The sequence below is a fragment of the Oncorhynchus masou genome, chromosome 11 (genome assembly GCF_036934945.1).
Source record: "Oncorhynchus masou masou isolate Uvic2021 chromosome 11, UVic_Omas_1.1, whole genome shotgun sequence".
In the NCBI taxonomy this organism is placed as follows: Eukaryota; Metazoa; Chordata; class Actinopteri; order Salmoniformes; family Salmonidae; genus Oncorhynchus; species Oncorhynchus masou.
Window position 1 is genome coordinate 19,145,032 of NC_088222.1, and position 72,089 is coordinate 19,217,120.

Consider the following 72,089-nt stretch of genomic DNA (forward strand, 5'->3'; position numbering starts at 1 on the left):
TTTGTTTTTCTATGTTGGTTTTTGTGTTCGGCCTAATAAGGTTCTCAATCAGAGGCAGGTGTCGTTAGTTGTCTCTGATTGAGAATCATACTTAAGTAGCCTGGATTTCACTTTTGGTTTGTGGGTGTTTGTTTCCGTGTGAGTGTTTGGGCCACACGGTACTGTTTCGATTTTCGTTTTGTTCACATCGTTTATTGTTTGTTTCGAATAAATCATCATGAACACTTACCACGCTGCGCTTTGGTCCGATCCTTCTTCCACCTCTGAATGCCATTACAATATCTTATCTAATATGAAAAAAGTCGATATATCAAATTAGATAGTTGACTTCAAAGATCATAGTTGTTTGTGGAGTTTGGTGACAAAAGAACGACCACACCAAATTAACTTGATTGTATAATAAATAATAATACATTTTGTTTACGCCTTTCAAGATACCAAAAGACACTTACAGAGTAAGAAATAGAATAAAAAGTAACAAACTTAAACATGACATTTCTAAAAGCAAAGTACAATAGAAAAAGTACCATGGCACCCACATTTTCTTTTTAATAGCTTAATTAGAGTATAGGCCTATCACAGCATTTAATTTTTAATCTAATGTATCCAAATGTGGAGCACTTATCTACATTTTAAGAGAAGTTGATTCTGTGCATATTTCTCTTCAATGGCGCATGAAGCTTGGACTAAATTATATTTAGTAAATGATCTAAAGACATGGGCGTGACAAGTTGTTTCAAGTGTTCTGGCTTGTGTACATGCTTAGCCTTCAAGTTGTAAATGGGAGGGTACCAGTGTACTTGATGGTTCGAAATAAGTGCAGGAAGTGGCCTTGTGTTCACTGCAAATCATTAATGTTAAGAAGAGAGAGCAGTTTACTTCTGCAGGACTCAATGGGTAAGCACAATATTCAAATAAACATAATTTAGCTGCTGATAGTGTTCATAGTCTGTTTAATGGATAGATCTATGAACAGGGTTTTTCCTTGTGCTCTATATTTCAAATCTGTGAATTGTTATTGTTTAGGATCACTTATGAGAGGCCATGCTAATACCATACGCTAACCTCCTGTGCTACCAGCTATGTCCTTTAGCAAGCTTTGATATTTGGTCTACACATAGGATGTTGATCAAAGGACACTAGAAAGTAAGAAAGTAGTTTGTGGTATTAATGTGTAATAACCATTTTTTATGTATTACACATGGTTGATATACTGCATTACTCTCAGATGCACGTGATTTGGATGCACATTGTAGAATACAGGATACATGTAGAATGTAGAATACATGGTGTTCTGCCTATAGGTCATAGTGGCACTCTCGGGATATTTGTCCGTGACGGTGTAACCCTTTTCATTGTTCCATGGTACTGGGGGGTGGAAAGTCCCTCCAACAGCCAGCTCACTGTCTGTGGCCCTGTAGGCTGAGAGGCTGAATGTATGAGGGTGTCGTCCAATCAGCCGCTCCGCCTCAGAGAGCAGGAAGTAGCTTCTCAGTCACGTCAGCCAATGTGGATAGTGGGCCGCAAGACGAGGCCCTCCGGAAATGTGCCGCTGGGTCTCAGCATTCAAGCAGCACCTCAGACGGACAGCCCCACCAGGCTCTACCAGGAGTATCTATCTCTATTTATCAGTACAGTAGCACACTCTGTCTGTCTGTCCCTGTCTTCTGTACGTCCGTCTGTCTGCTCAACCTGTCGGAAATAACATGGTAGCGAGGACTGCCTTGCACCACCCATGGCTGTGTCAGTGAGAAAAAAGAAGTTGTTTGCCATTGGGAGCAAGCCCAGCGTGAGAATGGGTTGGGAACGGGATTTCATGTAAGTGTGAAGCATAAGACTTTCCTACTTACTCAGTTTTTGTATATTTGGTGATGCAGTGAAAGAGAAAGACTTGAAGTCAGGTGCCAGTGAGATCATTCATGACAAGTAGCCCTACCAGTGTGGAAGAGGATGGCTATTATGGTTTCAACTATCAATCTTTCTCACCAATGACTGTATAATGGTCAACAAACACTGATATGTCATCAATTGAACTGCTGGACAGCTTATTTTATTGGGAGTTATAAAGCAAAGGTGTTTGCAACTGTTTAAATACAGTCATATTGAAAATCCTGTGTACAGGAAACTAATTTGCGCTCAAGGGCACTCCCATTCGTGAACACACACTTTTACCTGATCACTGTGTTACTCTCTGATTGTGATGAACATATTCAGGAAAGTAAAAGGGACGCATCCCCTAAACTAAAGCTCTTAGTCCAGAATCTAAACTAAAGCTCTTAGTCCTGAATCTAAACTAAAGTTCTTAGTCCAGAATCTAAACTAAAGCTCTTAGTCCAGAATCTAAACTAAAGCTCTTAGTCCTGAATCTAAATTAAAGCTCTTAGTCCTTAATCTAAACTAAAGTTCTTAGTCTAAACTAAAGAATCTAAACTAAAGCTCTTAGTCCTGAATCTAAACTAAAGCTCTTAGTCCTGAATCTAAACTAAAGCTCTTAGTCTTGAATCTAAACTAAAGCTCTTAGTCCTGAATCTAAATTAAAGCTCTTAGTCCTGAATCTAAACTAAAGTTCTTAGTTCAGAATCTAAACTAAAGCTCTTAGTCCTGAATCTAAACTAAAGCTCTTAGTCCTGAATCTAAACTAAAGTTCTTAGTTGTAAATCTAAACTAAAGCTCTTAGTCCTGAATCTCTAATGAGAGGAGCTGGTGCTTGTTTTGTCATGTTGATGCTTTTCTACAGTATTTATTATTCTGGGCACGCACTGCCTCCCTCTTTCTTTCCTCATATTATTCAACCGTGTGAAGTCCTGTCTACTTCCTGTAGAGAGGCCATGCTCATATTAGGTGACAGGAAGTGATGCGGGGGAAAGCCAAGCTCCCCCAAAAAGCAGAATGAGGTTGTTGCTGCTACAGGGTGGCCTACCATGAGTGAATGCTGAAAGAAATGCACATACTATGTTTAGTCGGAAACTTTGTTGACAAGGGGAACAGAAACCCATTCACCTGTGAATGTTTTTATTTTTAAAGGCCCAGTGTTGTCAATGTAATTGTCATTTGTTTTATATATATTTCCACACTATGAGGTTGGAATAATACTGTGAAAATGATGATAATGCCCTTTTAGTGTAAGACCTGTTTTGAAAAGACCGCGTGAAAGTTCAACCTGTTTTGGTGGGATGGAATTTCAGGCCTGCCTGGTGTCCTCACCAATAAGAAAGAGTTCCAAACCTCTCTGCCAATAACAGCCTTTCTTTCTGTTTCCCCCTCCCCACTCAGAACATTCCCAGACGGTCCTAGCAATATTATTGTTTATATTTCAGTTTCTTTTTGACCATTTCATTTGAAAACAATCACAGTAAAGTACTTAACAGTTACCCAGAAATGAGTTGATATTGAGATAAAAACACCTTCATTGGTTCCTTTAGAACAGAAACTCATCATGTTCCCTACATGGCCTTGCTTACTCCACTTCCTCTGTGGAGAAGGCCGACGCCTTTAGACTGTCCAACAGCTGTGAGTGTTGTACACCTGTGAGACTATGCTCATCAACGTTCTTCCGACTGTGGTGGAACCAGCTGCTATTCGTTTTTTCACTAACAACTGAGCAGACATCTGCAAATCAAGAGATATAATCATGAGGTTGAACTTGGCAATACTGTGATGGGAAATGTATGTCAAAGGTTATGATACAGCTAATGATGCTGATCTTTCGCTCGCTGTCCCTGTTATGCTGAGTAGTCATTCAGAGAATGTGTTTTTCCAACACCTTTGTGGTTGTTTCCATTTTAATGTGTAGAACAGGAAGGAAGGAGTAGTGTAAAGTCTACCAAACACTTTCATGAAAAGGGCAAAATCATAGTTGCATGGGTGAGAGCACACTGTGAATCGTTCACACTGTATTTTTGAAAAACAGTTTCATTTAGTTTTTCCTCCAGAAACATGGGTTGTGTTGAGTAGTTTGCCGGTAGATTGTTCCAGGCAGCAGTAGGAAGTAGGTTTCAATAATTACCTGGTATTTTATACTTGCCACTCCTGTTTACATCTGAGTTCCTGGCAAAAAAGAGTTCTCTAATCCTAATTAGCATCTCAGTCTCACTAAGCAGTGAGGTTAGAGAGTTCAGAACCCATTCAAGGTGACTTTGGATTTGGACCCTATAAAGGGATACTTTGAGATTTTTCCCCAGAGTCAAGTGAACTTGTGGATACCATTTTTATGTATCTGTGTCCAGTATGAAGGAAGTCAAAGGTAGTTTTGCGAGCCAATGCTTACTAGCGTTAGCGCATTGACTGGAAGTCTATGGGTATCTGCTAGCATGCTAAAGTATCCCTTTTATTAAGTTTGTTTTGTTGATTATTACTGACGACAAATACATCTGAATATTGTAATACGCCATAGCTCTGATAATGCATTTCTTCACTTATTATATATAAGATGTGGTTAACTGCAATGAGTTAGGTGTAATGGAAATGATTCTTCACACAAAGAGACCATTCTGTTCATGCAGTCCTCCATTGTTAATCAGAGAGTAAAGTTCCTAATTTAATCTCTCTTTCCCCTTTACAACCACAAGTCTCCCAACACCAAAAATAGCCAGAACATGCAGTTAGGTTGGTGGAATGAATCTGTCCGTAGGTCCCACACCATGCATGCCTTTTGAACAGCGGTTATCGCTTCCCAGTGGAAACAACACAAACATCAAAAGGTGGCTGCAGGACAGATAAATGCTGCCGTTGTCCTTTCAAGTCCCCTTGAAGCAGAGGCCACAAACAGGTCAGAAATTACCAACCCACCCAACTGAGTCCACCCAACTGAGTCCACCCAACTGAGTCCACCCAACTGAGTCCAACGTCAATCTGCTTGCCTTGTCACAGTTCAATTTAGATGCTTAAGATACGTTGCATAAACACATTTAAACATGAAAGCAGTTGCAGAAATAGTTCATACTTTTCTTCTCCGGCCTAATCCACAACTCAGACTAAACTACATTCCTGCATCCTTATTGAATCTCCCTGCCTGGCTGTTTCCTCCTGTAGAGAGTTAAGTTACCCCTGACTGACTCTGGGGAGAGATGCAGATTACCCATGCCTCATTTCCATCCTTATCTAACAGTCAGATCTTGCGCCCCTGCACCCGTCCCTTGGATGTCAACGGAAGCCCCTCTCCCCTCCTCTGGTGCTCCCTTGCTAGTATATTTGTCCTTGTGGGTCTGGAGGCTGCTGGTTTCCCTGTACTCCCTCCCAGAAGGCAGGCAGCCATCGTCAGGGCAAGGAAAGGCAAGGAAGGCACAGTGGGCGGCAAGGCAGGAAGCACACAACACAGGGTGCAATCAACAGCTCTGAAAGGGCATGAGGCACATTCCAGGGGAAACGTCTAGTTTCCTGTCCGCTTGTCCGGTTCAGGGTCAAGATTTGAGACTGCAGGTTTTCCGTCTGTATTAGGGTTTTAGAGACTTAGAGGAGAGTGTGGTGTGTGTCTCTCTGAGTCTGCCTTAGCGCGCCCTCTCTCTGTCTCAGTCTGATTTAGAAGTTAACAGAGTCAGAGTGGTGTGATTCTCTCATTGGGTTTATTCATGGATCTCCTCAGGGAGAGCTCAGCAGTTCAGACCCTCAGGAGACGAATGAGCAAGAGGTAAGCTGCTGATGGGGCACGATTCCCAGGCATTATGACTATGGTTTAGATTGGGTGGCAGACCTATTGGCTGGGGTGCTTGTTTCTTTGTTTCTATATCTATGTAGGATTGATGTGGTGTCATGGTTGATGGAACTTAATGAATACAAATTGCAGTGAAATGTTTGCTGTCTTTGCTGTGAGTTTGAAGTGGAGAGAAAGTTGCTGGGTCAGGATATGTAAGATGTTTTCTAGGACTGAGCTGTTATGATATGTTTATTTTATTATGTTGACATGGTCTGAATCCTCAAGTCTTCAAGTGTATCTTGCTCATGATGTGTTGCTGTTTTTGTACAATCAGATTCAGAGTTCACTGTGGTCTTATTGAACAATGCAGCTGCTGAGAGAATAATTTAGCGTTGCATCTCAGAAATGTCAATTTAAATTAACATATACGAACCCATATGTTCAGCCCACTACCAGCTCTGTGATATGTACTGTGGTGTATGATGTGTTATTTCAGAAACATGACTTCAGCAGAGATCTCCTGGCCCATCCCCATGAGGGCCATCGGGGCCCAGAACCTGCTCACCATGCCAGGGGGTGTGTGCCACTCTGGGTATGTGCACAAGAAAGGAGGGAGCCAGTTCAGCCTTATGAAGTGTGGGTAACTCTACAGTACATAACATTACATACATGCATACAAACATTACATACATACATACATACATACATACATACATACATACATACATACATACATACATACATACATACATACATACATACATACATACATACATACATACATTACATGCATACAAACATTACATACATACATACATACATACATACATACATACATACATACATACATACATACATACATACATACATACATACATACATACATACATTACATGGCGCATTAATGTTTACTGTACCAAGGGATTCTTACAAAGGTCTGAGATGAGTGGCATTGCATACTTTCATCTCAACACAACGTTTATTTCACCAGTCCTGGAGCATGGTTGGAGATTCATCAAATTAGGAAGAACATATTTGCTTTTACGCCTGGCTTATTTGTGAGACCTTTCTTTGTGTTTTCTTTCCTTCTGCAATCTTACAGGGCCTCTTCGCTACTTAATCATCCACAAGGGATGTGTGTATTACTTCAAGAGCAGCACCAGTCCTGCACCGCAAGGAGCTTTCTCTCTCAATGGCTACAACAGGTAAGTGTTCACTATTGTGTCCTTCTTTATGCACAGAAATACATGAATTTGAATAGGCTCGGCAAAACATGTTGGCATTCTCACATAGGCCTACATATGATTATTCATGTTTCAATACAGCTGGTATTGTCAGTTGCAATTAGTTTGTTATGCTGAGAAATCCTGATGAGATGAGAAAGTCTGCTGACAATGAAAGCATTTCTCAATGTGCTGTTCTTTCCCACCTGGACAAAAGGAACACCTACGTTAAAATGCTGTTCATTGCCTATAGCTCAGCATTCAATATCATAGTGCCCTCCAAGCTCATAACTAAGTGAAGGACCCTGGGACTGAACACCTCCCTCTGCAACTGAATCCAGGACTTCTATGACAGGCCGACATCCCAGGTGGTGAGGGTAAGCAACAATACATCCGCAACGCTGACCCTCAACACGGGGGCCCCCCATGGGTGCGTGCTTAGTCCTCTCCTGTACTCCCTGTTTACCCTTTGACTGCGTGGCTACGCACAACTCCAAAACCATCAGTAAGTTTGCAGAGGACACAACGGTGGTAGGCCTGATCACCGACGACGATGAGAGAGCCTATAGGGAGGAGGTCAGAGACTTGGCAGTGGTGCCAGGCCAACAACCTCTCCCACAACGTCAGCAAGACAAAGGAGCTGATCGTGAACTAGGGGCCGAGCATGTCCCCATTCACATCGATAGGGCTGTAGTGGAGCGGGCCGAGAGCTTCAAGTTCTTCGGTGTCCACATCACTAAGGTCCTATCATGGTACAAACACACCAACACAGTCGTGAAGAGGGCACGACAACATCTCTTCCCCCTCAATAGGCTGAAAAGATTTGTCATGGGTCCTCAGATCCTACAAAAGTTCTACAGCTGCACCATTGAGAGCATCTTGACTGGCTGCATCACTGCTTGGTATGGCAACTGCTTGGCATCAGACCTCAAGGCGCTACAGAGGCGCTACAGACCTCAAGGCGCTACATCACTGGGCTCCCTGCCATCCAGGACCTCTATACAAGGCGGTGTCAGAGGAAGGCCCTAAGAATTTTAAAAGACTCCAGCCACCCAGGTCATAGACTGGAGCACCACATCTGGGACCAAAAGGTTCCTGAACAGCTTCTACCCCCAAGCCATAAGACTGCTGAACAGTTAATCACATGGTTACCCTGAGTATTTGCATTGACCCCCTTTTTATTTGCACTGACTCTGTTGCACCGGCTCTATGCACACTTACTGGACTCTACCCACATACTCACTGGACTCTACCCACACACTCACTGGACTCTACCCACACACTTACTGGACTCTACCCACATACTCACTGGACTCTACCCACACACTCACTGGACTCTACCCACACACTTACTGGACTCTACCCACATACTCACTGGACTCTACCCACACACTCACTGGACTCTACCCACATACTCACTGGACTCTACCCACACACTCACTGGACTCTACCCACACACTCACTGGACTCTACCCACATACTCACTGGACTCTACCCACACACTCACTGGACTCTACCCACACACTCACTGGACTCTACCCACACACTTACTGGACTCTACCCACACACTAGCTGGACTCTACCCACACACTTACTGGACTCTACCCACATACTCACTGGACGCTACCTACACACTCACTGGACTCTACCCACACACTCACTGGACTCTACCCACACACCCACTGGACTCTACCCACACACTCACTGGACTCTACCCACACACTCACTGGACTCTTGATGTGCCACTTCCTGCTGAATGAGATCATCTCTATAAAGGTTTTAGAGGTTTTGCTTACGATTACCAAACACTCGTCATATCAATTCATACATCAAGTCACAAGCCAATAATGGAGACGGCAATGTTCAACCATCTCTTTTCCATATTTGTTTGACATTTGGAAAGTTAAAGTGGCTATTGAAGTAGGCTCTATCATACCCTGTGGTGTTTTCATTGAGTTCCTCCCTCTAACGAGTCCTTCCCTATAGAGGTATGCTGCAATTCCATGGTGGTAACTGTGTAACTGTGTAATTACATGTCTGGAGTCCCCTCTCCCTGCTGAGGCTGAGTATAAATAGAGCTTTAATACAGCTGTGCAGCTCTAGCACACTGAAACATGGTCAGGCCTATTCAGCTCACACAGCATACTGTATGTGACATAGGAGGCATGATATGTTATTACAGCAATTATGTGATGAAAATGGTAATACATTAATAAACCAATGACACAGTTGCCAGAAGGTTTCACCGACAAAATGTGAAATTGGATTGGTCAGAGTGAGGGGGCTTGTACTTTATGTATATACCCTGAGTGTACAAAACAGTAAGAACACCTTTCTAATATTGAGTTGCAGCCCCCCCGATGCGTCCCACAGTTGTCAAGTTTGCTGGATGCCCTTTGAGTGGTGAACCATTATTTATACACACGGGAAACTATTGAACATGAAAAATGGAGCAGCGTTGCAGTTCTTTACACAAACAGGCTAGCACCCACTACCATACCTCATTCAAAGGCACTTAAATCTTTTGTCTTGCCCATTCACTCTCTGAACGGCACACTTACACAATCCATGTCTCAGTTGTCTCAAGGCTTAAGAAACCATCTTTAACCTGTCTCTTCTCCTTCATCTACACTGATTGAAGTGGATTTAACAAATGACATCAATAAGAGATCATAGCTTTCACCTGGATTCACCTGGTCAGTCTGTCATAGAAAGAGCAGGTGTTCTTAATGTTTGGTGCACTCAGTGTATACTGTATTTGTTTCATAAATGTAAGCTACTTATGTAGTGTTCTTTAATGTGTGGTTTCAGTTTCTATTCCTCTCGTTGGCAGGGTGATGAGGGCAGCAGAAGAGACCACCTCCAGTAACGTGTTTCCCTTCAAAATTGTCCACTTCAGTAAGAAGCACCGTACCTGGTACTTCTCAGCAGCCAGTGAGGATGAGAGAAGGGTGAGGGGCACTACATACAGATTATGAACCTCTCACATTCCTAGTAACAGTACATATATAATTCATTATTTACACACACACACACATATATATATATATATATATATATATATATATATATATACAGTGCCTTGCGAAAGTATTCGGCCCCCTTGAACTTTGCAACCTTTTGCCACATTTCAGGCTTCAAACATAAAGATAGAAAACTGTATTTTTTTGTGAAGAATCAACAACAAGTGGGACACAATCATGAAGTGGAACGACATTTATTGGATATTTCAAACTTTTTTAACAAATCAAAAACTGAAAAATTGGGCGTGCAAAATTATTCAGCCCCCTTAAGTTAATACTTTGTAGCGCCACCTTTTGCTGCGATTACAGCTGTAAGTCGCTTGGGGTATGTCTCTATCAGTTTTGCTCATCGAGAGACTGACATTTTTTCCCATTCCGCCTTGCAAAACAACTTGAGCTCAGTGAGGTTGGATGGAGAGCATTTGTGAACAGCAGTTTTCAGTTCTTTCCACAGATTCTCGATTGGATTCAGGTCTGGACTTTGACTTGGCCATTCTAACACCTGGATATGTTTATTTTTGAACCATTCGATTGTAGATTTTGCTTTATGTTTTGGATCATTGTCTTGTTGGAAGACAAATCTCCGTCCCAGTCTCAGGTCTTTTGCAGACTTCATCAGGTTTTCTTCCAGAATGGTCCTGTATTTGGCTCCATCCATCTTCCCATCAATTTTAACCATCTTCCCTGTCCCTGCTGAAGAAAAGCTGGCCAAAACCATGATGCTGCCACCACCATGTTTGACAGTGGGGATGGTGTGGTCAGGGTGATGAGCTGTGTTGCTTTTACACCAAACATAACGTTTTGCATTGTTGCCAAAAAGTTCAATTTTGGTTTCATCTGACCAGAGCACCTTCTTCCACATGTTTGGTGTGTCTCCCAGGTGGCTTGTGGCAAACTTTAAACAACACTTTTTATGGATATCTTTAAGAAATGGCTTTATTCTTGCCACTCTTCCATAAAGGCCAGATTTGTGCAATATACGACTGATTGTTGTCCTATGGACAGAGTCTCTCACCTCAGCTGTAGATCCATGCAGTTCATCCAGAGTGATCATGGGCCTCTTGGCTGCATCTCTGATCAGTCTTCTCCTTGTTTGAGCTGAAAGTTTAGAGGGAATGGCCAGGTCTTGGTAGATTTGCAGTGGTCTGATACTCCTTCCATTTCAATATTATCGCTTGCACAGTGCTCCTTGGGATGTTTAAAGCTTGGGAAATCTTTTTGTATCCAAATCCGGCTTTAAACTTCTTCACAACAGTATCTCGGAACTGCCTGGTGTGTTCCTTGTTCTTCATGATGCTCTCTGCGCTTTTAACGGACCTCTGAGACTATCACAGTGCAGCTGCATTTATACGGAGACTTGATTACACACAGGTGGATTGTATTTATCATCATTAGTCATTTAGGTCAACATTGGATCATTCAGAGATCCTCACTGAACTTCTGGAGAGAGTTTGCTGCACTGAAAGTAAAGGGGCTGAATAATTTTGCACGCCCAATTTTTCAGTTTTTGATTTGTTAAAAAAGTTTGAAATATCCAATAAATGTCGTTCCACTTCATGATTGTGTCCCACTTGTTGTTGATTCTTCACAAAAAAATACAGTTTTCTATCTTTATGTTTGAAGCCTGAAATGTGGCAAAAGGTTGCAAAGTTCAAGGGGGCCGAATACTTTCGCAAGGCACTGTATATATATGTGTGTGTACCAGTCGAAAGTTGACACACCTACTCATTCAAGGATTTTCTTTATTTGTATTATTTTCAACATTGTAGAATAATAGTGAAGACATCAAAACTGTGAAATAACACATGGAATCATGTAGTAACCAAAAAAGTGTTAAACAAATCAAAATATATTTGAGATTTGAGATTCTTCAAAGTAGACACCCTTTGCCTTGATGACAGCTTTCACACTCTTGGCATTCTCTCAACCAGCTTCACGAGGTAGTCCCCTGGAATGCATTTAAATTAACAGGTGTGCCTTATTAAAAGTTCATTTGTGGAATTTCTTTCCTTCTTAAAATGCTTTGGAGCCAATCAGTTGTGTTGTGAAAAGGTAGGGGTGGTATACAAAAGATAGCCCTATTTGGTAAAAGACCAAGTATATATTATGTCAAAAACAGCTCAAATAAGCAACGAGAAACAACATCATTACTTTAAGACATGAAGGTCAGTCAATCGGGGGAATGTCAAGAACTTTGAAAGTTTCTTCAAGTGCAGTCGCGAAAACCATCAAGCGCTATGATGAAACCATCTCTCACGAGGACCGCCACAGGAATGGAAGACCCAGAGTTACCTCTGCTGTAGAGAATAAGTTCATTAGAGTTAATTGCACCTCAGATTGCAGCCCAAATAACTACTTCACAGAGTTCAAATAACAGGCACATCGCAACATCAACTGTTCAGAGGAGACTGCGAGAATCAGGCCTTCATGGTCAAATTGCTGCAAAGAAACCACTACTAAAGGACACCAATAATAAGAAGAGACTTGGCCCAAAGAACACGAGCAATGGACAATGGAAATCTGTCCTGGGGTCTGATGAGTCCAAATTGTATTTTTTTTGGTTACAACTGCCAAGTACTTTGAAGAATCTAAAATATATTTTGATTTGTTTAACGCTTTTTTGCTTTCTACATGATTCCATAGGTGTTATTTCATAGTTTTGATGTCTTCACTATCATTCTACAATCTAGAAAAGAGTAAAAATTAGACTTAAAAGCCTTGAATAAGTATATGTGTATATATATATATATATATATATATATATATATATGTGTGTGTGTGTGTGTGTGTGTGTGTGTGTGTGTGTGTGTGTGTGTGTGTGTGTGTGTGTGTGTGTGTGTGTGTGTGTATATATATATATATATATATATATATATATATATATATATATATATATATATATATATATATATACAGTGGGGAGAACAAGTATTTGACACACTGTCGATTTTGCAGGTTTTCCTACTTACAAAGCATGTAGAGGTCTGTCATTTTTATCATAGGTACACTTCAACTGTGAGAGACGGAATCTAAAACAAAAATCCAGAAAATCACATTTTAATGATTTTTAAGTAATTAATTTGCATTTTATTGAATGACATAAGTATTTGATCACCTACCAACCAGTAAGAATTCCAGCTCTCACAGACCTGTTAGTTTTTCTTTAAGAAGCCCTCCTGTTCTCCACTCGTTACCTGTATCAACTGCACCTGTTTGAACTCGTTACTGGTATAAAAGACACCTGTCCACATACTCAATCAAACAGACTCCAACCTCTCCACAATGGCCAAGACCAGAGAGCTGTGTAAGGACATCAGGGAGAACATTGTAGACCTGCACAAGGCTGGGATGGGCTACAGGGCAATAGGCAAGCAGCTTGGTGAGAAGGCAACAACTGTTGGCGCAATTATTAGAAAATGGAAGAAGTTCAAGATGACGGTCAATCACCCTCGGGCTTGGGCTCCATGCAAGATCTCACCTCGTGGGGCATCAATGATCATGAGGAAGTTGAGGGATCAGCCCAGAACTACATGGCAGGACCTGGTCAACGACCTGAAGAGAGCTGGGACCACAGTTTCAAAGAAAACCATTAGTAACACACTACGCCGTCATGGATTAAAATCCTGCAGCACACGCAAGGTCCCCCCTGCTCAAGCCAGCGCATGTCCAGGCCCATCTGAAGTTTGCCAATGACCATCTGCATGATCCAGAGGAGGAATGGGAGAAGGTCATGTGGTCTGATGAGACAAAAATAGAGCTTTTTGGTTTAAATTCCACTCGCCGTGTTTGGAGGAAGAAGAAGGATGAGTACAACCCCAAGAACACCATCCCAACCGTGAAGCATGGAGGTGGAAACATCATTCTTTGGGGATGCTTTTCTGCAAAGGGGACAGGACGACTGCACCGTATTGAGGGGAGGATGGATGGGGCCATGTATCGTGAGATCTTGGCCAACAACCTCCTTCCCTCAGTAAGAGCATTGAAGATGGGTCGTGGCTGGGTCTTCCAGCATGACAACGACCCAAAACGCACAGCCAGGACAACTAAGGAGTGGCTCCGTAAGAAGCATCTCAAGGTCCTGGAGTGGCCAGCCAGTCTCCAGACCTGAACCCAATAGAAAATCTTTGGAGGGAGCTGAAAGTCCGTATTGCCCAGCGACAGCCCCGAACCCTGAAGGATCTGGAGAAGGTCTGTATGGAGGAGAGGAGTGGGCCAAAATCCCTGCTGCAGTGTGTGCAAACCTAGTCAAGAACTACAGGAAACGTATGATCTCTGTAATTGCAAACAAAGGTTTCTGTACCAAATATTAAGGTCTGCTTTTCTGATGTATCAAATAGTTATGTCATGCAATAAAATGCAAATTAATTACTTAAAAATCATACAATGTGATTTTCTGGATTTTTGTTTTAGATTCCGTCTCTCACAGTTGAAGTGTACCTATGATAAAAATGACAGACCTCTACATGCTTTGTAAGTAGGAAAACCTGCCAATTTTGCAGGTTATCAAATACTTGTTCTCTCCACTGTAAATACACACACTACATGGCTAAAAGTATGTGGACAGCTGCTCGTCGAGCATCTCATTCCAAATAATGGGCATTAATATGGAGTTGGTCCCCCCTTCAATGGGGTTGAGGTAAGTTATTTATTCATCAGGCAAGTCAAGTTATTCATCACTGATCTCAACAAACCATTTCTGTATGGACCTCGAATTGTGCACGTGGCCATTGTCATGCTGAAACAGGAAATGGCCTTCCTCAAACTGTTGCCACAAAGTTGGAAGCACAGAATCGTTTTGAATGACACTGTACACTGTAGCGTAAAGATTTCCCTTCACTAGAACTAAGGGGCCTAGCCTGAACCATGAAAACAGCCCCAGACCATTATTCCTCATCCACCAAACTTTATAGTTGGCACTATGCATTGGGGTAGGTAGTGTTCTCCTGGCATCCGCCAAACACAGATTTGTTCATCGGATTGCCAGGTGGTGGGGCGGCAGGGTAGCCTAGTGGTTAAGAGCGTTGGACTAGTAACCAGGAGGTTGCAAGCTCAAACCCCCGAGCTGACAAGGTACAAATCTGTCATTCGGCCCCTGAACAGGCAGTTAACCCACTGTTCCTAGGCCGTCATTGAAAATAAGAATTTGTTCTTAACTGACATGCCTAGTTAAATAAAGGTAAAATAAAATGGTGAAGTGTGAGTCATCACTATATATATTCCATTGCTGCTTGGCCATGGAACCCCATTTCATGAAGCTCCCGAAGAACAGTTGTGCTGACGCTGCTTCCAGAGGCAGTTTGGAACCCAGTAGTGAGTGTTACAACCAAGGACAGGGTGAGCTTGTGTGGCCTACCACGGCAGCTGAGCCATTGTTGCTCCTAGATGTTTCCACTTCACAATAACAGCACTTACAGTTGTCCGGGGGGCAGCTCCAGCAGTTCAGAAATTAGATGAACTGAGGTGGCATCTAATGATGGTGCCACATTGAAAGTCACTGAGCTCTTCAGCGAGGCTATTCTAATGCCAATGTTTGTCTATGGAGATTGCATGGCAGTGTGTTCAATTTTATACACCTTTCAGCAACTGATATGGCTGAAATAGCCAAATCCACTAATTTGAAGGGGTGTCCACATACTTTTGATTATATAGTGTATATACACACATAGTGAAATGTATGCACTCACTGCTTACTGTAAGTTGCTCTGGATAAGAGCATCTGTGAAATGAATAAAATGTCAAATGTAAATGTATTAATCACAATGTAATACTGATTTATTTTTGTCTACTGAAAGAAATGGATGCGAAATCTGCGGAAAGAAATTGATCACTACAATGACAGAAGGGATTCACATGTTTCAAGGTAAGTCAACACAACCCTTCCTTCGCACAATCATATCATCTGTGGTTACTTCCTTTTTCTGATAAATAGTAGACAGTTTGGCTGCATGCTCTGATTGACTTTCTGAGCCTGTAGGTTTTATCTTCTAGATTAATATACAGTGTAAGTTCTTGCTGTGTTATAACAAGTATGTATGGGAGTCAGTGAATACATGATTAGTGAATTAATTAAATACAAGGTGATTAATTTAGTCCTCCCTTTGTCCTTGGTAGACAATAACAATACTCTGTTGCCATAGTGACTCCGAATCTGATGCAGACAGCTTCTATGGATCGATCGAGCGCCCCATGGACATAACCCATACCGCAGATGACCCAGAAGGCAGTAAGACATACTACTCACTTCTGAAGCAATATGGCTCAGTTTCACAACACTTGTTTCATACAATTAACTCTGTGCACTAACAATGATGTAATTTTCATGTCTAGATTACATGTTAGAGGATGAAGACGACGATGAGGATGACTATGAAAAACCAGATAGCCCATCAACACCTACAGGTAGGCCTACAGAATAGTAAATGTCTTTGAGTTTGATGCTGTCTTTGATGTGGCTGGTGCTATAACTGTGATAAACTGCCCTTGATGGGATTGGCATGTCATCACAATTCAAACTAATGGCCCCATTTTTTATGGCTAAATGATAACTATGCTGAAATAATTTAGAATCATATATTTTTGTCAGTGATTTACTGTATTACAAATGTTTTCCTGCTTTTTTCTGTCTCTGACTATCGTATTATGCTGCTATTGAAGGAAGGCCAACCGTTCCACCACCATCCTACCCACCTCCTCCAGTCCCATGCCAGTTCATACAAGAGTCCATGTCAGGATTCTGCAAAGGTCTCCCCCTCCTGTGCTCGGCCCCATCAGGAGCCCCACCAGCCCCCTTCCAAAGAAACCGCCAGCGCCCTTACCTCCACCCAAGCTCGGTGAGGTCAGCCACAACCACCATGGACACAAGACCATCCCAAATAAGGGCCCCCCTCAACTTCCCCCCATCCACCTCAAGCCTAGCCCAGAGAGGAGTGCATGGAGTCCTAAGAGCCCGATCCCCCCTCCCCCTCCCATGGCCAACCCAAAGAAGCAGGCAATGATGGGGCAGATGTCAATCTCCACCACAGCTGGGGGGAAACATAAAGACAGAATGCCCCCTGTTCCAATGACCATGCAGTCTCCCGCCACCCTGATCATCTGCAGCGACCTGGAAAGGAAGATGGTGCTGCACTCCAGCCCAAGTCCACCGGGTTTTCGTGGCAACAAACCCAGTCACGTTCCGGGCATGCCAAACTACTGCCTCAGCTCCAGACCAGCTCCAGATCTCCCACCACAGGCCTTGCCAGCACTGAACCACACCAAGCCTGGACTGTACAAACCACCCCTGGTACCCAAACTTCCATGTCCTGCGGCCAAGCCTAAACCACCTGGAGGGTCAGCACAGTAAGTGTCTCCTTTCAGTTTCCTACAGATACAGGTAATCTCTGTTTCCTTTCATATAGGAACACTTTACTTTTTGCTCTGTTGAACTATAATTTGAGTTCAAGATTGTTATATTTTACAACACACAAATGCAGCACAGTTTAAAACACCCTCTTTCTTCTCAGAAGATCTTCTCCAGATGGACAAAGCTTCCGGACCCCAGTGGACGAGGTTCCTGTCTGTTTAAGAAAGAGCAGGGATCCATCCAAGGACACTGACTATGACTCTGATGAAGACTATGAGAATGTAAGCACCCTCTATATTCTCATTTACATTTTTGCATAAAAGTAATTTAGCAGACACTTTTAACCAGAACGACTGGGGTTAAGTACATTGCTCAAGGGCACAGACACATTTTTCAACCAGTCGATTTGAACCAGCGACCTTTCAATTACTGGCCCAACGCTCTTAACCATGACACTTTTGTTTACATACCCTACATTACTCATCTCATGTGTATATACTGTACTCGATACCATCTACTGCATCTTGCCTATGCCGTTCTGTACCATCACTCATTTATAAATCTTTATGTACATATTCTTTATCCCTTTACACTTGTGTGTATAAGGTAGTAGTTTTGGAATTGTTAAGTTAAATTACTCGTTGGTTATTACTGCATTGTCGGAACCAGAAGCACAAGCATTTCACTACACTCGCATTAACATCTGCTAACCATGTATATGTGACAAATAAATTGGATTTGATTTAAACGCTAGACTACCTGCCACCAGGTTCTCTATCGACTACAACTCTAGTTTACACAGGCTATGAGGAAAACACCTGCGTTATGTGGTGTGGTTTTGTGTATATTGTTTTGTTGTCAAATTTACTCAGTTTCCTCAATTCCATAGTCTCATTAAACAATCATGTTCAGTTTACTATAGATTAGTCTCATTGATCAGAATACTATAGATTAGTCTCATTGATCTGTGTACTACAGATTAGTCTCATTGATCTCTGTACTATAGATTAGTCTCATTGATTAGAATACTATAGATTAGTCTCATTGATCAGTTTACTATATATTAGCTCATTGATCAGTGTACTACAGATTAGTCTCATTGATCAGTGGACTACAGATTTGTCTCATTGATCAGTGGACTACAGATTAGTCTCATTGATCAGTGTACTACAGATTAGTCTCATTGATCAGTGGACTACAGATTTGTCTCATTGATCAGTGTACTACAGATTAGTCTCATTGATCAGTGGACTACAGATTAGTCTCATTGATCAGTGTACTATAGATTAGTCTCATTGATCAGTGTACTACAGATTAGTCTCATTGATCAGTGGACTACAGATTTGTCTCATTGATCAGTGTACTATAGATTAGTCTCATTGATCAGTGTACTATAGATTAGTCTCATTGATCAGTGTACTATAGATTAGTCTCATTGATCAGTGTACTACAGATTAGTCTCATTGATCAGTGGACTACAGATTAGTCTCATTGATCAGTGTACTACAGATTTGTCTCATTGATCAGTGTACTACAGATTTGTCTCATTGATCAGTGGACTACAGATTAGTCTCATTGATCAGTGTACTACAGATTTGTCTCATTGATCAGTGTACTACAGATTAGTCTCATTGATCAGTGGACTACAGATTTGTCTCATTGATCAGTGGACTACAGATTAGTCTCATTGATCCGTTTACTATAGATTAGCTCATTGATCAGTGTATTATAGATTAGTCTCATTGATCAGTGTACTATAGAATAGTTTTGCCCTGCTGATGCAATTCTATCCTTCTAATGTGTCTGTTGTTGTTTTCTTTTCACACATTGTTCCTGACCTCAGATGCAATTACCAGATTCTGTGTTCCTGGACACAACAGAAACAAGCAGTGTTGAAAAGTAAGACACACTTAGTTATTTCTGAACTGAATCTTTGTTGAACACCCTGTTCATTTTTGTGCAATGGTCTTAAGCGCCCACAAGTGTTTCATCACAGTGTGCTCGATCACTTCCTGAAAATCAGGTCTCTGTTTTCTCATGAGAGAAGAGCAGAACACATGTCTGACTGCAGTCTGACTGATCTATTATTAATGTGCTTTAATTGCAGGTTATTTAAGGAAAGCTCCAGAACACCACAGGATGGTCTCTACTGCTTCAGGAACTCAGGAACAAAAACATCAAAGGTACACCATACATTTACATTTACACTTTAGTCATTTAGCAGTAGCTCTTATCCCGAGTGACTTACTGTTAATGCATTCGTCTTAAGGTAGCTAGGTGGGACAGCTACATATCACAGGCATAGTGAATACACTTTCCTCAATAATGTAGCTATCAGCAAAGTCCGGGGTGTTGTGGTGAGGAGGGGATTGTTTAGATACTCTTTGAAGTAGTAGGGTTTCAGGTGCTTTTCGCACCAACACATGCTGTGATGCATAATCAATGCATTCACCACACATCACACAGTGATAATTGAAAGAAAACTGGTTGAGTGAATAATGTACATTTGTTCTCATTGAATCAGGTGCTGGTGGTGTGGGATGTGAGTGTGTGCAAGGCCAGAAACTACAGGCTCTTTGAGGAGGTCAGAACCCCTGTCTTTACCTTCTCTGTCTACCAGGTCTATTGTCTGACAAAATCAATATTACAACGGAGGATTCCAGTACTATCTCTGTCTTGTTTGATGTTCATTTCATTGTGTTTGTTTATGGTTTAGGACTCCCGGCTGTTCCTGGAGTTAGAGATGACATTTCCCTCCCTGTCAGCCCTAGTGGAGCACTACCATAGCCACCCACTACCCAATCACGGCTCTCTGTGTCTGCAGAAGCCATATGGTTACATCGTGCCAAGGTGACCTTGCCACGACCCCGTCCTGAGGTCACGGCCTCATCTGCTCATATGAAGTCTCTCCTCTTTGGCGTCTACCATGGTTCTGCCACTGCAATGAACTACAGTAGAAACTTACTACGGCTGAAACACAATCACAGTGCCCACTGTAAAGCAAGGCAGATTGTTGCATCTCTGTAACCGAGCCTGAGTAAATGTTGGAGTGGTGCTGGTGAATATCCTGGCATGGCCAGAGGTGCAACGAGTGCAGATGGTTGCAGTTGTTGAAGAAAATATGGCATCTGTGACAATGAGGGCAATGAGCTGTATAGGTCTTCCTGTATGCTCAACTGGAGTGCCACAGGTTTACAGAACACAGTTGTACTATGTGAGGACTACTGCAGGAATAGTGCTGTAAAGGTCTGTCATTACACTTGATAGCAGCAGGCAGGTGAACTGCTGTTGTGTTGTGAAGAATACATGTTGGAGCAAGCAAATGTTAAGATTTGTGGGTTGAATGCACATGAATGTCAGAATATTAAGCACTGCTTATGTATCATGCATTGAGGACCAACTTATTCTACAAATCAAGTTGATGAAACGTATCATATTATCTTCAGAAACAATTTATTATTCAGACCACAACGCAAACGCTCTACCTCCCTATTTACTCTTTTACCTCTCTGTCTGTCTCTTTCTCTCTTTACTTCACCATCCCTCCCTCCCTCCCTCCCTCCCTCCCTCCCTCCCTCCCTCCCTCCCTCCCTCCCTCCCTCCCTCCCTCCCTCCCTCCCTCCCTCCCTCCCTCCCTCCCTCCCTCCCTCCCTCCAATGCTTACATAATGATAACTGTGACATATGGTGCACAAAACCAGTGCTATCTATGATCATGTAATCACACTTTAAATGAAACTGCCCACACGTGTAGTATTGCACTGTATAGAATTGTATGTATTGTAAAAATGATTTTGTAAAGTTGTAAATATATTATTTCTGATTATAAGAAAAATATTTTAGAATAGATAACAGCAGAAGGCAGATACATATTCCATTGGGTGGCGCTGTTTGGTGACGCACCTTTTAACCATGCCCATGCAATAGTCTTGAGTGTGACTGCATTTATGTTGAAGATGCACTATGTTATTTATCTTTACCATAAACAAAAATATTGTATTTTAAGCTGGTGTACAAAATCAAAAGTAATATATGCAAAAGCGGAACTTAAGAACGGGAAGCATAGAAATAGTGCACATAAAACAGATTTACCGCTTCTTAGGATTGATTTCAATGAGAATGAAAGATCTATGGCTCTCATGTCTATGTGAATTTGGTCAGTCACCCAAAAAGTTACATATTGTAGCTTTAAGTCACAAAAAATAATGAACTGAAATGACATCCACATAATTACAATCAGACTTTTTTCAGTCTGTATTTTAGGGGAAATTATGGCTACTATATATTTCTATGTTGCAATCTTGCCTCATCTGTGTGTTATTCTCCAGCCATGAGGACAAGTGCAAGAGAGTCACACACTGGACACTCACTGATAGTGATGGGCAGATATTAGCTCAGATAAAATCGAATCCACAATTTTTCACCCTCATTGTCATGATCTCCAGCACAATACCAGTGTCTACACATGTGAAAACGGTGCATTTCTACGTTTTGTAGAAAAAAATATATAAAGTAAAAAAATTCTCACTCTGGCTAGAGACTCATTGTTTTTCTAACTTTTAAACCTACCCTGTGATGTCACAGACAACCGTCTAAAAATATATATAACAATAATACATTTATTTTGTATAGCGCTTTTCATTAGTGTTACTGCAAAGCTCTACATAGGAGAAAATAATTATAATAACATAAATACAATATAAACATCATACATTTAGAATCAAGGCAGGAAATAGCAATTATAAATCCTAAAAAGATGAAGAAAGAGGGACTATAAGAAAGATGTGTTTACGGCCCATTTTACAAGTTCAAATTTTAGTACCTTATCATTTTAACCACAGGTCATAGAAACACACTGTTTTAAAATATATAGACACTGGTTTGGTGCAGAGATAATGAATATGAGGTTGAAAAGTGGCAGAATTGCACTTTAAGGAATGCTACAGCAGCAACGCAAGCATCAGAGGAGCTGGTTCATTAAACATGCATACTAAATAAATCATAATGATATCGTGATTAATATTCAATGTTTTCACATCTTACTCAGTGAGGAGAATTGAGATAATATGACGTCTCTTTCAGACCTTGACAAGGAAGCCAGAACAAATAGTGCTCTAAATCACTTCTTATGTCTGTCTCTCCTTCTCTCTCCCTCTCATCTCCTCCTCTACTTTGCCACAGCCATATCACCACCAGCATCACCACATTAGCAGCACAGGATATTAGTGCACTGTTCTTTAACTAGTTCATTAAATGGGAGACAGCAAAGACGAAAACCAATGCAAATGAGAATTTCTGAAGGCAGGATTACTAAGATCCATCATTGTGAATTAATTAACACAGTCTCGAGACAGAACTGCCAGAATTATAGTATCTAATATGTCAAAATCCATTAAATTTGACATTTTTAAAGCTATTTGACAGTGGTAAATTACTCAATAAAATTATATTCGATGTTGAAACTACAGATCCTTTGGTTATGTCTCATAATTTTCTGGTAAAAAAAAACATATCACTGTTAGGGTTAGGTGATCATTAACTTGATTAAGAATTGTGCACACAACCATTTCAGTTTATTCAATCTTAGGTAGTACATCCTTTTCCAATCCATACTATTACAGTACTAAACCTGAGTTTACTTGTTTGCTACATTGTAAATATATGTGTTGACATGTACACATCAAAGTCTGCAAACAACACTAAATCCTGGGTTTACGTTTGCAAACTGCTCTAAATTATGGATTCGTCATTATAGAGAGACACCCCATGACGATGCACAGTTTTACAGTTAAGTTTTGGGGTGCCTGCAGAATCTAGGACTGGAAGGCTGCATTTACATAGGCAAACCAATTCTGATCTTTTCCCCTCTAATTGGTCTTTAGACCAAAGCACATGAGATCTTTTCACAACAGATATTTTTCAGAGCTGACCTGATTCAACAGACAAAATGTGTGAAAAAAATACCAGAATTGGGCTGCCTGTCTAAACGCAGCCAAAGTGCCTTCCGCAGTCTTACCAGTACAGCACTACTAGGTTACTAAAGAGCAGGCAAGGTGCAGGAAGATTACTCAGTAGCACACATTTGAGATTTTAGCAGACTATCTTATGCAGAGGGACTTACAGTAACAATTAAGGTTAAGTGCCTTGCTCAAGGGCACATTTTTCACCTCGTCGGCTTGGGGATCCAAACCAGCAACCATTCGGTTACTGACCCTTCACTGCTAGGCTACTTGCCGCCCACTACTCATGTTAATAAGCAGATGGATAAGAAGCCTAAACTTGTGGCCTAAACACAAGCAGTATAATAGAAGTTGGTCCACATTGACCCCTGTAATGGCTTTCTTTGCACCCTTTCCCAGTATGTTCAATTGATCTGTGAATTAACTAATTATGTAAATATTGACATGTCGTCAACATTGTCATTGGAAACACTAGTGACCTGAAATTTCTGCAAATATGTTCTATAATTTGTTAGATTTTATATCCACAGTCCCATGAAGTCTGGCCGGTGAAATGTCCCACTCACATTATATTGACAGAGTAATCAAACAATTAACCAAATAGTATAATATATATAGTATAATATATATGTTAATCAGTCACTCAGCCAATCATCACCATTTTGACACTTGACAATCACATGAACATACGTTTTCATATTTGTTACAGTTATGAAATGTTATATGAAACAAAACACTTCCCATCAGAATAGCATTACACATACATAGCCTAACGTTACTGGTGGACAAGGAATGTATGAAATTACATATTGAAAGCGGAAAAGCTGAGAAGCGCACACACAACTCTGCTGGCGCGGTTATTTGGTGCATGTTCACAGTAAATTAGGACATGCTTTGCAGCTCGATGGCCAGTTTGAGAGGAGGGAGAGCGTGAATTGTGTTGCCTAAATGAGATTAAAAAAGCGGGTGGCTTCTGTTTGTTCCAAAAAGGCGTCGTATCGGCACTGACAGCAGTGTGAATATCGGCGCAGAACGACGAGGCCAACTCTCACGCTCAGCTACACCGCGAAATGTTGACGTCTATTCTGGAGATTCTTATCCTACGGATATGTCTTCAACAGTGCGGTTTTGTACACGGTAAGTAGCCTAATTTGAGGGCAAAGGTTTATTACCGTGGCATATCTCAACGTGACGGTACAACAATGCGTTATGACCATTGCACCTGCCTATATGTTGTCTTTACACAGGAATGAACGCGGTAATGCCTTGCTTTCGTTCAATGAAAATGGTCCAAGACGGACACTCGGGCAGCCTGTTTTGCATTGTGCGCTCACCGTATTTATTATTTCAGCAGTTGCCTATAAACGCCTACGTCAGTGAAAGAAACGCTTTAATAATTGCGTTTAGCCTTTAGAGGAGTCGGTCATAAATGTAGCCAGGTAAAAGGCCCTCGCCTGTGTTTTGTGTAGCCTACGCCATCGTTTATATGAAAAAGATTGGATACTATTTTTAACTGGTCAGTTTGGGTCATTGGTTTGGTTACAATGAACCTAAAATTGATATGGCTATGTAGGGCAAGTGTTTATTTGTAAACTTCTCCTCTCCGACATTCGCTCTCAGTACAGGATTTCCCCCCAGTGATTTTATTTATTCCTGAAGAGGGGGTGGTGTATGGTGTCGACAACGCTGGGGCGCGTAGCAAAACTGCATTCTCTGCTGGGGTGGTTACGTCCGTGATTTATTTGGGGGGTCAAAGATTCGGACATGTTGCAGTAGAAGGGAGATCCCACGACGTGAGAAATGTGCATAGTCTGAAGGATTGTACAGTTGGGATATAAAGTACTGTGGGGGCGCACAAGCAGCTGGGGATACGAAGTACTTTCCTATGTTGAGGCAGTGAAGAGAGCAGATCTCCCAAGGGTGAGTGAGTCTTCTTAACCCACCGTTCCTAGGCCATCATTGAAAATAAGAATGTGTTCTTAACTGACTTACCTAGTTAAATAAAGGTAGACAAATATATATATTTTTAAAAATCGGCAAATCGGCGCCCAAAAATACAGATTTCCGATTGTTATGAAAACTTGAAATCGGCCCTAATTAATCGGTCGACCTCTACTACACACCTATTATATGGTTAGTGTTCACACATGGCCATATCTCCACGTTACATCGCTTGTTTACGGAAGACAAAGGCGGCCACCTGTGCTAATTAGCTATCAAACTGTTACACTGTACACAAACCGGCCGCACGCCATTGTGCGCAAATTGATATGCAGGTTGAAATGTCAAACCGGCCGCACGCCATTGTGCGCAAATTGATATGCAGGTTGAAATGTCAAAACAAACTCTGAACCAATTATATTAATTTGGGGACAGGTCGAAAAGCATTAAACATTTATGGCAATATAGCTAGCTAGCTAGCTTTAGGTTGCTAGCTAATTTGTCCTATTTAGCTAGCTAATTTGTCCTGGGATATAAATGTTATTTTACCTGAAATGCACAAGGTCCTCTACTCTGACAATTAATCCACACAAAACGGTCAACTGAATCGTTTTTTTGTCATCTATTCTCCTTCCAGGCTTTTTCTTCTTTGGACTTTATATGGCAATTGGCATCTAACTTTTGTCATGACGTTGGCCTGGGGGGGGTAGGTTTATAAATCATAAATACCTCTCTCTACCCTACTGAGGTTACATTTGCAAAACCCTTGGTTAACATAGAGATTCTGGGAACATCAGAAGGTGTGGGGAAATGAACTATATTCTGGTAATCCGACCAATGGAACATATGCGGTGGTACTTAATGAATATGATGTCAGTTCGGTTGTCATCTGAGACATTCTCATCAATGATAAGATGACATAAACTCTACAGTGGAAAGTCTACACATCAGAATTATCGGATTCACATGGAATTGTTGTTCAATTTAAATGTTTGAATATGAAGTTATTTGTGATGGGATGAAATGTGATTTTAGCTTCTAAAATGTGAGATTTGGGTTTTCATAAGATAGGGCTCTACTCAATCAGTGGCCTGCCCCTGTGAAGGGACATGGGCTACAAAACTTTTCAAACACGCCCTCCTCTCCCTTCCTATACAAGCCATTGACAACAATATAACCATCTGTTCCGAGGATGTAGGACGACGGTCCTATGTCCGAATGGTTCAGATAATAACTACAGAACGAAGCCAACATCAGTTTGAGCTTTGGTTACGAATGGTATGAACTTTGAACTCTTATTCACTACAGAAGTGATACCTCCTAGCTGTTGAGTTAGCAACAGCAGATGCAACGAGGGTTAGGATGGAACAGACAGAGTATCCCGTCTACCCAATGACGTTACTACAACGTATCCAATTGACAACCAGAGACATTCTTCAAAGGACTCGCTTTGGCAACACGGCCTTCCATCTACCACCAACCTAGCGAAGCGCAGCTCAGAGTAAATATTTATTGCATTTTCCTTTTCCAAATGGGCAGTAATTTAGGATGCATCAGATACTGTATTTACGATAGCACAGCTTCTCCCTGTGTCCCTCAGTCTTCCTGCTCTTTCACTCAAACCCAGCCCTTTTCCTTTGTGTAACAAGCTGTCATATCTGTTCCGCCCGCTAGGGACGTTTTCCTCTATGACGTAATTTGTAATCAAGTTATGATTTAATTATGTGTATGTGTAATTCTGTGTGATTAGTTAGGTATTTAGTAAATAAATGATTAAACCCAATTTTTGTATTGCTGATTCAAATTGTTAGCCAGCGTTCGTGCAGATAACTTGGAATTTACAACTTTCAGATGAGACTGAATTAAGATGAGGATTAATATTGACTGCGATTGATGTAAAATATTACTAGGTCTTTAAGAGTTTATTCGGAAGATAACAGCTCTATAAATATTATTTTGTGGTGCCCGACTCTCCAGTTAATTACATTTACATGATTAGCTCAATCAGGTGATATTAATTACGGAGAAATTATTTTATAGAATAGCATGTCATATCACTTAATCCGGCATAGCCAAAGACACAACACTTTCATTGGTGTATTACTACAACAGACCAGACCGAAGTTCCTTTATATCACCCACGTGGGTATAACCAATGAGGAGATGGCACGTGGGTATCTGCTTCTATAAACAATGAGGAGATGGGAGAGGCAGGATTGCACAGCGTCACAAATAGAACTGACTTCTATTTTTGCGCTTGGCAATGCAGATGCTCTTTGGTGTGCGCGAGCAGTGTGGGTGCAACCTACGCGAAAGGTGTGGTCAGCTTGCGCCCAACTTGTGTGTAAACGTAACTGGGGAGGAAATATAGTTCTTCAACTGGAGGCGCACAGCTTCTGGATCTATGCACAACCACTACAGTAAGTGTATATTTATTTGAAAGATTATTTCTCACCGATGAAAGGGAAGGGGCCTATCCGCATGTATTTTGAAAACCGGTTTGAGGGGGCGATTAACTTTTCTAAACTTTAAGACTGTCCGATTTGTAGTTCACATGAAGACAAATATGGGCGAATGTAATTGCTGAAAACCCTACATACGGATAAGGGTTTTTGAGAGCTGATTTTGAACCACTGTGAAAATGACATTTGTTAGTGTCAGTTGAGGGGCTTTTGTTGCGTCTCACACAGATTGTTTAATTCCTTTGTATTGAGTGAGACTGTATGCAAATTAGAGATTGGTTCGTTGACCTAATTAAAATGGAGATATATCATAGGCTATATTCTCCCTGTTTATTTTGATAATGAGACCAATAGTGCTCAGGCACGTTGTCACCTGGCTGCCACAGAGGGTGGGGCTACAGACAGGAAATTAGTATTGTCATTTTATTTTTATTTTTTATTTCACCTTTATTTAACCAGGTAGGCTAGTTGAGAACAAGTTCTTATTTGCAACTGCAACCTGGCCAAGATAAAGCTTAGCAGTGTGAACAGACAACAGAGTTACACATGGAGTAAACAATTAACAAGTCATAACACAGTACAAAAAAAGGGGAGTCTATATACATTGTGTGCAAAAGGCATGAGGAGGTAGGCGAATAATTACAATTTTGCAGATTAGCACTGGAGTGATAAATGATCAGATGGTCATGTACAGGTAGAGATATTGGTGTGCAAAAGAGCAGAAAAGTAAATAAATAAAAACAGTATGGGGATGAGGTAGGTGAAAATGGGTGGGCTATTTACCAATAGACTATGTACAGCTGCAGCGATCGGTTAGCTGCTCAGATAGCACATGTTTGAAGTTGGTGAGGGAGATAAAAGTCTCCAACTTCAGGGATTTTTGCAATTCGTTCCAGTCACAGGCAGCAGAGTACTGGAATGAAAGGCGGCCAAATGAGGTGTTGGCTTTAGGGATGATCAGTGAGATACACCTGCTGGAGCGCGTGCTACGGATGGGTGTTGCCATCGTGACCAGTGAACTGAGATAAGGCGGAGCTTTACCTAGCATGGACTTGTAGATGACCTGGAGCCAGTGGGTCTGGCGACGAATATGTAGTGAGGGCCAGCCGCCTAGAGCATACAAGTCGCAGTGGTGGGTGGTATAAGGTGCTTTAGTGACAAAACGGATGGCACTGTGATAAACTGCATCCAGTTTGCTGAGTAGAGTGTTGGGGGCAATTTTGTAGATGACATCGCCGAAGTCGAGGATCGGTAGGATAGTCAGTTTTACTAGGGTAAGTTTGGCGGCGTGAGTGAAGGAGGCTTTGTTGCGGAATGTCATGGACAGACCGATCAAATCTAGGCTTCAACCAATTAGATATGCAAAATGGGATTGATACACATTTTTTAAATGTTTTTTTTTCTTACTAAAAAAAAAGTAGTCTATGCCTGAAGCATATTTTAATTTCAATATTTGCTCTAGTTTTCATTATGGAAACAGGTTTGTTCAGTATTTAACAATGAATTGAGTCATCTGATTTCACAATAACATCCATCTGAGACACAACATATTTTCTTGGAGTGTTTCTCAGGCTTACACAATTGCAAACACTTGATGAGAAGCCTACAATCCATGTAAAACTGGTGATATATGAGACAGGTGATCTTTAAAATGCCAATAGGTTTCAATAGGCCTACTTCAAAGTTTGGTTAGTAGGTGAATTCCCTAATGTATTCTTAACAGAAATATAAACGCAGCTTGTAAAGTGTTGGTCCCATGTTTCGTGAGCTGAAATAAAATATCCTATAATTTTTTTCACATGCACAAAATGCTTTTCTCTCACGTTGTGCACAAATATGATTACATCCCGGTTAGTGAGCATTTCTCCTTTGCCAAGATAATCCATCCACCAGACAGGTGTGGGAATCAAGATTTAAAAAGCATGAGCATTACACAGGTGCACCTTGTGCTTGGGACAATAAAAGGCAACTCTAAAATGTGTTTTGTCACAACGCAATGCCACAGATGTCTCAAGTTTTGAGGGAGCATGCAATTGGCATGCTGATTGCAGGAACGTCCACTAGAACTGAATTGACTGATTCCCTTATGAACTCTAACTCAGTAAAATCATTAATTGTTGCACTTATTTTTGTTCAGTTATAGCCTATTTTTATTAACACGGGGTAAGCACAAACCCGCTGCCCCAGGCTCGCTAGCATGTTCACTTTTTAGTGAAGCAACCTCGGCACAAAATGTGGTGCAGTAGCAGAGACATCTGATGAGTTTACTCCTGGTGAACTTTGCTTGCGCCGTATAACAGATGAGCAATAGTACCTATACAGTTGACAGTTGTATTCACATGATTCAGCCTCATTGTGTGTATGTGTAACCAGTGTGAAATGGCTAGCTAGTTAGCTATGCATGCTAGTAGCATTTCAATCTGTGACTTCACTCGCTCTAAGCCCTTAGTAGTTTCCTATGCTCTGCAAGGGCTGCGGCTTTATTGGATCGATGGGTAATGATGCTTCCAGGGTGACTAGTCAACATTCAGGTCTCTTGGTCAAGCCCAGGTTGGGGCAAGGAGAGCGATGGAAGCAACACTGTTTACATATGATTATACTAGTCTCCATTCATTTTGTTAAATGGTCCCCTGCCCCCTCAGGACAAGCCTTATTATTCTGGAGATGGTTTGGAGGTCATAGGTTAAGCTCTAATGTAATCCACTCCAGTATCACTGCTGCTGCGCACCGGTCCTTACCTTTAGCCTTGAAATATTACTGGAACGTTTTGGCATGAGTGGCATTGAGTAATGCAATCTGTAGACTGTGTAGGCCTGCAGCCATATCAGTGTCTTGTTTGGTAGTACTGCTGAGACTTATGCAAATGTCCACACTGCAAACACTTTGTTTTATATGATCCTCTTGATTGTTCTTTGGCATTTTACCTCATCTGTTTGCGCCTGATCTGTTGGCTTGTTTAATGATGTCTATCAGAAATGGCACCTTATTTCTTATGTAGTGCCCTACTTTTGACTAGAGCTTATGGGGCTCTGTTAAAAACAAGTAATGCACCATTTAGGGAATATGATGGCATTTCGGACTTATAATATGACCATTGCCCAGGACAATTAGCACTGTCCCAGGCAGACGATTGTGCTGGCGGTGTTTGCCTCCCAGCACGAGGTCTGTTAGTTCCCTGCTGCAGAAGGATCCCATGCTGAGGGGATGATCACTGAGGAGCAGGGGTTATTGCACATGGTCTGGCTATACTTTCTCCTCTCTGCACTGGTTAGTGGCTTGCTGACAAGTTTCACTGTGGTGGACTGGTAACAACCCTAAGCAGGTGTACCTACAGCACAGCGTGTCATCGGTGTCGTCAAATTAACCAATTGACGGTCATTTAGAATTGAACTCTTCTTGGCTGAACATGTCTGTATATTAATGGCTTTTTGTTTTCTGTGCCCTACAAACACCACTCAGGTTCGAGGCCTTTCAATTCAGTGACAAACCAGATGGAACATATTTGCATTCCTTGAGGCCTGGAGACATGTACACTAGTTATACATGATGATGGTTTTGAGTTAGTTTCTTTTTTCTTTCTTCCAGGATCAAAGACAGAATGTGAGCCCAGTCAGTTCCAGTGTGGGAACGGTCGCTGCATCCCGTCTGTCTGGCAGTGTGACGGGGATGAGGACTGCTCGGACGGGAGTGACGAGAACACCTGCGGTGAGGGTGACACACACACACACAAGCTCTCTCTCCCGGTTCTGCAAAATTCGGTCAGATTGGTGACAAATCGGTGACACAGCCTACTGCGTTAGAAAACAAACCTTGCTATTTTTTAAAATTGAACTAGGCAAGTCAGTTAAGAACAAATTCTTCATGACAATGATGGCCTACCCGTTATAACTTATATAATGAATTACTGATAAGTTATATAATGAATCACCGATAAGTTTTGGGCCACTATTCAGATGTTTAAAGCTGCTACTTTTTGGGCGACCTGACCAAATTCACATTGAAATGTAAATTATAGATCTGTCATTCTCATTGAAAGCAAGTCTCTAAGAAGTGGTAGATCTGTTCTATGTGCACTATTTCTATGCTTCCAGTTAAGTTTAATTTTTGCGTATTTTACTTTTGTACGTAAGCTTCAAACATCTGAAAATACAGTGCATTTGGAAAGTATTCAGACACCTTGACTTATTCCATATTTTGTTACCTTACAGCCTTACTGTAAAATGGATTCAATATTTTTTATGCTCATATTACATGCTACCTTCGAAAATACCTAATATTTGGTGACAACCGATGCTCCTTCTCCTTCGGTGTCGAAGTAAGCATGTACCTGTGTCGAGTCTGTAAAAACCCTTGGTCACTATATCTGGCTAGAAGGTCCACGTAAAAACTGTTGGCTGTCAATTCCTTCACCCGCTATATACTTATAACTGATTGGTTTGGCTCGGTCCTTTTTATAGTGCTGTCCGGTTAAACATGAGGCCATCGCTGTACTCGTCATAGTCACCACCACAAACACAGCTGTTTCCTTTGAAGATGTTTATCATTTTGGTCATCCAAATGACTTAATCGTATTGTTGTGGTTATTTTGATGCATGCATAACATTCAGACATTCGTGTTACTGTCGACAATAGCAAGTCCTCAAACATGCGTCTTCTCCCATTGGAACGACGATAACACTCTGACCTGAGTGGGCGGGTAAAGTGTGCAGATGTGCATTTCCAAGCTTTCTGGTTGGTTGGGAATGGCAGGGCTATGATTGGTGAGAAATAACTTGGGTAGGCTGAAGAGCCAAACTAAGGGGACTTTAGGGAAACTGAAGGGATGGGGAGATAGAGGCGATGAGCAGGACAGCCTTTTTTAAAGACGCCCCAATATTTAATATGGAAATATTAACATCCACAAAAAGGCCTCTAACCTAAATGGCACAGTTTCTAATGGGGCCCACAGTATTGAAAGGGCCAAAGTGTCTGAAAAGCGACAGGCCTTGAGGGGAAGCTTATTCCTAGCGGGCTACACCTACCCGGCTAGGCTTAGGGGCCGCCCGTGTGGGAGGTACAGATGTGCGGAGACGGTCCTGGGCTGCCCCAAGAAACACCGTGCGGGTTGAGGGTCGTCCAAGGCAGGAGGTCGGCAACCCCCCTCCCTCCCCCCAGAAGTAAAGACAGCAGGCCCCCCGGGTCAGGGAACTGAGGACCTAGCAGAGCAGGGTACTTGAAATCTGAGGACTTCAAGCCAGGTATGATGGGATGCTTCAAACCTAGTCGAGCAGGGATTGTATAGTGTAGCGCAAGTATAGGCAACTTGGTACAGGCTGAGGGCAGCGCACTGTCTAACTGCATGCCTAGAGGAGCAGTTAACTCTGAGTCTACCAGGATTGGAGACCCAGGGCCTACAACTAGGGCAGGTGGTTTTGGAGTGTTGCCCTGAGGGAGCTGACTGCTTGACGACTGATGCTGCAGACCTAATGGGGCAGAGAACCTTTGGCCCTCAGTCTACTGCTCCGCCAGGCTGACTAGAACTGGACACAGCGAAACTAGAACATCTTAAGGCTCAGAGCCTAGTGCTGATAACTGTGGAACTGACAGGGAGAAACTGGTTCCATTGAGCCTAGCGGGGCAAGAACCTGATGACCCACCTGGGCTAGGGACTGAGGGCTGACAAATGCTGGAGACAACAGACCTAGTGCAGCTGGAGACCAATGACTTAGTGCTAGGGACTGAGGGCAGACTAGGGCTGAGGACTGAACCTAGCGCAGGTGACTTAGCAGGGCAGGAGCCTCTAAGCCGGTGAGCTAAGGAGCTGTAGCCTGACCTATGTCTAGAGACTGAGCCTAGTACCATGAACTTGGGGCCAAGTAAGGCAGAAGGCTCTAAACCTGGTGGGATAGGCAAGTGCCTAACAACTAAGGCAGGGGTGTGTAATCTGAGCAGGGCAGGAGACTGCAGACTGGACAGCTAACTTATGGCCGAGCATGGCAGGGGGCTCTAAGCCTGGCGGGTTAGGACGATGCGTACCCAATAAGGAGGGGGTCTGCGGTCCATGCAGGGCAGGATATACTAGAGCTGTGGACTGAGTGCCTTGACTAGCAGGAGTATCCCAACTGAGAGGAGAGGATGACTCCGCAACCAGAACAGGCTTTATGGCACCGGCTGGCTGTGGCTCCACGACTGGAGCGGGAGTGTCCTTAACTGTGGCTAATCGAGGAGCTGGCTGAGGAGGGTGCAGACCAACTCTGGAATTGTCTTCATCTGCTTGGGAGCTAGGCCGCTCTGGGGCGCACAGGTGAGCCTAGAGGGATGTCGGTCTGGAAAGTGGCTGGACCATCTCGGGGTGGTACCTCTAACGCTCTGGCAGATATGACACAGGCTCCAGCTGGGGGGGCCTGGAGCAATGAAGATCTGTTGAATAGATGGGCCACCTCAGGACGTAGTGGGTCTTCCCGTGGAGGTGGCGAGAACTCAACTCATCTTCCTCAGATGCATGACTGCTTTGTGTGGGCTGAGGTGGGTAGTGACAGGCGTCTCATACATAACTGGTCTGCATCCTGGGGTGTTTAAACAACTCCTTTTCTGGGTACTCCAACATCTCAACTATAGCAGATCAGAATCCGGTGATACGAAGGACCATGTAAAAAAAACAAACAACAACTATTGGTCGCTAAATCCAGAGATTTGACGGACTATGGGGAGAAGAAAAAATGTAAGATGTTGGTCACTATAGAAGGACCATGTAAAAACGGTCGGCTGTGAATGCCCTCACCTGCTTGGTTCTGGTTTGGTTCTGCTCTTTTTTATACTGCTGTCCAGTTAGAACATGATGTTGAGGCCCATCACTACTCTTCATAGTCACCACCACACAGACACAGCTGTAGCCTTTGAATATGTTTATGATTTTAGTAATCCAAATGACTTAATCTTATTGAAAAATATGGGTTTATTAATAAAAATAAAAAGGGATAGATAATTTAGGTGCTGGATTTTAGACCGCAGCAACTGCCACAGGGGGTCCGTTCAGAACACGAGGAAGCAGTAGTTCCGGTTCACGGATTTAATGAAGATCCACACGGATTTAATGAAGATCCCCACACATACACCACTCTCTGATACTAATTGTGTGGTATGTAGCTGCACACACAATCATATCAGAAAGAAAAGTAATTTATTTTAAGGAGGTAAAATAAGCAGGAGAGAAACTGATTGATCATAAGAATGGAAACTACAGACTGCCTGAGGTCCTGCCTGGTCGGATTTTACCCTGAATCCCGGGTAAGAAGGCTGCTTATTGGCTAATAAATTTGATGATTGTCGTTAATTTATTCCAATAGGAAAACCAAAAGAAAGTTAGGGAAAGGAAGTAGATGAGCTGGCTGTTATTACTCTTATTGTTGTGGTCATTTCGATGCACGCACAACATTCAGACATTCATGTTACCGTCAACAATAGAAAGTCCTCAGAAACATGCGTCTTCTCACTTCGGATGATGACAACTCTGACCTGAGGGGGCAGGTGCAGTGCCCAGATGCGCATTTCCAAGCACTCTGACTGGTTGGGAATGGCAGGGGTATGATTGGTGAGGGTTAATATAGGTAGGCTGAGCAGCCAAACTAAAGGGACTTAAGGAAAACTGAAGGGACTATGAGGGGATGTTGGGTAGAGAGGAGCAGGATGGCCTTTTTTACACATTGATCTACAAGCAACATTGATCTACAAGTAATTTTGCATGCTGAACACCCCAAGGCAATGTCAGAAGCCTAGTCAAACTAAGTTTTCGTGTGTGTGTGTACACACACACACACACACAGCTAAAGGAAAACTTACAAAATTATTGCGGATGGTGAATCCATTGTCAGCCCCATTCAGCAGGTATAGCCAGATTAGTTTTTACTCATATATATATAAATATATATATATATCGAATGGTTGACATTTGGCAGGTTTACCAAGAGCTTATATACATGTCATTTGTTGATATACAGTGTAAAGTCTCTTTTCATGAGGACAGAAAACAAGTTCTTGGTAAACCTGCCAAACTTCAGCGATTCGATTTTGTGAGGGGGGTGTGAGATCATGTTCTTATTTAAAGCAAGTCTAAGAAACGGTAGATCTGTTCTATGTGCGCTATTTCTACGCATCCCCTAAATTTAATTTTTGCATCTTTTACTTTCAGTTTTGTATACCAGCTGAAAATACAAAAATTTTGGTTATAGAAAATATATTTCAGACTGAGCTGGTACAATGAGTCGTTTCATAATGACTGCTTGTTTTGTCACAAACCGAAATTAGGCAAACTGTTTGAATTTTAGCAGCCAGGAAATGGCTTGATTTCTTCATAGCGAACCTTTTAAAATGTGTGATTGTAATTTCAGAACCAAAGTGAGTGGACTTTGCTACAATGCTACATTGCCTCCCTAATCTGACAGTGGAAGCACAGAACAATTTGGTGGTAGATGCTGCTTTTCCCTTATAGAACAGCTCAAGTGCCTACATACGTACGTACGTATGTCAGCTCCGACAGATCCAGCTCATGAGCTCTGTCTGCAGTAGATTTTAAAATATGTATGCGTTTATGCAACAAATAATATCAATTTGTTCTCTAATCAAACCGATTCATTTCAAACTCAAACATATTGTTTGTTACTGTATCATATCGGAGCTCATGTATCTAGATGCGTATTGAAGGGGAAAGATGCACATCCCTACTTATCTGTGCCCTGTTGGTGTTGGGGCTGAATCCAGCAGGGCGAACATGACCTGGTGCGAGTGGCAGCGGTTACGGAGAGCTGAAAATGGCAAAGACAGAGACGTGCAAACGAGCCCCCATCTGGGCAAACAGTGTTTCTCCTTGAATCTCTGTGATATCTGGGTCATGGTGGATGAGCAGGAGGGAAAGGAGGGGTTGGCATAGAAAGGGATGTGTGGTGCGGTCTCTCAATTAAAGCTGTGCTTACATAAGTCTGTGTAAGGCTATATTGAATTTGTTTGTTTTAGGGCGATGTGCCAAATGCATATATCGCAAGAAGCTAGGTTTTTCTTTTTTGTTTTCATGGGCGTTCTGTCTTTTGAATCTCGTCTCCTTCGCGCCATCTGCTATGTGCACGCCCCTCCCCCTGCCGCGCACGGACACCAGGCCCCCTGCCGCGCACGGACACCAGGCCCCCTGCCGCGCACGGACACCAGGCCCCCTGCCGCGCACGGACACCAGGCCCCCTGCCGCGCACAACAAAAAAATAACGTCTTCCTCTGACAAGAAGCAGTTTAAAACTTGCTATTTGAGGTTTGGTCCAACAGAATCGATCATATGGAAACCCTTAGACATTATTTTACTGTAATAGGCAAGGATTTAACCTTTTAACGATACCCGTTTTATGTACCAACTCAATGTAGAACAAGGCAGACCTTATTAAAATGAGAGTATCCACGAACATGTGGAAAATGAATGCTCCGTTTCTGTCACAATTAGCATTGCGGTACTGCGAGCATCATTTTAGCCACAGATTATGTGCTGGCTCTCTAGTCTGTTTTATATAAATGTGCAATGACCATAAAAATACTTATTTCTATGAGGAATTGGCAACTCGTTTTCATTCTGAGAAATAAGCATTTTATCCCGGTAGGCCACTTCAATATCTAAACTATGTTTAAACAGTTGGACAGGAGGGTTCATCCAAAACTTTTAAACAGTTCTACCTTGTTAGCAAGAAAATAGATACAAGTTGTCGAGTCTTGAAATATAACAATTGGCTACTCTCTAGCACGTGGGATTGAGACCTGTGTCCATGTTCTGTGATTCCTGCTACAAGAAGTTGGCCAATACAAGTGGATGTGCATGGTTTTGGTGAAAAAAAAGAATGGCGTAGACCAAACTGAAAGCCAGATCAGGGATTATTGCAAAAAAAGCAGGTTAAACTATTTCTATAAAATAATTACATTATTAGTGGGTTTTATGGTTGTGGAAGCCTAGGAAAAATGTACAAGCCCTGAATTCATTAGATGATCTGTTTTGAAATGCAGTGTATTGACTTTTTTTAATTGTGCAAAAAAATCTTCGTTAGATAACGTAAATCGTGTATATCTTGAATTGTTCATAAATTAGAATAAAAAATATTTGAGGATATATTGTCCAGCCTTACCAAGTTTACTTCGATATGATGGTTATTATATCAATATCTGTGCATAAAGGTGTTTCCGTTGCAATTTCTTACAATTAATTTTACAGACCCAAAAAGATCCCACCATGTCGAACAAACTAATTCTGTCGGAATTTATAAAATTGGAACGAAACTTCCTGTTTCTATTACAGCTGTCGTAATTACATTTTTATACACACAACTGTGGATGGAAAAGTGGTTACAGACTAGGATTTAAAGGGCACATGGTGAATCATTATATTGGATTAGTCTGGATATGTATGACTTGGCTCTTTATTTGTGGTATTTTGGTTGGCAGGCAGCCAATGGGAGCACATTTTTGGCCTCACTCTGAAACACAGTGGCTTCACTTACTGTCAGCTTCCCATTTAGATTCCTAAGCTAGCATACTATATCATTCTAACACACTCTTCCTCTATGCCTTTGCAGTTCGGAAGACCTGTGCAGAGGTGGACTTTGTCTGTCGTAATGGCCAATGCGTCCCCAAGAGATGGCACTGCGACGGAGAGCCAGACTGTGAGGATGGGTCTGACGAGCGTGTGGAAGTGTGCCGTAAGTCATGTGGATCCAGCCCCAGATAGGAATATGTTGTTCATTCATATTCAGTAGTCTGTTAGATTAATAATTGTATACAGTATAAGACAGTCTTCAACTCATTGCCCTCACTTTTCATGAGTCAAGTTAAATTTCTTCAACTTTATTTAGCCTCTGTCTATGGATGGGGGGTGAGCGAGAGAATATATCACCGCTTACCAGACCCAAATACTGCGGAATTGAGGAACACTTAATTCTTCAGGATTTTCTTTCATTTTCATAAAGCAGTTGGCTTTGAGCAATCCCCTCCTGAAAGTGCATTGTGAATATGATGAGAATATTTTCCAAAGCAGCATGTTGGTCCGTTCATCTGCCATCATACATTAGATTGTCTGAGCCCTGTCTGATGTTCAATGGTGTAAAAATACTTTAAAGTCCTACTTAAGTAGTTTTTATGGGTATCTGTACTTTAATATTTTTGACTACTTTTACATCACTACACTCCTTAAGAAAATATTATGCTTTTTACTCCATAGGTTTTCTTGACACCCAAAAATACTTACATTTTCAATGCTTAGCAGGACAGGAAAATAGTCAAATTCACACACGTATCATCCAACTATTCCTGGTCATCCCTACTGCTTCTGATCTGGTGGACTCACTAAACACATATGCTGCTTTTGTAAATGATGTTAGAGTGTGCCCCTGGCTTCCTGTAAATAAAAGAAAATGGTGCCATCTGATTTGCTTAATATAAGGAATTTCAAATGATTTATACGTAGGTATATTTTAAACCAAATACTACCAATAATTTTACTGGGTCAAACTTTTACTTGAGTAATTTTCCATTAGGGTATTTTTACTTTTACTCAAGTATGACAGTTGGGTACTTTTTCCACCACTGGTGATATTACATTAGGCTCTCTCTGTCGGAGTTAGCTTCTTCGATTATGGCTCATGCTTCACAAACTGACCTTTCTCTGACTGATAAAGCCCAGCATTCTTTCATGTGCAGTACTCAGAAATTGAACTTCATTGATATGGTATCTAGCGTTCTTACCAGATCACTCAAGACAGACCTCCCTGCTACACATAAACCTACTGTTTCAATCGCATGAGTAACAGATCAGTTCCTGATAGGTATTCTTGTAGAAGGGAATGAGGGATGGATATCTCTGAAATTCCTCTAGGTTTGATCTCTAAACAACAGGCATTGTATGGTGGATCAATAGCCACTATTGATACACTTGTAAATGTTCTGAATGGGCTCAAAGACATGTTGTGTTGTTGTTGTGGAGGCTATAATCTCATCTATACGATACAGACCCAGTAACCACTGAGAGAGTGTAAAACCGTACACACACGTTGAACACATGGCTCAATTGGACTGGGATATGTTTCGTATTGCGTCAGACAACATTGACAATTACGCTGATTTGGTGTGCGAGTTCATTAGAACATGCGTTGAAGATGTCGTTCCCATAGCAACGATTGAAACATTCCCAAACCAGAAACCGTGGGTTGATGGCAGCATTCGCGTGAAACTGAAAGCACGAACCACTGCTTTTAATCAGGGCAAGGTGACTGGTAATATGACCGAATAGAAACAGTGCAGCTATTCCCTCCGCAAGGCAATCAAACAAGCTAAGCGTCAGTATAGAGACAAAGTAGAATCTCAATTCAACGGCTCAGACACAAGAGGTATGTGGCAGGGTCTACAGTCAATCACGGATTACAAAAAGAAAACCAGCCCAGTCACGGACCAGGATGTCTTGCTCCCAGGCAGACTAAATAACTTTTTTGCCCGCTTTGAGGACAATACAGTGCCACGGACACGGCCCGCAACCAAAACATGCGGACTCTCCTTCACTGCAGCCGACGTGAGGAAAACATTTAAACATGTTAACCCTCTCAAGGCTGCAGGCCCAGACGGCATCCCCAGGCGCATCCTCAGAGCATGCGCAGACCAGCTGGCTGGTGTGTTTACGGACATATTCAATCAATCCCTATCCCAGTCTGCTGTCCCCACATGCTTCAAGAGGGCCACCACTGTTCCTGTTCCCAATAAAGCTAAGGTAACTGAGCTAAACGACTACTGCCCGTAGCACTTACTTCCGTCATCATGAAGTGCTTTGAGAGACTCGTCAAGGACCATATCACCTCCACCCTACCTGACACCCTAGACCCACTACAATTTGCTTACCGCCCAAATAGGTCCACAGATGATGCAATCTCAACCACACTGCACACTGCCCTAACCCATCTGGACAAGAGGAATACCTATGTGAGAATGCTGTTCATCGACTACAGCTCTGCATTTAACACCATAGTACCCTCCAAGCTCGTCATCAAGCTCGAGACCCTGAGTCTCGACCCCGCCCTGTGCAACTGGGTACTGGACTTCCTGACAGGCCGCCCCCAGGTGGTGAGGGTAGGCAACAACATCTCCACCCTGCTGATACTCAACACTGGGGCCCCACAAGGGTGCGTTCTGAGCCCTCTCCTGTACTCCCTGTTCACCCATGACTGCGTGGCCACGCACGCCTCCAACTCAATCATCAAGTTTGCGGACGACCCAACAGTGGTAGGCTTGATTGCCTACAGGGAGGAGGTGAGGGTCCTCGGAGTGTGGTGTCAGGAAAATAACCTCACACTCAACGTCAACAAAACAAAGGAGATGATTGTGGACTTCAGGAAACAGCAGAGAGAACACCCCCCTATCCACATCGATGGAACAGTAGTGGAGAGGGTAGTAAGTTTTAAGTTCCTCGGCATACACATCACAGACAAACTGAATTGGTCCACCCACACAGACAGCATCGTGAAGAAGGCGCAGCAGCGCCTCTTCAACCTCAGGAGGCTGAAGAAATTTGGCTTGTCACCAAAAGCACTCACAAACTTCTATAGATGCACAATCGAGAGCATCCTGGCGGGCTGTATCACCGCCTGGTACGGCAACTGCTCCGCCCACAACCGTAAGGCTCTCCAGAGGGTAGTGAGGTCTGCACAACGCATCACCGGGGGCAAACTACCTGCCCTCCAGGACACCTACACCACCGGATGTTACAGGAAGGCCATAAAGATCATCAAGGACAACAACCAACCGAGCCACTGCCTGTTCACCCCGCTATCATCCAGAAGTCGAGGTCAGTACAGGTGCATCAAAGCTGGGACCGAGAGACTGAAAAACAGCTTCTACCTCAAGGCCATCAGACTGTTAAACAGCAACCACTAACATTGAGTGGCTGCTGCCAACACACTGACTCAACTCCAGCCACTTTAATCATGGGAATTGATGGGAAATGTTGTAAAATACATCACTAGCCACTTTAAACAATGCTACCTAATATAATGTTTACATACCCTACATTATTCATCTCATATGTATACGTATATACTGTACTCTATATCATCTACTGAATCTTTATGTAATACATGTATCACTAGCCACTTTAACTATGCTACTTTGTTTACATACTCATCTCATATGTATATGATGTACTAGATATCATCTTCTGTATCTTGCCTATGCTGCTCTGTACCATCACTCATTCATATATCTTTATGTACATATTATTTATCCCCTTACACTTGTGTGTATAAGACAGTAGTTTTGGAATTGTTAGTTAGATTACTTGTTGGTTATTACTGCATTGTTGGAACTAGAAGCACAAGCATTTTGCTACACTTGCATTAACATCTGCTAACCATGTGTATGTGACAAATAAAATTTGATTTGATTTTGATTTGATTTCCATTGACTTGGGTACCCACTGCATTGATTTTTAAATGTATCAAATTAGTTTCACAGCATAAATTGGACTGGGTGCCCTGCTCAATAAATCGCTCAGTGCTCCATTAGCCAGCCTAGCCCACCACCACCCTGCAGTCCTGTGTGTTAAGCATTTCCCATCTCAATCAAAGCATTAAAGGCCTATAAATTAAATCCCTCCATCCATGTGCTTTGCAGACACCAGGACCTGCCATGTGAATGAGTTTAGCTGTGGGGCCGGGTCCACCCAATGCATCCCCGTCTTCTGGAAGTGTGATGGAGAGAATGACTGCGATAACGGAGAGGATGAAATGAGCTGTGGTGAGTTGATTTTACTGATAGCAGTATGATGGGAGGTGTCCCTCACAAACCACTAGGTGTGACAGAACTTACTTATTTACTGCTTTGGAATGAATCTAAGCAGAAACAGTTAATTTAGGAGTACACATTGGATGTTGATTTCTACATCAGCATCACAGTCCTGGGTACTCTGTTCCCTCCCACAGGTAACATCACGTGCGCCTCGCTGGAGTTCACCTGTGCAAGCGGCCGCTGCATCTCCCTTAACTTCGTCTGTAACGGGGAGGACGACTGTGGTGACGGGAGTGATGAGCAGGAATGTGCTCCGTCCTCCTGTGGTCCCAGCGAGTTTCAGTGTGGCAATGCCACCTGTATCCCTGGCAACTGGGTCTGTGACGATGACGTGGACTGCCAGGACCAATCGGATGAGTCCCCTCAGCGATGTGGTCGCCAACCCACGCCGCCGGCCAAATGTTCATCCAGCGAGACACAGTGTGGGTCTGGGGAGTGCATCCACCGCAAGTGGCGATGTGACGGGGACCCAGACTGCAAGGATGGCAGCGACGAAGCCAACTGTTGTAAGTGTCGAGAGGCTTAATCAGACCACCTGCACGTTCCAGTAGGCCAGCTGAGTTTTTGGTTGCTTTTTTTGCTCTACAGGTTAGATTGAGCTGCTTTCATATAGTCATAAACGGAGTCTTCCATTACAATAAATATATTTTGCAATAAAAGGCTCTTCATAAAATGCATCTTTGTCTCTATATTCAGTGTTCATAGCAGCTATCATGAGTGTATCTGTTGATCATGGTGCAGGTCAGTTATTCCCAACCAGGGGTATATGTCGAGACCATAGGCTTACTGGTAAAACTCCACATGAGTGTGGGTACTTCAGTGGTATTCAGAGTAGGTCAGAATTCTGTTGGTGGTACAGGACCCAAAAAGGTTGTGAACCATTGGTGTAGGTTCCATTATGATGGTGTAAATAAGGTCATGGTTGTTAGTGTATTCTGTAAGGGTTAATGGTTTAACAACTCTGTGTCCTCTTCAGCTGTTCGTACCTGCAGACCGGACCAGTTCAAGTGTGAGGACGGCAACTGTCTCCACGGCAGCAGACAATGCAACGGTTTGCGTGATTGTGCAGATGGCACCGATGAAGTCAACTGCAAAAACTGTGAGTGCGTTCAACCAGAAGTAATGTCATTCCAAAATGAATCTACTTGAAAAACTAAAACTGTTTCCGTGACTACAGAACATTTCCTGAACAAGGTTATGTTTGCTTCAGTGTTCCTCATCTCATAAATACTGTTATTCCTGTATGAGTTGGTTCAAAAGATGCTCAATAAATACTATATTTAGATCTTTCAGGACTACAGTAATTAGGTTATCGAAGTATTGACTTCAAACTTGTACTGCGAGCATACGCTGACCAACTGGCAAGTGTCTTCATTGACATTTTCAACCTCCCCCTGTCCGAGTCTGTAATACCAACATGTTTTAAGCAGACCACCGTAGTGCCTGTGCCCAAGAACACTAAGGTAACCTACCTAAATGACTACCGACCCGTAGCACTCACATCTGTAGCCATTAAGTTTTATGAAAGGCTGGTCATGGGTCACATCAGCACCATTATCCCAGAAACCCTCAACCCACTCCAATTTGCATACCGTCCCAACAGATTCACAGATGATGCATTCTCTATTGCGCTCCACACTGCTCTTTCCCACCTGGACAAAAGGAACACTGATGTGAGTATGCTATTCATTGACTACAGCTCAGTATTCAACACCATAGTGCCCTCAAAGCTCATCAATAAGCTAAGGACCCTGGGACTAAACACCTCCCTCTGCAACTGGATCCTGGACATCCTGACAGGCCGCACCCAGGTGGGAACACATCTGCCACGCTGATCCTCAACACATGGGCTCCTCAGGGGTGCGTGCTCAGTCCCCTCCTGTACTCCCTGTTCACTCATGACTGCATGGCCAGGCACGACTCCACCACCATTAAGTTTGCTGATGACACAACACTGGTAGGCCTGATCACTGACAACGAGGAGGGAGGAGGTCAGAGATCTAGCTATGTGGAAACAAGACAACAACCTCTCCCTCAATGTAATCTAAACAAAATAGATTTTGGACTACAGGAAAAAGAGGACCGCACATGCCCCCATTCTCATCGACGGGGCTGCAGTGGAGCAGGTTGAGAGCTTCAAGTTCCTTGGTATCCACATCACCAACAAACTAACGATGGTGTGCTTGGACCAAGAAAGTCTTGTAGAGGGCACGACAAAACCTATTCCCTCTCAGGAGATTGAAAAGATTTGGCATGGATCCTCTACCTCAAAAGGTTCTACAGCTGCACCATCGAGCGCATCCTGACTGGTTGCATCACTGCCTGGTATGGCAACTGCTCGGCCTCCGACCGCAAGTCACTACAGAGGGTAGTGCGAACAACCCAGTACATCACTGCGGCCAAGCTCCCTGCCATCCAGGATCTCTCCATACCAGGCGGTGTGAGAGGAAGGACCTAAAAAATGTAAACAACCCCAGCCACCCTAGTCATAGACTGTTCTCTGCTACTGCACGGCAAGCGGTACCGGAGTGCCAAGTCTAGGTCCAAGAGGCTTCTAAACAGCTTCTACCCCCAAGCAATAAGACTCCTGAACATCTAATCAAATGGCCACCCAGACTATTTGCATTGCCCCCCCTCTTTTACACCACTGCTACTCTGTTATCATCTATGCATAGTCACTTTAACTCTACATGTACATCCGTTAACCGGTGCCCTCGCACATTGACTGTACCGGTACACCCCCTGTATATAGTCTCGCTGTTATTTTACTGCTGTTCTTATTCATATGTGTGTGTATATGTATGTGTGTGTATATATATATATATATATATATATATATATATACAACTGCATTGTTGGTTTTGGGGCTTCTAAGTAAGCATTTCCCCTGTTGTATTCAACGCATGTGACTAATACAATTTTGATTTGAAACACGTAAATTAATTGCTTTGGCTGCACCTACCATTTAGCACACCTCTGTTCCTATGGGGGCCATGCAGATGGCTGACTCAACCTCCCTACATCAACTTCTGTTATATCACTGTTCCTCTTTGTAACATTCCATTATCACCACTTTGTAATGCCACTTTCTTTCACAACCCAGTGACACAGTGCAATGGCCCTGACAAATTCAAGTGTCGGAGTGGAGAGTGTATAGAGATGAGTAAAGTGTGCAACAAGGCCCGGGACTGTCCAGACTGGAGCGACGAGCCCATCAAAGAGTGCAGTAAGTGGATGAGAGCCAAACCTGTGTTTCATTAAGCAGCAGAGAGGATAAGTTCCGTTATGGAGCCGTCTTGTGATTGTTTATTCACTATGAAGAACAATGAGTGGTCCTCTATCGCTCAGTTGGTAGAGCATGATGCTTGTAACGCCAGGGTAGTTGGTTCGATTCCTGGGACCACCCATTGGGAAAATGTATGCACACGTGACTAAGTTGTTTTGGATAAAAGTATCTGCTAAAGTATCTGCTATCTGTGTGCATTTACTCAAGTGGTTTAGCTTGTCTACTGTTGATTCACAAGTTGAAGTAATAATGCACTGGTTTTAGACTGCAGTACATTGGGATTGATACACTATTTTGGCTATGGGTGTGTTTGTACACTATACAGTTGAAGTTGGAAGTTTACATACACCTTAGCCAAATACATTTTAACTCAGTTTTTCACAATTCCTGATGTTTAATCTCAGTAAAAAAATCCCTGTCTTAGGTCAGTTAGGATCACCACTTTATTTTAAGAATGTGAAATGTCAGAATAATAGTAGAGTGATTTATTTGAGCTTTTATTGCTTTCATCACATTCCCAGTATGTCAGAAGTTTACATACACTCAATTAGTATTTGGTAGCATTGCCTTTAAATGGTTTAATTTGGGTCAAACGTTTTGAGTAGACTTCCACAAGCTTCCCACAATAAGTTGGGTGTATTTTGGCCCATCCTCCTAACAGAGCTGGTGTAACTGAGTCAGGTTTGTAGGCTTCCTTGCTCACACACACTTTTTCAGTTCTGCCCACAAATTTTCTATAGGATTGAGGTTAGGGATTTGTGATGGCCTCTCCAATACCTTGACTTTGTTGTCCTTAAGCCATTTTGCCACAACTTTGGAAGTATGCTTGGGGATGTTGTCCATTTGCGACCAAGCTTTAACTCCCTGACTTGATGTCTTGATGTTGCTTCAATATATCCACATCATTTTTCTTCCTCATGATGCCATCTATTTTGTGAAGTGCACCAGTCCCTCCTGCAGCAAAGCACCCCCACAACATGATGCTGCCTGTTGGGATGGTGTTCTTCAGCTTGCAAGCATCCCTTTTTCCTCCAAACATAACGATGGTCATTATTGCCAAACAGTTCTATTTTTGTTTCATCAGACCAGAGGACATTTCTTCAAAATGTACAGTCTTTGTCCCCATGTGCAGTTGCAAACCATAGTCTGGCTTTTTTATGAAGGTTTTGGAGCAGTGGCTTCTTCCTTGCTAAGCAGCGTTTCAGGTTATGTCGATATAGGACTCGTTTTACTGTAGGTACTTTTGTACCCGTTTGTTTCCTCCAGCATCTTCACAAGGTCCTTTGCTGTTGTTCTGGGATTGATTTGCACTTTTCGCACCAAAGTACATTCATCTCTAGGAGACAGAACGTATCTCCTTCCTGAGCGGTATGATGGCTGTTTATACTTGCGTACTATTGTTTGTCCATATGAAGGTGGTACCTTCAGGTGTTTGGAAATTGCTCCCAAAGGTGAACCAGACTTTCTTTTCTGAGGTCTTGGCTGATTTCTTTTGATTTTCCAATGATGTCAACCAAAGAGGCACTTAGTTTGAAGGTAGGCCTTGAAATGCATCCCCAGGTACACCTCCAATTGACTCAAATGTTGGAAAAATGACTTGTCATGCACAATGAAGATGTCTTAACCGACTTGCCAAAACGATAGTTTGTTAACAAGAAATTTGTGGTGTGGTTGAAAAACGAGTTTTATTGACTCCAACCTAAGTGTATGTAAACTTCTGACTTCAACTGTAGCTTGACCTTTTTCACCTGTCCCATGGAGGCGACCTCATATTCTTCTTATCCAACTCATCCTACACTACAGCAATCACATTAGTCCACTGTCATTCAGCCAGCCAGAGCCAGTCCACTGATGTGATTTGATTTTAGTCAGGCCTTTGTTTGTGAATGAAGTGCTTTAGTAACCACCACTTCCTGCCATCCAGGACCTCTATACCAGGCGGTGTCAGAGGAAGGCCCTGAACATTGTCAATGACTCCAGCCACCCTAGTCATAGACTGTTCTCCGGTACCAGAACACGTAGTCTAGGTCCAAAAGACTTAACAGCTTCTACCCCCAAGCCATAAGACTCCTCAACTAATTAAATGGCTACCCAGACTATTTGCATTGCCCCCCCTTATATTTTACACTGCTGCTATTCTGTTTATGCATAGTCACTTTAAATCTGCTTACATGTTACCTTGACTAACCGGTACCCCCGCATATTGACTCTGTACCAGTACCCCCTGTTTTACTGCTGCTCTTTAATTTATTTGTTACTTGTATTTTTTTTCTTAACTGCATTGTTGGTTTTAAGGGCTTGTAAATGAAGCATTTCACTGTAAGGTCTACCTACACCTGTTGTATTCGGCGCATGTGTGACAAATAAGATGAGAATTTTTTTCTGTCGTATGCTGTTTTAGACCTGAATGAGTGTCTGCTGAACAATGGAGGCTGCTCCCACATCTGCAGGGACATGGTGATTGGCTTCGAGTGTGACTGCACCCCTGGACTGCAGCTCATAGACCGCAAGACCTGTGGCGGTAGGTGTTTTATTTATATATTTATATACATACATACATACATACATACATACATACATACATACATACATTTAAGTCATTTAGCAGACGCTCTTATCCAGAGCGACTTACAAATTGGTGAATACACCTTCTGACATCCAGTGGAACAGCCACTTTACAATAGTGCATCTAAATCATTAAGGGGGGGGTGGTGAGAAGGATTACTTATCCTATCCTAGGTATTCCTTGAAGAGGTGGGGTTTCAGGTGTCTCCGGAAGGTGGTGATTGACTCCGCTGTCCTGGCGTCGTGAGGGAGTTTGTTCCACCATTGGGGGCCAGAGCAGCGAACAGTTTTGACTGGGCTGAGCGGGAACTGTACTTCCTCAATGGTAGGGAGGCGAGCAGGCCAGAGGTGGATGAACGCAGTGCCCTTGCTTGGGTGTAGGGCCTGATCAGAGCCTGGAGGTACTGCGGTGCCGTTCCCCTCACAGCTCCGTAGGCAAGCACCATGGTCTTGTAGCGGATGCGAGCTTCAACTGGAAGCCAGTGGAGAGAGCGGAGGAGCGGGGTGACGTGAGAGAACTTGGGAAGGTTGAACACCAGACGGGCTGCGGCGTTCTGGATGAGTTGTAGGGTTTAATGGCACAGGCAGGGAGCCCAGCCAACAGCGAGTTGCAGTAATCCAGACGGGAGATGACAAGTGCCTGGATTAGGACCTGCGCCGCTTCCTGTGTGAGGCAGGGTCGTACTCTGCGGATGTTGTAGAGCATGAACCTACAGGAACGGGCCACCGCCATGATGTTGGTTGAGAACGACAGGGTGTTGTCCAGGATCACGCCAAGGTTCTTAGCGCTCTGGGAGGAGGACACAATGGAGTTGTCAACCGTGATGGCGAGATCATGGAACGGGCAGTCCTTCCCCGGGAGGAAGAGCAGCTCCGTCTTGCCGAGGTTCAGCTTGAGGTGGTGATCCGTCATCCACACTGATATGTCTGCCAGACATGCAGAGATGCGATTCGCCACCTGGTCATCAGAAGGGGGAAAGGAGAAGATTAATTGTGTGTCGTCTGCATAGCAATGATAGGAGAGACCATGTGAGGTTATGACAGAGCCAAGTGACTTGGTGTATAGCGAGAATAGGAGAGGGCCTAGAACAGGAGAGGAGAGGGCCTAGAACAGAGCCCTGTACATACATACATACATACATACATACATACATACATACATACATACATACATACATACATACATACATACATACATACAATGATTAACACTAATCAATATGAACTCTCATACAAAAGAAAGGCTTTTGCATTGGGGTATTGAGACTTAATACATTTGAAGATAATCCTCCCAGTTTGTTGTCTCTCTTACAGAGTGGTGTAAAGTACTAATTAAGTAGTTTTTTGGGGTATCTGTACTTTTACTTTTAGTTCACTACATTTCTAAAGAAATTATGTACTTTTTACTCCATACACTTCCCCTGACACCCAAAAGTACTTGTTACATGTTGAAGGCTTAGCAGGACAGGAAAACGGTCCAATTAACACACTTATCAAGATCCCTACTGCCTCTGATCTGACGGACTCAAAAAACACATGCTTAATTGTAAATAATGTCTGTGTTGGAGTGTGCCTCTGGTTATCTGTACTTTTTAAAAACAATAAAATGGTGCTGTCTGCTTTGCTTAAGGAATATGAAGTGATTTTATTATTTTACTATAGATACTTATGTATGTTTTAGAACCAAATACTTTTACTCAAGTAGTATTTTAATGGGTGACTAACTTTTTACTTGAGTAACTTTCAATTAAGGTATCTATACTTTCACTTAAGTATCACTATTGGGTACTTTTTCAACCACTGTGTTTACATTTGACTTAGTATTCACCAAAGTGTCTTCATTTTGACTTCCTACTGTTTGGGTGACTTCCTGTTTTTCACACCCTCCTTGCAGACATCAATGAATGTATGAACCCTGGGATCTGTAGTCAGATTTGTATCAACCTGAAGGGAGGTTATAAGTGCGAGTGCCACAACAGCTACCAGATGGACCCCACCACAGGAGTGTGCAAGGCTGTGGGTAAGTTGGCTCACCCTGTCCTGTGTATACCATAATGTAGCCCCAGGAGCACATGTAGAAGCAGATGTCAGAGCTAGAGGGAAGTAGCATCACTCATTTATCAGAGCTAATCAGATCCAACATGCGCTTCATATTTTTTCCTGATAAATGCATTTTTAATTCTCAAGCAGCTTTTAATATTCTAATACACCACTATACTGGAATCCAAGTTCAAACAGAATAGCAGTGATGTCATTTACTACAACAACCTTGATCTGAGAAGTGCAGCTGGGATGTTTTGGTGCCGTCTGACTGACTTGTGATTCATTGTTCTAACATGAGGACAGAACAGACCTAAAGGGCTCCATTGCATTGTCATTATTAGAGTGTCTGTGACTCCCTCTCCTCCCCACAAGGCAAGGAGCCCTGTCTGATCTTCACTAACCGCCGGGACATCCGGAAGCTGGGTCTGGAGCGGAGGGAGTACACCCAGATTGTGGAGCAGCTGCGGAACACAGTGGCACTGGATGCAGACTTCACCCAGCAGAGGATCTTCTGGGCAGACCTGAGCCAGAGGGCCATCTTTAGGTAGAGTCAAGTCCCAGCCCCATAAGATGAGGTTGAAACCCCAGAGATTGCCCCCATGATAGACTTTCTTCAACTTAACCTGACATCTTGTTGCTATTTGTTTTTGAAAGCATTTTACGTAGTAAGCACCAAGAAGGGTAAAGTTCACTGAGCATATGTCCACTGACCAGCTATTCAACCTCCAACCCTATAAACAAGGGTTTGGGGTCATTATGGGGAAACTCATACCAAATACTGACATGTTTCTCACCCCCATTTAGCACGGTGTTGGATAAGAGAGGAGATGTAGGAAGTCATGTGAAGGTGATTGATAATGTGACACCTGTGGGGATCGCTGTGGACTGGATCTATAACAACATCTACTGGTCGGACCTCGGCACCAAGACCATTGAAGTGGCCAACTTCAATGGCACCAAGCGGAAAGTTCTCTTCAGCAGTGGTTTGAAAGAGCCTGCGTCCATTGCTGTGGATCCACTCTCTGGGTAAAGTTACTATATTGTATTGGGGTCCAAATTTCTGTTTCCTCTTTTTTTTTTTTTTGTACCCTCATAATTGGAGCTACTCCTTCTGAGCTGCTGATCTTCTCTCGGGCTGGTGTTCTAGATTCCTCTATTGGTCAGACTGGGGTGAACCAGCGAAGATTGAGAAGTCTGGTATGAACGGGGTTGACAGGCAGGTCCTGGTCCAGACTGATATTCAGTGGCCCAATGGAATCACTCTAGGTGGGTCAGACTGTTAAACCTCATTTGCATTTAACATTTTGAAGAGGTTCAACTGCTTTCACGGCTACAGGGTTTGATAAACCTATGAATTTCCTTCCCTTCTCAGACCTGATCAAGAGCAGACTGTACTGGGTGGACTCCAAGCTGCACATGCTCTGTAGCGTGGACCTGAACGGCGACAACCGTAGGAAAGTGCTGCAGTCCCCAGACTACCTGGCTCACCCCTTTGCGCTCACTGTGTTCGAGGTGCGACTTTGGGCTGCAAGGAGGCGCCCTGATGTTGGGATGGTTTACATGTAGTATATTGGCAGGGCAGTTGATGTTTGAGATTGGTTTTCTTATGTGTTGATGTTACAGAGCAGAGCAAACACTTTACCAAGCAAACTCATGCTTCTATTGACATTCATACTTGGTCATTTGCTGAAACCCTGTTTAAAGCTGTAACTGGTTTTCTGTCAACTGTAAAGTCTATGTGTGGGGTCAATAACATTGACCTCCTGTGGCATTTGACAGAATTACTGGCAGAGTATTAGAATAAATTGACTTTCAGTCTTCAATGGTCTTTCCTTCTCTGAAGCATGGGTCCCACGCCATCTCTTCTGGCATTTGCTCTGGGGTTTAGAGTGTGACTGTGACTGTTTCAGGATCGAGTATTCTGGACAGATGGGGAAAATGAGGCGATCTACGGAGCAAACAAGTTCACGGGCTCTGATGTGATTACCCTGGCAAGCAATCTGAACGAGCCGCAGGACATCATTGTTTACCATGAGCTAATCCAGCTGTCCGGTAAGACTGCCAGATGAGGGCAGTGGCCTGATCACGGGCTTGGAGAGGAGTTGGTATGACCAGAGGTTTGGGAGGGTTATGGTAGTCTAGAACACAGGGATTTGAGCTGCTGTGTTGGTTAGTCTAGAACACAATGGCTTGGGAGGGCTTTGTTGGCTCCCACTCGGACATTCACAGTTCCCCGCCACACTCCTAAGTAACCCTCTTAAGTCAACTCCCCTGACCCCTATAACCCTCTGTGGTATGCTGTTCCTTTACAGTAACGATACATGGCAGGATCCTTGTTTTTGACCTTTACCTATAACTGGCTATAAACATGCTGTCATGTAGGAGTGCTGAAGTTCATCTGACTTTTTACAGGCAAAGTAGCAATGGTACTTTACATAATGAAGCCTAGAAATATGGAGCAATGGCTAACTGGCTTGCTCATGTTTGATCCCATACAGGAACAAACTGGTGCAATGAGAAGGGTCTGAACGGAGGCTGTGCCTACATGTGCCTGCCAGCGCCACAGATCAACAAATACTCCCCCAAGTACACATGTGCGTGTCCCCAAGACCAGACGCTAGCCTCAGACGCCCTTCACTGCAGACCAGGCAAGTACTGTAACATTAGCCCCATCAGGTGGGGCAGTAAGGGGTTAAACTGTGCTGTGATGCTGAGTGAGTTTTCAGAAGCCCTCTGTCTCTTTAGAGGCCTTTCATTCTGCTTCTGAGTCACCCAAGCATTTCTCTCCCCTCCCTTTCTGTGTGTGGCAGATCTAAGTAAGAGGGTGTTTGTGGGTGGCAGTTCAAATGTGTTGCTTGTGAAGACTGACCGCTGTATCCGGTCTGAGTCTGTCTGTTTGCCTACATTCTGCTCCTGGCTCACCCTGCTCTCCTCTGCCCCACCCTGCTCTCCTCTGCTCCTGGCCCACCCTGCGCTCCTCTGCCCCACCCTGCTCTCCTTTGCTCCTGGCTCACCCTGCTCCACCCCCCTCTGCTCCTGGCTCACCCTGCTCCACCCCCCTGCTCTCCTCTGCTCCTGGCTCACCCTGCTCTGCTGAAGTCTGTGTGCTGCGTTGGTCTCCATGCTCTTTTCTTCCTCTTCCAGATCACTGATGTTTGTGTATATAGTAGAGATGGCACCAGGCTTTTAAACTCCCTCTGAGTGAATAAACCCCCCTAGGACGCAGACGGGACTGGGGGAGGGAATGGGGGTGACATAGGGCCCAATAAGAGGGACACCTGTCACTTGAAGAATGGTTTATATACAGCTTTTTAGATTTGATCCAGATAATGACATGTTTTAAACCCACATAGAAGCTAACAGAATGAATTTAATGTCTTGCCTGGTTATTGATGGAAGGCTAGGCTATCCGTCCGTGTGCTTGATGCTTTTCATTTTGATTGCGATGGTGGTCCAATTTGGTTAGAGGGTACTAGTGGGGTAAAGCTCTCACCCACAGACATTAGCCAAGATCTAGCACCTACTATACCGTTATACGTGTCATGAAGAGGGGAGCCTATACATTTATTACTCTAATTAATATTCATTAAATTATCAAATGAATAAAGGTGATTTAGGCCCAGTAATGAGTCTAGTATGGTGATTTTATATTTTGCTGATTCGTCTGATCTCAACCAATCATTCTCTCCTGCTTCACATGATTCCTGCTTCATTTCATTCGTGCCATTCATAATCCTAGCCGAGCTGCGTTCAGTTTTCACTCCTATGGAGTACTTGCTGTTTTCAACTCGTTTCCCAATTCCTTTGGGAAATGAGGTTCTATGGTTAGGTGGACAGTAGGATAGGAAATGGGTGTTATTTTCCTTTAGTCATTTTGGATCACTTCTGCACGTCCTCGTATGATACTTTGCATTTGTGCTTTGCTCCATTTACATGTTTTTCCACTAGGAATTCCTTTGTGACATAATGTAACATGATGAAGTACTATATATTACTTGGTAACAAGCATTTCTGAAGTCAGAATGTAAATGTTCGATTTTGACGTTTTGCCAAAGCATTACTCTGCTCCCTTATCATGACAGTGACCCCTTCAGCTCCCTCAAAGGATGATGGGAAAGCTCTAATACATCCCACTCACCCCCAAGGTAAAGCTGTCAACCGCCTGACTGTCTGCCTGCCTGGATAGCCATGCATCAGGACCCAGTAGTCTAGTTTCATGGCCTTTGGGTTCTGAGTTTCTAGATGTCAATGAGTTAATTTCATACTAGAATGACTGTCTGGTCTGCCTCCTCTGTGCTACCTATCGTCATGGTGATTAGCCTGTTAGCATGCACCTGCAACTAGGGGTGGTGTGAAGATGGGAAGTTGGTCAGTCATGTAAAGATATCTGGAGTGGTTGACAGCACAGGAATGTTTACGTGGATTTAGTAGCTTTCAATGCCATCCACCCAGGAATCCACCCAACATTTTTAAAAGGCAGACCTTTAAGTGACTTCTACAATTAGCATGCATCATTTTGATCCAGAAAGTGACATGTTTTAAACCCACATAGAAACTAACAGAATGAATTGAATGTCTTGCCTGGTTATTGATGGCAGGCTAAGCTATCCGGCCGTGTGCTTGATGCTTTTCATTTTGATTGCGATAGTGGTCCAATTTGGTTAGAGGGTACTAGTGGAGTGACGCTCTCATCCACGGACATTAACCAAGATCTAGTACTTACTATACCATAATCGCAGTAACAAATATTGCATTTAATTGGATAAGCCTGCTTTTTAAGTAATTTCTTTAGGCAGATTTTTTTTAGGATGTTTTTGATTTGTAAGATTCCTTTTGTTGCACTGATCCCAGTGTTTTGTTTCGTTCAAAGCGACCACAGTGCCAAATGTTGTCCCCAAACCTGTCCCTGCTGGTAAGACCCAGTTCTTCTTCCCTGATTGAGCCAGTACATTGAGCCCTTTGAAAAAAGTGGTAGATTTCCTTAGACTATGATTGTGCCAAAACGCTGGTCTGTCAGCCTGGTCCTGCCAGGTCCTGATGGCCATATAATGTTCCAGAGCCCAGCTGACCCCCAAGGGGTTGCCAGAGACCACAGAACCACCCCAGTTAGCAGACCACCTGGAAATATCCTTAAACAAAGCTCATGTCCTCATCTTTGTTCCCCTTTCCATTCACCCACTTGTTTGCAAGTCCGGTCACTACCCTGACTCATATCGCCGATCATTACTCATGACTAGTCAGGTGTATTGTACTTTAAGCTCTCAAGGTTGTGCTTGGTATAAAATGTGTCCATACTGGTTACAACTGATCTTACCCCAATAAGAGACTAATAGAGAAAAACAGATATGAACCAGTATGACATTTTGGTAGATGTATTTTTAAATAAAATGGTCAATCAAAGGATTCACACTCTTAGACTAACATGTTCTATTGTAGAAGCCAACAGCAGTACATCCATCCATGAGGTGAACTTCACAGCTAGAGGATCTACAGCTGCCTGGGCTATCCTCCCTGTGTGTAAGTGATACTGCCTAGCCCGCTCTGCCTCTTTCCCTCTCGCTCTGCCTCTTTCCCTCTCGCTCTGCCTCTCCTTGACCCCTGCAGTTGTCTATGAATCATCCACTAAAGGCCTGCCACTCAACTTTATGATAAATGGGTAGATGGACAATATTTCAATGGTTTTCCTAGCTATAGTAGTGTCAGAATTCTATACTCCTGTTCATTTGCCAATTAAATTATGTTACCCTCAGTCTGTTATATCAGGAATTGTAAGATTCTGATAGAAACGAAAACAGAGGCCCAGTCTACCAAAGTTAAATGTTTATTCACGGGAACGTTCTGAAGTCAAGAATACAAATCAATTCATTTTATACTGACTTCACATACGCACAAACATACACACAAACATACGCACACACATGTCCTGCTACACACACACTGTCTGTCTCCCTTCCCAGCCGGCAGAGATAGTGACCTTGTCCTTGAGACGTACTCCCCGTTCTCTCCCAAATCTCTAGTCAGGTCAGCACCAAGCTCAGACAGTCTGTGTTTGAAATACCATAAAGGCATATTGTTTTACCCTAATTCTGACTAGGACTACACATTTATTGATTATGATTTCATACATTCTAATCAATTCCATACAATCATATGTTTCAGGGCAGAATATTCTAATCATTCAATTAACAGACAATGTTCGTCTATCAAGTAGTTATTGATTGTCATGATTTATTAAAGTAACCCTTGAGTAGCACAGGTGCTTCGGTAACCGTAGCTCTCAATAGCTGGATTTGAACCATTTTTAAAACTAATACACTATTACTTATGTTTTGGCCTCTTCCCAGTGTTGTTGGCCATGGCTGCAGCAGGAGGCTACTTGATGTGGCGTAACTGGCAGCTGAAGAATAAGAAGAGCATGAACTTCGACAATCCAGTGTACCTGAAAACCACAGAAGAGGACCTCAACATTGATATCAGCAGGCACACCTCCAATATAGGCCACACCTACCCAGCAGTAAGAAGTCTACCTGATTGATTGGGAGTCATCACTTCCGTAAATAACTACTTGATTGATTGGGAGTCATCACTTCCGTAAATAACTACCTGATTGATTGGGAGTCATCACTTCCGTAAATAACTACCTGATTGATTGGGAGTCATCACTTCCGTAAATAACTACCTGATTGATTGGGAGTCATCACTTCCGTAAATAACTACCTGATTGATTGGGAGTCATCACTTCTGTAAATAACTACCTGATTGATTGGGAGTCATCACTTCTGTAAATAACTACCTGATTGATTGGGAGTCATCACTTCTGTAAATAACTACCTGATTGATTGGGAGTCATCACTTCTGTAAATAACTACCTGATTGATTGGGAGTTGTCATCTTCTGTAAATAACTACTTGCCTGTGAACTTCCAAACCATTTTGCATTGTGACTGATGACCTTACATTCACCACCCACTAAACTGCTTATCTTAAGCAAGGATTGTTACTGGCAGCTAGACCACTTTAGCCCTTATTAATTGGTTAGATTCTCTGTGAATGACCACTTTCCATTGTGCTTTTGTCTTCCTTCCAGATATCAGTGGTGAATACAGAAGATGACTTGTCATAACCAACCTTCCAAATGATCCCCGTCGGTTTACTGACACTTTGGTCTCCTTGCCAACGACCTCCTTTTCTTTAGCAGAGTTGCATCCAGATGCCTTCTGAAAAGCATTAAGTTATCAGTTCTGGGGATGTTTGTCATTTGTGTGAATATGAATTGTGTCCTACTCCGGCTACGTTTAGACAGGCAGCACCATTGAATTTTTTTACATTTTTTAGAACATTTTTTCACACATTGGTATTTTGACCAATCAGATCACCTCTGAAAAAGATATGTGATTGATCCAAATACCAATTGGTGGGGGAAAAAAATCAGAATTGGCATTCCTGTTTAAACGCAGCCTTAGTGTGTCAAGGGATTTTGGGAGCTTGGTCTCTATATCCCCATTCCTCCCTCAGCCCCAAAACATTTCAAAGATTCTACTACATACAGTAGAACCTTGTGTTACTTCAGAACACGTGTGTGAGTGGTGATGCAGAGTTCCTGGTTCTGACTTTCAGTCCCCTGGTGGACATGTATTTTTGTGAATATTTATTTAAAAGCATACTTTAGGCAGTACTGTCATAAAATATGTATGGTTTTTTTCTTATGAACATTACCTCCAGAAGCACATTCTTCTAAATACTTTTTATGCGACTCTGTGCTTGGGAAGATGAGCTCTATTGGGAATGTGATGGTACTACATCATTTGTAAAATATTGTACATAAACCCTCTTCCCCCAAGAACAGAATCAGGACTGAAGCACTTTGATAAAATGTTCCGTTGTAAATAAGATTGTATACATTTTTGTAGTACCAGGGTAGAGTAAGATGTATTTAAAACTAGATTTAACTTTTGTATTTTAGGGTGGGTTTGTAAATTCACTCTGGCTATCTACTCTGATTTCAGAGCGCAGCATAACTGATGAATTTACGAACACTCAACACCCGTTGAATATGACCGGTGTCAGTAAACATCGGCAAAAAAAATCATATTCTTGCCAGCAGCACAGTTAGTCACCAACGCTCTGGATAACCTAACCAGCTCTGCTAGGGCAAGTAAAATGGTCAGAGTGAGGGGTTCTCTCATTTGGCTGGAAGTAGCTAGCTAACTATAGCCAGTTAGCTTGGGTGCTTGACTGCCGTTGTGAGATCAGAACGTTCGGATCAACTCTGAATTTACAAATGGCCAGAGCGCACTCCAGGGTGAATTTACGAGTACACCCTTGGTGTTCTGTTGCTGTGATCTTTTCCAACCTTGTAGAGTATGGGGACTAAATACTGTATCGTGATCAAATAAAACAAGACCCATAAGTCATTTAAAACTCATTGCTTGACTTTGAGAACTTAGATCTTGTCCTATACCACCATGTGTTTAGGGATATATTCTGATTCTCTTACCATTCTCCTGAATTGTGCACTTTACACACCTCTTATTGATTCAAATGGAATGATGGGTGTGAGAATGTCATGAATGCACATATTCAATGCTTTTAAATGTGGTGTGGGGATGGTGAACGAGTGCGCACACTTCCAGAAAAGGGTAGAGACTCTCTACAGCCTATTGTGTAGAGGGTTTGTTGAAGGTCTAAGGTAGTGGCTCTTGTAGCTATGTAAGAGTGCATTGCTACTACATTTTTAATGATTGACAGCCTATTTCAACTGCATTTTGAGCTGTGCCTGACTATAACAATTTTTTTATAACAAATTTTTATTTCACCTTTATTTAACCAGGTAGGCAAGTTGAGAACAAGTTGAGAAATGCAGAAAATTGCAGAGGCAGGTGGCAGTATAGAGTCAGCTTTGATGTACAGGAAATCATACACAGCATCATCATCCCAAAGACAACCCATCTAATACTGCCAGGCAACCAAGACAGTGTTTACCTTCCCTTATGGAAAATAGGAGGCTGATGATCAATCTTTCAAGCTAATATTTGGGGTGGCAGGTAGCCTAGTCGTTAGAGCGTTGGACCAGCAACCGAGCTGACAAGGTAAAAATCTGTCATTCTGCCCTCGAACAAGGCAGTTAGTACCACTGTTCCTAGGCTGTCATTGAAAATAAGAATTTGTTCTTAACTGACTTGCCTAGTTAAAGGTAAAATAAAAATGTGCATTTCAGTGGACTGTGTTTGTACAGGAAAAAGGCTAACTGGATTAAGCAATTTACACAAAGCTAGGAGGGCAGGTTCCTGAAGAGCACTTTTAAACTAGTTTGTTTGCACCAGATTGGATTAAAGGGTCACAGCAAAGTTCCATTGCAGGTAATAAACAGAGACGTAGAGGAATTTGCCATTCAGTTATTTGCATGGGAGAGTGGTTAGAGCCACTTGGTGGCGAGCGACAAAATAGCATATAGTGCAGTTGGCCGGATCTAAGCTGGAGTTGTCCTGCCCCCACCGGACTCCAGTCTGCATGCTAATGCCAGTAGACATCAGGCCTGGGGTGTGTTATTGTGCCTCTATGATTATAATACTCGACATCATTTTTTTTACAACTATATGCAGCGTAAGTTGAAAGCACATCTCATGAGATGACCGGAAAGATTTCCTTAGGGCTTCTGTCAATTTCTGCTGTTAAAGTAACTGTCCAGTGAGAATATCACTTTAAAAGTTAATATTATGTTAACTCATACCCAAATATGTTGTTGACTCATCCTATACTCGTATTTGTGGCCAAAGCATAATTTGGAGAAAAACGCTTTTTTTAAAAGCCCTCAAATGGACCGTTTAAAAAAATGATTGGCCATCTCATCCTCTATGAGTAGATAGCAATCAGTGGTCTCGCATTCATATTTTTACTGATCAGTATATGCCCACACTGTTAAAACACAGAAAAGCTGCTTTTTAACAAAATTATTTGGAGAAACTTTCACTCATTGTAAATAATTATAGGTCATATTTCATAATCTGAAACACTGGACATTAGCAGAAATAACAGGATGGAAAAGTGTTAAAATCATTAACTCAAGCTGGATTTATGCTGCATCCTTAACCTCTGTTTATTAACCAGGAAGTCCATGATGGTCCGTAATACAGCTCAGAGTCCCCTGCTCTGGATAGGGAATTTGAAATGTAAGGCAAATGAAAGATGTCAGGGTGGTGGGGGGAGGGCGAATGAGAGAGCGAATAGGGGAAAGGGATTGGAAGAGGATATTAGTATTTAAAACTTAAAGCACCCAGATCCTCTCAGTCAGCAACATTAGACGGTCAGGGTTGTTTCTCTCTCTCTCTGCTGGTATACTGCTGTAAGTGACTCAGGAGAGCGTATTAGACCTGTGTTAATGCCTCCACAACACTCCGTGAGCTACCGCGTCTAACCAGGTCCTAGTGCAGACCTCCAGGATGCTCAAGAGAAGGAGACAGAGCCTCTTCCCCAACTACAAAGTCGGGGGGACAGGCCCCACATACAAGGACCCAGAGGAGGACAACCATATTCCCTTCACCCAGAACAACTTGGTGAAACCATGGAACTCCATGCAAGAACTCAGCCGTGACATCTACGCAGAGTACAAAGATGAGGAAGATGTAATGACATACCTGACAAGAGGCCTCTCCTTTCCTGCAAAGAACTACATGCTGAACATCAACGTGGGTGGGACGGTGTATCAGATCTCCTACAGGGTGGCTGCCAAGTATCCCAAGACCAGGATCGGCCGCCTGGCGACATACACAGACCACAACAGGAAACTGGACCTGTGTGATGACTATATTGTCCAGAACAACGAGTTCTTTTTCGACAGAGACCCGGACATCTTCCACAACATTTTCAACTTCTACCGGACGGGCGTCCTCTGGATCAAGGACGAGCTGTGTCCCAGGAACTTCCTGGAGGAGATAAACTACTGGGGCGTGAGGATCAGGAACACACACCGCTGCTGCCGAATCTCCTTCGAGGAGCGCCAGGACGAGCTCAGTGAGCAGCTGAAGATCCAGAGGGAGCTGGAGGCAGAGGTTGAGATGGAGGAGAATGAGGAGTTGTTCCACGGGATGGCGTTGGGCCAGATGCGTCACATCATCTGGAACCTGATGGAGAAGCCCTTCTCTTCGGTCACTGCCAAGCTCATGGCTGTAGCCTCCAGCTTCTTCGTGCTGATGTCCCTGGTGGCCATGACGCTGAACACGGTGGAGGAGATGCAGTATACCACCACCACGGGACAGCTGAGTGGGAAGACCTATGGGGAGTATGTGGAAACCTTCTGCATCGCTTTCTTCACCATGGAATACCTGCTGCGTCTGGTGTCCACCCCGGACCTGCCGCGCTTCGGGAAAAGCGTCCTGAACGGGGTGGACCTGATCGCCATCTTACCCCTCTACCTGCAGCTGGTGCTGGAGTGCTTCGAGACCGACAACTACGGGAAGCACCAAGACATCGAGACGGTGGGCCGGGTGGGCAAATTGGGCCAGGTTTTGAGAATCATGCGTCTGATGAGGATCTTCCGTGTCTTGAAGCTGGCCCGTCACTCTACGGGGCTGAGGGCATTTGGCTTCACGCTGCGCCAGTGCTACCAGCAAGTGGGCTGCCTCTTCCTCTTCATCGCCATGGGAATCCTCACCTTCTCTGCCATGGTGTACACTGTAGAGCATGATGTCCATCAGACCAACTTCACCAGCATCCCTCAGGCATGGTGGTGGGCAGCTGTAAGTAATCCCATACTATTTCATTGGTTATTATAAGTAATTGGCTAAAGATTATTATATTACTTAGTTTCCTTATTTTGAAACATTCACTGTTATGTCCCAGCAAGTAACTGGTATATTATTACAATAACACTGCATATCCTGGACTGTCATTCTGGCCCTGCTCTGTGCTGTCTCTGTTTATTTGGTACTGTTGACAACACACACAATTGGGTTTTGTAGCTGCCCTTATATCCCCACCTTGTTTAATTAGAGCTGATGTGGAAGCTATATTCCAATGCCTAAAATATACACTGAGTGTACTAAATATTAAGAACACTTGCTCTTTCCATCAGACTGACTGATTCCTATTTGCATAAGACCAGTCTTATCAAAATTAGATAATAGTATTTATTCTCAGAGCGCGCTGCCATTAACCACAAACAGTTTATATACAAAATATGACGTCATAGGTTATAAAATGTTCTTTCTCGCAACAGTTCAATAGTTTATTACCACCCCTTTGCTCTCTTTCTCCAGACACACAGTTAAATCAAGAGAGAACTTCAGAAGTTTTCATCCATCACCATTCAGCAGACAGTTCCAGCTAATGGAAACCTAAGAAAACACACACTGCCTTATCTAAACATCCCAGAGCTAAGTTGAGTCGGTTCAACCGTAGGTTAACGACCCTTTCTGCTTACTTAAAAACCCACAATTCCAGTCCCCTCTAACCTGGCGGGAATGGTATTTATTTAATTTAATTACCCCCTGTTTCATGCTCCACAATCCATTCCTTATGAATTAATATTGTTAATCAGATATAATAAAACAGAGTAGAGTTGAATTAGTTATAGTTCTATTTAAAATGTAGATATTGTTTAGTCATTATTCCTAAAATTCCTATCAGGTAGTAGGTGCCAGGTGCACCCGTTTGTCAAGAACTGCAATGCTGCTGCTCAACTCAGTATCAGTAATGCATTCTTAATGTTTATGTACACCTAGTGTACATGCGTGCAAAATGGTATTAAGGACGGCTGAACTCTGCCAGGGGAAAGGTATTTAAGGTTTCCCCTTGGGGCACTTCCACCTTAATTAATTGGAGGCGTTAGACGAGGACATGTAAATTGATCTGTCCTATGTCCATTGACTGTAGACTAACCCAGTCCCTTAGTTCTCTAATTCCATTTAACAATGCTTCAACAGCCTTCAGGAGGACAGCGAATATAGCCCCAGAAACTCAGAAACTACTTCACTCGCCCTCCCTTCGATTTAACCCTCCACACAAAGCTTTTCACATGGGCTCTCCTTTGCCTTCTCCCATGTCTGTCATGAACACTGTGGCACTCACATACACATCATGATTGGTCAACTCCGGTCCTGGCATTGTTAGCAAGTTCAGTAGAGACTACGTTCGTGTTTACAAATAAAATGACGATTGGCCTTCTCCCTCAGGTGAGCATCTCTACTGTGGGATATGGAGACATGTTTCCAGAGACCACCCTGGGCCGGCTGTTTGCTTTCACCTGCATCTCCTTTGGGGTCATTTTGAACGGCATGCCCATTTCCATCCTGTACAATAAGTTCTCAGACTACTACACCAAGCTGAAGTCTCAGGAGTTCACGTCCACAGTGAAGGCTCGGGGAAAGGTCAGGTTCGCCAAGAGGGCGGCCAGGAAGTTAACCAAATGCTGTCCATAGACACACTGGTGAATGTTCTAAGATCACTATGGGAGACTTTCCATTCAATTAAGTTATTTTGTGACTTACGCCACTACCAAGTGGGGTTCCCAGGGAGCTGGAGTTACTATGCATCTGTTTTACTGTATAAATGGTTCAATTCAGGTTTTAGAAATGGATTCTCCTATCAATATGATTTTTATTGCTTGCATAGTTTCATTGCCAAACATGAGATTCATGTATTCAATTACGTACTTGGATATTAATGCTCCTAAGGAGGGAAGTGCAACCTTGCATTGTAGCAAAAATACTGCTGACAAAGTAATATCATTATTCTTTTTCATCTAAAGTGATCCTTCAACTACACGTGAGATTTAGAATCAACGACTTTATACAGAAGAAATGAGGCCTTTGAAAGAAATACAGTTGAAGTGGAAAGTTTACATACACCTTAGCCAAATACATTTAAACTGTTTTTTTAAACAATTCCTGACACTTAATCCTAGTAAAAAGTCCCTGTCTTAGGTCCGCTAGGATCACCACTTTATTTTAAGAATGTGAAATGTCATAATAATAGTAGTGATATATTTCAGCTTTTATTTCTTTCATCACATTCCCAGTGGGTCAGAAGTTTACATACACTCAATTAGTATTTGGTAGCATTGCCTTTAAATTGTTTAACTTGGGTCAAGTGTTTCAGGTAACCTTCCACAAGCTTCAAGAATTTTGTCCCATTCCTCCTAACAGAGCTGGTGTAACTGAGTCAGGTTTGTAGGCCTCCTTGCTCGCACACACTTTTTCAGTTCTGCCCGCAAATTTTCTATAGGTTTGTCAGGGCTTTGTGATAGCCACTCCAATACCTTGACATTGTTGTCCTTAGGCCATTTTGCCACAACTTTGGAAGTATGCTTGGGGTCATTGTACATTTGGAAGACCCATTTGCGACCAAGCTTTAACTTCCTGACTGATGTCTTGAGATGTTGCTTCAATATAGCCATGTAAATTTCCATCCTCATGATGCCATCTATTTTGTGAAGTGCACCAGTCCCTCCTGCAGCAAAGCACCCCTACAACTTGATGCTTCCACCCCCTGCTTCATAGTTGGGATGGTGTTCTTCGGCTTACAAGCATCCCCCTTTTTTCCTCCAAACATAATGATGGTCATTATGGCCAAACAGTTCTATTTTTGTTTCATCAGACCAGAAGACATTTCTCCAAAAAGTACGATCTTTGTCCCCATGTGCATTTGCAAACCGTAGTCTGGCTTTTTATGGAGGTTTTGGAGCAGTGGCTTCTTCCTTGCTGAGCGGCCTTTCAGGTTATGTCGATATAGGACTCATTTTACTGTGGATATAGGTACTTTTGTACCCGTTTCCTCCAGCATCTTCACAAGGTCCTTTGCTGTTGTTCTGGGATTGATTAGCACTTTTCGCACCAAAGTACGTTCATCTCTATTAGACAGAACGCATCTCCTTCCTGAGTGGTATGACGGATGCGTGGTCCCATGGTGTTTATACTTGTGTATTATTGTTTGTACAGATGACTGTGGTACCTTCAGGCGTTTGGAAATTGCTCCCAAGGATGAACCAGACTTGTGGAGGTCTACAATTTATTTTTCTGAGGTCTTGGGAAAATCAAAAGAAATCAGCCATGATGTCAAGCAAAAAGGCACTGAGTTTGAAGGTAGGCCTTGAAATGCATCCACAGGTACATCTCCAATTGACTCAAATGATGTCATGGCTTTAGAAGCTTCTGATCCATTTTCTGGAATTTTCCAAGCTGTTTTAAAGGCAGTCAACTTAGTGTATGTAATCTTCTGACCCCCTGGAATTGTGATACAGTGAATAAGTTAAATAATCCGTCTAAACAATTGTTGGAAAAATTAATTGTCATGCACAAAGTAGTTGTCCTAACCGACTTGCCAAAACAATAGTTTGTTAACAAGAAATTTGTGTAGAAGTTGTAATGACTCTAACCTAAGTGTATGTAAACTTCTGACTTCAACTATGTTTGTATACCACACTATTCCCCTCCAGTCCTTATGGCCATGTTATCCCAACAAGAAGACCTAATCCACTGCAGAACGGCACCCGGTCGGGTCTGAAATAATACGTTCAAAATGCAACATCTGGATGAATCTGCAGACAGGTTAAATAATCTGGGTATCTGGAAGATTGAATCTTCCCAAAGCGGATTTATGAATATGGAAGCAGCTTGCAATGTTTCCACACCAGAAGATTAAAAAGAGTAGGTCACTGATCATGTGTGTTTGGAAAACCTCAAGTACTCTCAGATAAGCAAACATTTCCTCCCGGAAAATATTTGTTGATAAACTCTGTCAGTGTCACCCACAAGGTTCACCAGCCACCTGGACATTGATACTGTATTTCAACTTCAGACCTTTTGCTAAAAAGAGCATCAAAATAACAGCACAGCTCTCAATGTTGATTTGATTCCCAAATTGTCTTCACTGGTCAACAAAATTCTCAAAAGTAGTGCAAGTCCGACTACTGCCATGAGCCTAAACCTCCCAAATAGTAGCCACACAGGCAGCCATTGATAATCCTCTACTGATTAGAAGAATGTGAGGTCTCTGGAAGAAATAAGCTGTTTCGTCTGACTGGGTCTGTCCGGATCAGACACCAGGACAGATGGAACCTGGGCAGGGCCCACTAAATGAATTTGCTAGTGAGAATGCAGGCTTCCTTCCATCAGAGACTACCAGACCGGACCACAGCTTGGTGATTTAACGTGGCATAAAGGTGACAACACACAAACCATCAGGGTTAATATTCTACAGATGAAAAAAAAATGAAATTTGTTTACTGACATTCTCTGCCAATGGATAGTTTGTTGCAATAACATGTTTTATTTTAGTTAATTCCAGCTCCTGGGTCAGCTAGTACAATTCATACCAATCAGTTACAAGATTATACAAAAACACTGCTAGTATTTGTGCCGTTTACATTTAAATACTTGCTCCACAGCTTTACAAACAAGCACACCTAAATGAATTTGACAGAATGCAGTGCAAATCAGTGTTTCTTTTCATCCATCTTCATGTCATAGTAGGGATTTCACCAGGATGGTCAGGTCAAAGGGGACAGTTATGAGAACCTGTGACTCCAGTTGGTGAGGTCACAATAGTTGGTGAAATGTCTCAGAGGGGGTCAATGTTGGTGAGATGGTATCTGTATCAGGCCAGTTTCTCCAGCATAACTTCCACTCCTTTACAGTGCTGGATCTTCTGTAGTTCTGCAGCGTAGTAGGCCTTTAATACCTCCCTGATCTCCCCGGCAACACTCCCATCGGCACTGTTCAGGAAACAAACAAAACATGATTTAACTGACTTGCCTGGTTAAAAGTTTAGAACAAATTTGTATTTCCAATGACTGCCTACACTGGCCAATCCCTCCACTAACAAGAGAGCTTGTTGAAGGTAACCTTTTACATCTTCCCCACATTTCTTCCCCACATCTAATACTGGGTAGTAACATTTCTACCCATACTAAAATTAAAATCAATAGCGAAGAAAAAGTGAACGTCTAGAATTAAATCAAATAATTTCATGTTAGACTATACTGCTTATAAATGAGAACCAGAAATCTGTGTTTAACGTCTTAGTGATTACAGAAGGACAATGGGCACATGGAGGAAGGGGTGGGGGCTAGAGTGAAAAGGAACAAGGGAAGTGGCAGAGAAACCAGAAAATTAAACGAAAGGAATTGAAATGTAATCCACTGCTTGTTGCTGTTTCACAATGGGCAGCTGTGCCCGCCCTTTTCTTACCCACATCACCCAGTGATATGGAGAATGAATACAAACAGTCTCCCTGTAAGACATGCTTAACCCCCAGCTGGCCCCGCCCTTTTCTCCCATTACACTCAACTTCACTGGCAACTAACAAACAGCTAGGCTGATATAACAAGCAGAACATTGACGATTTAAATGTTTAAATAACTAAAAACCAAAGTAATCTTAGTCTAATTTCAGAGCATATGAATCAACAAGATTAGGGAACTTCAATCGGTAGGAGCTGGAATCATTTCTTCTATTAACACTTGTTTTAGTTAAGCACCAGTTTGCTTGCTTTACAGGATTAGTCCATTGTGCTGGAGTTTTGTGACTGGGTAGAGGAATTGGATCTAACAGTGTAGAGGTACTCACCAACAGAGCACGATGGCCCCATGGTTCACTGCAGCCCACGTCTTCAGCTTGTCAATACCCACCATGTCCAACAGGACCCTGAAGAAATGCTCTGTGGAGACATGGTCAGGAAGATACAGAATCAAATCACGAGGCAATATGGACACGCCCACAGCCATTTTTGCAGTTGTCTGTGAGAGTACCACGTCAAGATCATAACTGAGGTGATATGTGCGGTCAGTCATACCTTTTCTCCCGGCCTCCATCTCGTCTTATTCGATCAGCCATGTGCAGCTATAGAACAGGACATAGAGGAGAAATGTTTCCACAATACCAAGCACTTGCTAGAGAACAGAGACACCACAGATTTGACCCTTTGTCCTGATACCAAGCCAGTACAATCATCCCACAGTTGACCAAACAGACAAAAAGCAAACCCAATTTTATTTAACTAGGCAAGTCTGTTAAGAATAAATTATTATTTACAATGACGGCCTACCCCGGCCAAACACTAAAGCAGACAGCGCTGGGCAAATAATGCGCCGCCCTATGGGACTCCCAATTACAGCCAGTTGTGATACAGCCTGGAATTGAACCAGGGTCTGTAGTGATGCCTCTTGCACTGAGATGCAGTGTCTTAGACTGCTACGCCACTCAGGAGTCCAAATGGAGCCGTCAAAACCATTGCTATTCTCACCTATGAGAATACTTCATTCTGCTACTTTAAGGACATGCTCTGGAACTTTGGCAATTTGTAAGTACTTTTTAAACCTCCCGCTTTGAGCTGCTGGTGTCAATGTGTAGTTCATACATGCATCATCTATGAGCAGAACTACTGTCTTACCTCAATTAGCCACAAAATATCTTGTTTGAAAGTTACGCTGTGCCATTTTCCCGAAACATTCTCCCATGTGGGCCAGCCCCCTTGCAATTTGAGTTCCAGCCAATGAGCTTCAGTCCCTCCCCATTTAAGTGACAGCTAGCAATATATTTTTTTATTAACAACAAATATATACATAAAGCACATGAGGGAACACAAGCATACATAGATTACAAACAATGGACAATCGAGCTAGGGGGTACAATATTGTAATATTACAATTACACAAGGACCTTAAGGGACATACATATACTTACAATTCTAACAGCTTTTTTGTTAGTAGAGCATTTAACCGTCTTAAAATACAGTTCAATTTCTTTTTGTAGGGTACGAAAATGAGGTTTTCTGTTTGTAAATTTACAATTGTGTATATGACAATTGGCCAAAAGAATAATGAAATTAATTGTATAAAAATGTTTCAGCTTATTTCTATTGTATGTAAAGAATCCAATCAGTACATCTCTCCACAATAGTGTAAAATCTTCATAAATGTGTTCAATTATAAACCTACTGATGTCTTGCCACAGTTTGCATACAATGCCAAAAAAAAATGCACCGCTGTTTCTGGGTGGTCATTACAAAAGAAGCAATTTGAGTTTGTTTTCCTTAAACTTCTTCATATAGTGGTTGGCCGGATAATATTTATGAATAATTTTAAAGGAAACTTCCTTAATATTGTTAACAAGTAGGTATGTGTGTGGCAACATCCAAACTTTTTTCCAACAGATATGATCAATAAATCCATTCCAATAAGGCATGACATACGATATAGATACAACATCCTGCTGAAACCAGGTTCGTATTGCTCTGTTGTTGAATGGACCAAAAGAGAAACAAATCTTTCCTACTGATGAGTCAACAGGGTCAATAGAAGGTAGGCTCTGAGGGTCAGGTCTTGACATGTTCCTGAATAACATAGGGAATGGCATCTAAAACAATTGCAAAATCTTTAGCTGTTACAGGGACCTTGTAAAGTGATAAGAATTCCTTAACTGTAAAAGACTCTGTATTTACCAGTTGGCTCACCAATAGGATATTATTTCGGAACCAATATTCTAAAAACAAAGAAGTATATTTTTTTTATACAATATATCCCAATTATTCCATATACAATATCTGTGTGGAGAAAAATTGTGTTTATATATTAAGGACCATGACCAGAACCTGCCGACGAAAAGCAGTTTCAGTGAAACTTTGTCAATATTATAATTGCAAAACAACATGAAGTTAAGGCCACCAAAAGTAGAGAAGACATGAGGAATAAAATTCCATATAGAAGTGGGTCTTCTTTGGAATTGTTTTATCCAATTGATCTTAAAAGTATTATTTAAAGTAGTAACGTCCAGAAAATTCAGTCCACCATTCTCACAAGTGTTCATTACAACAGTGTTCCTAATGCAATGGGTACGGTTTCTCCAAAGAAAGTTGAAAAGCATCTGGTCTATCTCCTTGCTTATTTTACTGTCAAGATATAAAGATAGAGCGCCATATGTTAGTCTAGAGATACCTTCAGCCTTGGTTATTAGGACTCTACCTTTTAAAGATAAGTCCCTCTAGCCATTGATTTAGCGTCCTCTGTTTTTTTTAATAAGAGGGTTAAAATTTAGTAAGCCTCTAGACTTCTGATCCTTTGTAATGGTTATGCCTAAATAGGTAAGTTCTTCTTTTACTAGAATACCATAATATGAAGGTGTCACAATCTTTGACAGCTATGAATTCACATTTATTAATGTTAAGATATAGACCAGATGCTTTGGAAAAGGATTGTATCACATTGATCGATATGGGAATTTGGTTAGCGTCTTTCAGAAAAAGTGTAGTACCATCAGCCAGCTGGTTTATAATAATTTCTTTACCAGCTATGGAAATACCTTGTACAGGACTATTATTTAAAGAATTTGCAAGAAGTTGGGTGATTAATAAAAACAGGTACGGAGAGATAGGTCAACCTTGCCTAAGTCCTCTCTTTAACTCAAATCTAGGTGAGGTGCCATATTTCAATTTGATAGAGCTGTTACCATTTGCATAGAGCGTCTTAATAGCCTTACAGGAAAAATCCCCAAAGCCAAGTCTCTCAAGGGAGTGGAAGAGAAACTGATGCTCTACTGTGTCAAATGCTTTATAAAAATCTAAAAATAATATGAAGCTATCCTCTGTTATTAGGTCTGAGTATTCAAGTATGTCTAATACTAGTCTGACATTGTTAGAAATGTATGCTCCTCATGAAGCCAGACTGTTTTATCAATGATTGCATCCAGGACTTCTTTAATTATTTTTTGCAAGTATTAAGGCTAATATCTTAGTAATTATTAAGAAGACAAATTGGACGGCAGTTATCGATGAGCAGCACTTCTTTTTTAGGCTTAGTTATCCGTGTTATTAACCCCTGACTCATTGTAGGAGGGAGAACATTGTTTTTAATACTCTCTCAAAAGACTTCAAATAGGAAGGGAGCTACTTGTTCAGAAAATAATTTGTAAAATTCTGATGTAATACTTCTTTAGATGTTTGATAGACTCTAATCTCTTCAACTTTGGTTCATCACACTGTTTAAATTCTATATCACTGATGGAGTGAACATTATTCAGTGAGTTAAAAAACATATCTGTGGATTCCTGACAGTATGTAGAGCTATACAATTTTCTGTAAAAATTGCTACAGTATTTAGCGATTCATTTTTGGTCATCTGTAATAACACCATCAATGTTTAACTTATGGATAGTGTTATTTTTAGAGTGAAATTTCTCAAGTCTAAAGAAATAGGATGAATTCTGTTCTCCTTCCTCAATCCATTTTTTCCTAGATCTAATAAAAGGCTCATTCTGCTTTTAATTTCTATACAGTTGTATGAAAAAGTTTGGGCACCCCTCTGAGGCTGCATAATAAGTTACTCATTATCACAGTGGCATGCCATTCATTTTCTAATAAAAGCTGAGTACTGGGGTATTGTCCAGACAAAGCTTTTTAGTGTAGCAATATTAAGTTGTATGAAATTTAAATCCGATGTGAAAAATAGGCTATGCAAAAATGTGAGCAACCTTGTCATTCTGTTGATTTGAATACCTGTAACCACTTAGCACTGATTAATTGGAACACACAATCGGTTTAGTGAGCTCATTAAGCCTTGAACTTCATAGACAAGTGCATCCAATCAAGAGAAGGTATTTAAGGTGGCCAATTGCAAGTTGTTCTCTTTGACTCTCTCCTCTGAAGAGTGGCAACATGGGGGCCTCAAAACAACTCTCAAATGACCTGAAAACAAAGATTGTTCAACATTATGGTTTAGAGGAAGGCTACAAAAAGCTATCGCAGAGATTTAAGCTGTCAGTGTCCACTGTGAGGAAATGGAAGACCACAGGCACAGTTCT

General features: G+C 42.4%; 4 protein-coding genes across 7 annotated transcripts; 3 read left to right on the forward strand and 1 right to left on the reverse strand.

The window, feature by feature from the left end:
- The first annotated feature begins 5,063 nt into the window (after positions 1 to 5,063).
- LOC135548268 (SH3 domain-binding protein 2-like) lies at positions 5,064 to 20,801 on the forward strand. Its single transcript, XM_064977687.1, is given in 14 exon segments — positions 5,064 to 5,626; positions 6,129 to 6,268; positions 6,735 to 6,837; positions 9,689 to 9,806; positions 15,671 to 15,738; positions 16,016 to 16,101; positions 16,206 to 16,277; positions 16,533 to 16,610; positions 16,613 to 17,216; positions 17,381 to 17,501; positions 19,064 to 19,119; positions 19,328 to 19,403; positions 19,745 to 19,804; positions 19,937 to 20,801. Coding segments are annotated over 14 exon segments (1,779 nt in total). The 5' UTR covers positions 5,064 to 5,567; the 3' UTR covers positions 20,075 to 20,801.
- A 3,166-nt stretch (positions 20,802 to 23,967) lies between these two features.
- On the forward strand, positions 23,968 to 58,715 carry LOC135548269 (very low-density lipoprotein receptor-like). 4 transcript variants are annotated; one of them, XM_064977688.1, is made up of 20 exons: positions 23,968 to 24,316; positions 31,168 to 31,287; positions 38,160 to 38,282; positions 42,235 to 42,357; positions 42,543 to 42,914; positions 43,385 to 43,507; positions 45,512 to 45,634; positions 48,096 to 48,215; positions 50,154 to 50,279; positions 50,675 to 50,846; positions 51,107 to 51,328; positions 51,450 to 51,568; positions 51,675 to 51,814; positions 52,213 to 52,354; positions 52,801 to 52,950; positions 54,385 to 54,447; positions 55,173 to 55,214; positions 55,739 to 55,819; positions 56,647 to 56,816; positions 57,389 to 58,715. In XM_064977688.1, the coding sequence occupies exons 1-20, from the start codon at positions 24,250 to 24,252 to the stop codon at positions 57,422 to 57,424; spliced, it is 2,634 nt and encodes an 877-aa protein (XP_064833760.1). In that variant the 5' UTR covers positions 23,968 to 24,249; the 3' UTR covers positions 57,425 to 58,715. The 4 variants fall into 4 exon arrangements, with proteins under 4 accessions (XP_064833760.1, XP_064833762.1, XP_064833764.1 ...); XM_064977690.1 differs by lacking the exon at positions 55,173 to 55,214; XM_064977692.1 differs by lacking the exon at positions 45,512 to 45,634.
- A 2,013-nt stretch (positions 58,716 to 60,728) lies between these two features.
- Positions 60,729 to 63,879, forward strand: LOC135547917 (potassium voltage-gated channel subfamily V member 2-like). The gene is made up of 2 exons (XM_064977126.1): positions 60,729 to 62,036; positions 63,471 to 63,879. Exons 1-2 carry the CDS (start codon positions 60,741 to 60,743, stop codon positions 63,714 to 63,716), a joined length of 1,542 nt encoding a protein of 513 aa, XP_064833198.1. The 5' UTR covers positions 60,729 to 60,740; the 3' UTR covers positions 63,717 to 63,879.
- A 2,666-nt stretch (positions 63,880 to 66,545) lies between these two features.
- Positions 66,546 to 68,192, reverse strand: LOC135548270 (pumilio homolog 3-like). Its single transcript, XM_064977693.1, has 3 exons — positions 68,089 to 68,192; positions 67,863 to 67,953; positions 66,546 to 67,009 (listed from the first exon to the last, which is right to left on the reverse strand). Exons 1-3 carry the CDS (start codon positions 68,105 to 68,107, stop codon positions 66,892 to 66,894), a joined length of 228 nt encoding a protein of 75 aa, XP_064833765.1. The 5' UTR covers positions 68,108 to 68,192; the 3' UTR covers positions 66,546 to 66,891.
- Positions 68,193 to 72,089: the final 3,897 nt, after the last annotated feature.

Coding starts and splice junctions, on each gene's coding strand:
- LOC135548269 (XM_064977688.1), top strand. CDS start 24,250: ATGTTGACGTCTATTCTGGAGATTCTTATCCTACGGATATGTCTTCAA. Junction 31,288..38,159: donor GAGTGACGAGAACACCTGCG/GTGAGGGTGACA, acceptor ATGCCTTTGCAG/TTCGGAAGACCTGTGCAGAG. Junction 54,448..55,172: donor ACATCCCACTCACCCCCAAG/GTAAAGCTGTCA, acceptor TTTCGTTCAAAG/CGACCACAGTGCCAAATGTT.
- LOC135547917 (XM_064977126.1), top strand. CDS start 60,741: ATGCTCAAGAGAAGGAGACAGAGCCTCTTCCCCAACTACAAAGTCGGG. Junction 62,037..63,470: donor AGGCATGGTGGTGGGCAGCT/GTAAGTAATCCC, acceptor CTTCTCCCTCAG/GTGAGCATCTCTACTGTGGG.
- LOC135548270 (XM_064977693.1), bottom strand. Junction 67,010..67,862: donor GGGGCCATCGTGCTCTGTTG/GTGAGTACCTCT, acceptor TTTCCTGAACAG/TGCCGATGGGAGTGTTGCCG.